This window comes from Centropristis striata, chromosome 6 (assembly GCF_030273125.1).
Source record: "Centropristis striata isolate RG_2023a ecotype Rhode Island chromosome 6, C.striata_1.0, whole genome shotgun sequence".
Taxonomy (NCBI): domain Eukaryota; kingdom Metazoa; phylum Chordata; class Actinopteri; order Perciformes; family Serranidae; genus Centropristis; species Centropristis striata.
This window is the reverse complement of record NC_081522.1, coordinates 16,272,116-16,339,766: the sequence shown is the minus strand read 5'-3', so window position 1 is coordinate 16,339,766 and position 67,651 is coordinate 16,272,116. Positions and strand designations below refer to the sequence as shown.

General features: G+C 40.0%; 9 protein-coding genes across 15 annotated transcripts in view; 1 reads left to right on the top strand and 8 right to left on the bottom strand.

Moving 5' to 3' along the window:
- LOC131973907 (endoplasmic reticulum-Golgi intermediate compartment protein 2-like) overlaps positions 1 to 3,544 on the bottom strand; it is a 7,640-nt gene extending 4,096 nt beyond the window's left edge. Inside the window, exons 1-4 of the mRNA XM_059336035.1 lie at positions 3,055 to 3,544; positions 403 to 511; positions 258 to 304; positions 87 to 154 (exon numbers count right to left, since the gene is read on the bottom strand). Coding sequence (XP_059192018.1) covers positions 87 to 154; positions 258 to 304; positions 403 to 511; positions 3,055 to 3,160 — 330 coding nt within the window. The 5' untranslated portion in view covers positions 3,161 to 3,544. The remainder of the gene's footprint in view (positions 1 to 86; positions 155 to 257; positions 305 to 402; positions 512 to 3,054) is intronic.
- A 1,757-nt stretch (positions 3,545 to 5,301) lies between these two features.
- On the bottom strand, positions 5,302 to 8,421 carry kxd1 (KxDL motif containing 1). The gene is made up of 6 exons (XM_059336036.1): positions 8,403 to 8,421; positions 7,975 to 8,070; positions 7,544 to 7,654; positions 6,176 to 6,328; positions 6,030 to 6,076; positions 5,302 to 5,949 (listed from the first exon to the last, which is right to left on the bottom strand). Exons 3-6 carry the CDS (start codon positions 7,639 to 7,641, stop codon positions 5,693 to 5,695), a joined length of 555 nt encoding a protein of 184 aa, XP_059192019.1. The 5' UTR covers positions 7,642 to 7,654; positions 7,975 to 8,070; positions 8,403 to 8,421; the 3' UTR covers positions 5,302 to 5,692.
- A 994-nt stretch (positions 8,422 to 9,415) lies between these two features.
- Positions 9,416 to 16,073, bottom strand: sinhcaf (SIN3-HDAC complex associated factor). The gene is made up of 6 exons (XM_059336033.1): positions 15,940 to 16,073; positions 12,712 to 12,839; positions 12,497 to 12,596; positions 12,276 to 12,399; positions 12,002 to 12,152; positions 9,416 to 11,634 (listed from the first exon to the last, which is right to left on the bottom strand). Exons 2-6 carry the CDS (start codon positions 12,837 to 12,839, stop codon positions 11,310 to 11,312), a joined length of 828 nt encoding a protein of 275 aa, XP_059192016.1. The 5' UTR covers positions 15,940 to 16,073; the 3' UTR covers positions 9,416 to 11,309.
- Positions 16,074 to 17,485: 1,412 nt separating this feature from the next.
- On the bottom strand, positions 17,486 to 36,699 carry LOC131972921 (DENN domain-containing protein 5B-like). Its single transcript, XM_059334733.1, has 21 exons — positions 36,445 to 36,699; positions 32,071 to 32,180; positions 30,203 to 30,917; positions 29,485 to 29,672; positions 27,756 to 28,253; positions 27,367 to 27,598; positions 26,096 to 26,246; positions 24,766 to 24,856; positions 24,565 to 24,684; positions 24,311 to 24,463; positions 24,097 to 24,175; positions 23,938 to 24,013; positions 23,302 to 23,430; positions 23,062 to 23,183; positions 22,259 to 22,404; positions 22,046 to 22,164; positions 21,591 to 21,775; positions 21,333 to 21,415; positions 20,686 to 20,812; positions 20,265 to 20,439; positions 17,486 to 18,878 (listed from the first exon to the last, which is right to left on the bottom strand). Exons 1-21 carry the CDS (start codon positions 36,551 to 36,553, stop codon positions 18,695 to 18,697), a joined length of 3,792 nt encoding a protein of 1,263 aa, XP_059190716.1. The 5' UTR covers positions 36,554 to 36,699; the 3' UTR covers positions 17,486 to 18,694.
- Positions 36,700 to 39,932: 3,233 nt separating this feature from the next.
- armc10 (armadillo repeat containing 10) lies at positions 39,933 to 43,292 on the bottom strand. Its single transcript, XM_059334735.1, has 6 exons — positions 42,732 to 43,292; positions 42,307 to 42,452; positions 42,014 to 42,148; positions 41,745 to 41,921; positions 41,521 to 41,592; positions 39,933 to 41,343 (listed from the first exon to the last, which is right to left on the bottom strand). Exons 1-6 carry the CDS (start codon positions 42,988 to 42,990, stop codon positions 41,092 to 41,094), a joined length of 1,041 nt encoding a protein of 346 aa, XP_059190718.1. The 5' UTR covers positions 42,991 to 43,292; the 3' UTR covers positions 39,933 to 41,091.
- Positions 43,293 to 43,929: 637 nt separating this feature from the next.
- On the top strand, positions 43,930 to 60,548 carry fbxl13 (F-box and leucine-rich repeat protein 13). Of its 5 annotated transcripts, none has more exons than XM_059335197.1 (21): positions 43,935 to 44,404; positions 44,635 to 44,663; positions 45,060 to 45,156; positions 45,264 to 45,331; positions 49,124 to 49,278; positions 49,569 to 49,678; positions 49,754 to 49,852; positions 51,099 to 51,194; positions 51,293 to 51,428; positions 55,233 to 55,285; positions 55,587 to 55,687; positions 56,250 to 56,379; positions 56,861 to 56,959; positions 57,160 to 57,283; positions 57,386 to 57,548; positions 57,637 to 57,756; positions 57,868 to 57,991; positions 58,062 to 58,142; positions 58,480 to 58,614; positions 58,705 to 58,868; positions 58,952 to 60,548. In XM_059335197.1, the coding sequence occupies exons 1-21, from the start codon at positions 44,315 to 44,317 to the stop codon at positions 59,142 to 59,144; spliced, it is 2,367 nt and encodes a 788-aa protein (XP_059191180.1). In that variant the 5' UTR covers positions 43,935 to 44,314; the 3' UTR covers positions 59,145 to 60,548. The 5 variants fall into 5 exon arrangements, 3 of the variants coding, with proteins under 3 accessions (XP_059191180.1, XP_059191179.1, XP_059191181.1); XM_059335196.1 differs by having other exon boundaries at positions 43,938 to 44,404; positions 44,557 to 44,663; positions 58,952 to 60,547; XR_009394546.1 differs by lacking the exon at positions 58,952 to 60,548 and having other exon boundaries at positions 43,931 to 44,404; positions 44,557 to 44,663; positions 58,475 to 58,614; positions 58,705 to 58,842.
- LOC131973247 (uncharacterized) lies at positions 45,588 to 48,426 on the bottom strand. Of its 3 annotated transcripts, none has more exons than XR_009394548.1 (4): positions 48,276 to 48,425; positions 48,145 to 48,203; positions 45,950 to 48,065; positions 45,588 to 45,775 (listed from the first exon to the last, which is right to left on the bottom strand). XR_009394548.1 is itself a non-coding variant. In XM_059335200.1 (4 exons), exons 1-4 carry the CDS (start codon positions 48,308 to 48,310, stop codon positions 45,704 to 45,706), a joined length of 1,977 nt encoding a protein of 658 aa, XP_059191183.1. In that variant the 5' UTR covers positions 48,311 to 48,425; the 3' UTR covers positions 45,588 to 45,703. The 3 variants fall into 3 exon arrangements, 2 of the variants coding, with proteins under 2 accessions (XP_059191183.1, XP_059191182.1); XM_059335200.1 differs by having other exon boundaries at positions 46,255 to 48,065; XM_059335199.1 differs by having other exon boundaries at positions 45,588 to 48,065; positions 48,276 to 48,426.
- Positions 50,660 to 56,600, bottom strand: LOC131973248 (leucine-rich repeat-containing protein 17-like). The gene is made up of 7 exons (XM_059335201.1): positions 56,320 to 56,600; positions 54,702 to 54,864; positions 54,125 to 54,601; positions 53,488 to 53,684; positions 52,684 to 52,839; positions 52,062 to 52,203; positions 50,660 to 51,983 (listed from the first exon to the last, which is right to left on the bottom strand). Exons 2-7 carry the CDS (start codon positions 54,824 to 54,826, stop codon positions 51,692 to 51,694), a joined length of 1,389 nt encoding a protein of 462 aa, XP_059191184.1. The 5' UTR covers positions 54,827 to 54,864; positions 56,320 to 56,600; the 3' UTR covers positions 50,660 to 51,691.
- A 179-nt stretch (positions 60,549 to 60,727) lies between the features above and the next one.
- Positions 60,728 to 64,458, bottom strand: fam185a (family with sequence similarity 185 member A). The gene is made up of 8 exons (XM_059335446.1): positions 63,861 to 64,458; positions 63,615 to 63,724; positions 62,994 to 63,086; positions 62,684 to 62,822; positions 61,958 to 61,999; positions 61,764 to 61,859; positions 61,530 to 61,664; positions 60,728 to 61,392 (listed from the first exon to the last, which is right to left on the bottom strand). The coding sequence occupies exons 1-8, from the start codon at positions 64,294 to 64,296 to the stop codon at positions 61,280 to 61,282; spliced, it is 1,164 nt and encodes a 387-aa protein (XP_059191429.1). The 5' UTR covers positions 64,297 to 64,458; the 3' UTR covers positions 60,728 to 61,279.
- Between the last annotated feature and the right edge of the window lie 3,193 nt (positions 64,459 to 67,651).

Below are 67,651 nucleotides of genomic sequence, written 5' to 3'. Positions count from 1 at the left end.
AGTTGTAATGCATTTTTCATTAATTAATTATTTCCATTTTTCCTGTACAGTAAATAAACTTGCACACTGAAGGCGCTCATACTCACTGGTTCATATTTGAGGCCATCAGAAGCAACCATGTTTTCGGCCAGATCCAGGACATCTGCACCTATATCTGCATACAAGGTTAAAAAAAAAAAAAAAAAAAACATGACACCTTTCTCAATGAAATATGACTGAAGAGTTGAAACACAAACAAAATGCTTTTTGGTACTTACATTGGCATCTCATGGCCACTGTCATGTCCACATTTATCCTCAGCTTACTGTAAGTGAAAAGCAGATGCAGTAAGGAAACATACCAAGCAAATACACCATGTTAAAGAACAATAATTAAAGTAAAAAGCATGTTGTTATCTCTCACCTGCTGAAGTCTTTGTCCACCTCATACTCATACTTCATCCATGTGTCTCTGTACACAAAGAACTCCAGGAAGGCGAGGATCGCCATGAGAGTGAATGCTATCAGAGACACTGGAGAGAGTATTAAGATGAGTTATTATTGCAATTAAGAACTTTTATATCATAAAAACATGAGACATTCATGGCCACACCCCCACTATCAATTATTGAGGAAATAGTGATTAATAATTTGAATGGTAAAAAACACATATCTAGATTCTATAACCTTTTAGCGGAGTATTCGACAGAATCAGCATTAGATAAATTAAATGCTTGGAGAACAGACACACGAGAAGATATTAGTGAAGAAGACTGGGGGAGAGCATGTCTAAAAGCACAAAATAACTCAATTAACACAAGATTAAAATTGATTCAGTATCAGTGGTTGATGAGGGTTTATATAACCCCTGCAAAACTTCATCATATCTCTCCTAACATCCCTGATGTTTGTGTTAAATGTCTGACTGAAAAGGGAACTCTGATTCACTGCCTATGGGAATGCCCTAAGATTTTGGTATTTTGGGAAAATGTTGATAAATGTTTATCACGGATGGTTAAGTGTAACATTCCATTGACGTCAACAGTCTGTATACTCAGAATATATCCCAAGGACTCCATCAGAACAACGAGGAAATCAAAAATGATTGACTTTGGACTTCTCCATGCAAGGAGAGTGATTGCACTATATTGGAAAAATGTAGAATCACCATTAATGGCAATATGGAAGAAGGAGTTGATGACTTGTCTTGGACTGGAGAGATTGACATACATTGTTAAAGGTAAACAGGAGGAGTTTGCTTGGATTTGGGAATTTGTCATTCCTGACCAATGAAACGGATAACACTGACTGAACAACAGGTTATGAAATGATCCTGCCTTTTATTTTATTTTTTTTATTTATTTATTTATTTTTTATTATTAATTTATTTTAGTCTTATTTATTTCATTTTAGTACTTATTTTCCATTAGTCTGATGTTTGTTGTCACTGTCCATTTTATTTACTCATTTTCTTTGTCTGTGTGAATGAATGTATGTTCGAGGGGATATGAATGAAAATGTTTGTACATTTGACAAAAAGTTTGATATGCACTTGAAACTTCAATAAAAAATATTGTTAAAAAAAAAGATGAGTTATTATAATTAAAGTTACTCCCTCTGGCAGGAGTATTGTTACATTGTTATGGAGTACTTGAAAAGAAAGAAACTTTGAAGTAACCTTAAATTAAAGAGAAAAGACATTAAAAGAAATACATAACAATAAATGGCTTATTACATTGTTTCCTGCCTATACCTTGAAGAAATTTCTTATACCCGGTCTGGTGTACACCCACAGTGACTTAACATCTGGAGGCTGTTTGTTGAACATGTCACGCTGGAGAGATCTCAACCTGGGTATTCAATTTATCAATATGTCCTTTACTGTGGTGTCCTGTTCGGTCGCAACAATTTTAAGTTTTCTACCCTGCGTATTGGGTCCATCTTCCTACACCTCACATGATCGAGGCTCCAGTGATCCCATTTCTGACATATTACCCTACTCACTGACATTATAATTGCTGTGAAGACTGAATTGTACATGCACCCTTTCTATCTTTCTTTTTTAAAATCATTATGATGATTATTATTCTCTTTGTATTGCTGTATATTTGTATGTTTGTTTTTGATGTTGGAAAAATTGACACATTCATAAATAACGTACTACAAAAAAGAAGAATTCAAAATAATATTCCTTTTATATTGTTGTCCTGAACATTTTCTTAACTCAAGGTTTACATAGTGACATTGAAATACTTTAGTTTCTGGAGAATATAAGTCTAGCTCATAGTGTAGGAGTCTAGTAGTGAAGATGAACATCAACCTGTTCATCACCCTGAATAATGCTTCACGATAAATATATTTGAAACAAGAACTCAGGATACTGTAAATTGAAAATAAACATAAATAGTAGCCAAATTTAACATGACTGCTGGCCAGAGCGGAACGTATCAACAGGAGGGTTGTATATCATCACACTGTTAAAATAATCACCTATGTCATTTTTTGTCAAAATTGTTTTTTTTTTTTGCCTAAATCATCTCCTCGTGACGCCCGCCACCTTTGGTAAAATCACCTACATCCTCAGTTGATCAGATCATGTGATTTTACCCCTTTAAGATAATGGCCTTTAAGTGTGTGACTTAAGCGGATTTATTATGCCTAAGTCAAAATAAAATGTGGTTTTGACAATTTTTTGAACATTCTTTTGTGACTTAAGCAAGATATGGTAACACTTTATTTTGAAGGTGTCTACATAAGAGAGACATGAGCGTGTCATAAACATTAATGACACTTTGAAGTAACATTAATGCTCATGATACTTGTAGAAATTAAGTGTCACCAAAGTCATTTATTTCTCCTAAGTTACATAATTTACACACAGTGTTATTACTATGCCAATAGCCATCCTTTGTTACATACTTTTTGAGTGAAATGATCAATAAATGTCATATGTTACACTTTTGGTGATTTTTGTTTTTGTTTTTCCTGCAAAACTTGAAAAATGAGTAAATGAGATTATTTTCACAGTGTAACGACATGCAGTAATGGAAGGCTACATCTGGCTGTGTGGTGTCACCTGTCCCTCCACTGGCTGTGGACTCCACATAGCTCTCGGGAACTTTGGGGAAAGCGTCCAACTCCTTCACCAGAGTCAGAGCCTTCTTCTTCGTCAGCCTCCTCATTGTAGGAGCAGCGGTGATGTATCTCCAGGTGACTCCCTCATAAAGTGGATGTTTTACTAGCAGCTTGTCGTTCAGTGGGGTGAAAGCTGAGCCGTGATCAGTTTGTCTTCAGCGGGTTCATCTCTGTGCTGACGTTGAGCATGACAGCTGTTAGCAACCGAGCTAACAGTTCACGTTAGTGTTAGATAGATAGCTAGTCGGCTAAAACGTGACCACGGGCAGCTGGTCTAGATGTTAAATGACAGAGGTCGTTATTGTTCCGTCATCTCAGTCCACGGTTAAAGGGCTTTATTCACGCGGAAATATGAATAAATCATCAAACAGGAAGTACGTTTCCTGGAGTAACGTCAGGTGTGTTGTTGACTAGCTAGCTAGCAGGTTTGACCCCATTGTCTGAAATAAAAACTGCCCCCATTTGGACTGAGCGCCCTCTGACGGTAGAAAATGCGAAGTGTTTAACACCTTTAAAAGTTTTAAAAGATTAAAAACTAACGCTATGTCGTGGTATACTTTTATACTCCATGTTGACCAAATTTACAGCAAGACAGGTTGAACACACACTCTCATAATCCTTGTGTCTGAGAAGGAAAAAATAAATAAAATACATAGGCTATCTACATTTTAAATGTGAAACTAAATTAAATTGCATACATTTAAAATAATAAAAAATAAACAATATAATGCCTAATTACATACACAATTAAATACATTAATCAATTTAAATTTTATAAATTAAAAAGGCTGAGGCTGCATCTCTCGGAAGATTCCTTATGGCATAATGAGGTTTACTACCTTAAGTATGTCAGGTGATATTATGCTCATATGGCGAATATTTCTACTGTATATTTAAATTAGTGTTTGGAAAGTGTTGGCTTGGTAAGATAACCTGGCCCCTGGGGGACAAATGAGCTGCTTGGTCCTCATTATCAACCCATTCCTCCCCTTGTCTGTTCATTGTGTACAGAGTGTAACAGTGAAGTATGTTGGTAATAGTTAACTATTAACTATAATATTATAATAGTTAGACCTTCTAGCTGTGAGGCGAGAGCACTACCAACTGCGCCATTTAAGACAGTTTAAATTTTATACACCTTCTATACATCTTAATTTTATTTACTACTGAATTTAAGGACCAAAACATATTCAGTTAATAGAAACATTGTAATAACATAGTTGTCAACTTCTGGTTCCACTTACTCCAATGATGGTGGCTTCTCTGGACCCCAGGCTTCAGGTTCCTCTAGCAGTGGGTATGGGTCCAATGCTGGCTACGACAACAGTGGCTATAGTACACTTTTTAAAAAATCAAATGACAGTTTGTTCATATACTTGAGTCAAATACATTTTTTCAAGACATAATCAATCCCAAGTGTATCATTAACTTTAACCTAATGTGAAATATCTGAGGATCTGCATGATGCATTTATGTTATTCCATTGATTTTGGACAGTAGATTCAATGGAATTATAATTAATCATAATTGGAGCAGCTTCAACACTTGATCACTACAATCTGTCTCTCTGCTTTTCAAGGACATTTTTCAAATCCACAAATGAAAACTAAGATGTATATATTTCATAAATAACAATGAAGTACATTTTAAAGCTGGACTTTCCCTTTTACACCAAAATTAAATCTTTGATGTGGAACAAGGAGCAGTTGGATCCTTCACTCATGCAACCTGGTTTCTAGCTCTTGTATCAAAGAGCCTCTGCCCTGCTTGTGCGTCAATGAATTGTTGAAAATCACTGTCAAATAAAAACTTCTACCTGGTAAAGCATCAGATTAAATGCTGCTGAAAACATTCATGAATGCATTAACAAATGTATACCGGGTTTTAACAGAGGCCCACTAAATAACAAAGCTGTTATATGATACTGTTATGACAACAGCAGTAGTAACTAAAACCCGATCCCCAAGAACTTGGGAAGCTATGTGAATGTAAATAAAAACAATGCATCAACTCCAAAATATTTTTTTTAAAGTTTTCCACTGAGCATTAGGTATCTTCTTTTTTGCCACGTTTTTATTACATTTATCACAGCATCCCAACTTTTGGAGAATATGGGTTATACTTGCAAACCCCATCTTTTTTTTTAAGGATGAGAACATCATTGAAAAAATCATTAGAGACACAATGAGAGACTTCTATCTTTGTGCATTTCTTCAAAACAACAACAACAACAACAACGCTAATAATCACATAGTGAGTGAAGGATTTTGCTCAGGTTTGCTGTCAGTGCTATAGACACACATCTATAGTGATATACTATACAACTTCAAGTATTATCTGCATTATTTTAGTGCTGTAGAGGCAAAGGACAAACAAGAATGCTGACAAAGTGTCCAGCATCCTCATAGACAGTTCATAGACACAGCTAACATCAAGGTTGTGACGCTCTTCCCAAAAAAAGAGATTAATGACTGGAAAGGTCAGCAGATTCTGTAGAGGCCCACACAAACTCAAATATACAACATGACCTCTTGCTAAAATAGTTTTAAGGTTGAAGCTTCATTCACATACTGCTCGCTCTATTCTGCAGGTACAGAGTCCGGACCCTCGTCCTGTAGGACAGCTGTCTCTAGGACGTCGGAGGTGGGCGTGTCCGGCACCTCTTGAGAGAGATCATCGGAGCATCTGCTGACGGTGGGTGAGATCACATCTGGACTTGTGTCGCAGGACTCTGTGCTCTGCTCTGACATAGCTGTTGTAATTGTTGTGGCAGTACTGGGGGGAACTGGGTCGAAGTCATCATCATCGTCCTCCAGGATGGGTGACTCATGGATATCTGCCGCAAAAACAGAGATATTTTAGACATTTGGGGAAGTTGGTTATAAAATAGTGAATGAAGGGAAAATGCTAACTCACTGCTGAAAGCTTCTGGGTACTGCTTCGCAATCTTTCCTTTTAGTGTCCTGGAGAAGCAGAGATGAATTATCAGATGGTGTGTGTGTGTGTGTGTGTGTGTGTTTGTGTGTGTGTGTATTTGCACTGGAGGGGGGGTAGTGACCTACCTAATCCTCCTGAAGACACTGTCCAGATCTTTCTTCATTTCCACAAGGGTGCGAGTGTGGAGTAGGAAGCGCTCGTTCATCTGTTGCAGTCGTACATTCGACAGCCCGTTGAAGTTGATCAGCATTTCATTGGTTTTCTCAAAGCGGTCAAGCCTGTTCACAATAATTCAGCAAAGCAACGATTATCTTCAGGTGCTAATTTTACAGAAACAAGGCAGGGGTCAGCATCACTGTCATATGCAAGTGAATTGACCTGCCTAAAACAGCACACCCATTTTATATTTGGTAGTGCAAAGTAGGGCGGGGCAATAAATCGATATCTTAACTTAAATATCATGATACACAAAAATGTCGTCTAAATTGGTAATGATGACAAGGACATACATACTCAAATTCATCAGAAAATCTGATGTGAAATGTTTTGAGAATGTCATTTGGGGATTGCAGTGGGGTTGTTTTTTTTACTGCACACGTTACATTACCACATAATTCATTGCGAATCGCAAACTGGACTCCAAACTGGGAACCTTCAAGTCACAAGCGTCGACAACCTTTAAGCTCCATTAACCCGAATATAACAGTGCATACCATTCAGGACAGAGCTCTCTCTGCATAATAATAATGGTGGAGAATAATATGCAAACATCCACTTGGAATCCAAATGTTTGTTGAGTAGTTTGTGAGCAGTGTTTTCCAACAGCAGTGTGAAAGATTTGCTTCATTCATTCAGCCTTATTGTTCAACTCCTGCACGCCTAAACCAAAAAATTCTGCTTTTGGGACGTTGAATCAAACTATTGTTTTAATCTGTTTAATTTGTTTTTTGTGTGCATACCTATAAACATAGACTGTGTAACACTGAAAATATTTTTTTTCTCTATAATTACACTTGAAATGTTTATGTTCATTTTGCATTCAATTATTGATTAAATGAGATGATATTCAATACATTTAATTTGTCGTGTTTATTATGAGTATACAAAATAGGCTTTGCTATGTGATTATGTTGTACAGACTACGTACAGTCATGGGGGGCAAAAATTCATGGTTTTCTAGATAATAACCAAAATCATTATCAAGAAAACCATGGAAATGGCTAGATATAAAGTCTTAAATTAAACTCATATGATCTATTTTTATCATTATATTTGTCCAAACAAATGTACCTTTAGTTGTACATGGCATCAAAATGAACAATACATTGAAGAAAACAAAGGTGGTCAAATATTTTTTTCCATGACTGTAGATACTAGAAAACGTGCTGCATCGTATTATAAATCAAGATAGTGATGGATTGGCCATATTGCCCAGCCCTTGTGCAAAATAGCAGAACCCCCCCATGAAGCTTAACAGACTAACAGACACTTACATGTGTCTCTGAGCCTGGATGATGGCGTTAACATCCTCAGAGTTGACCATGCTCAGCATCCTGTTACAGAACACGCCAGATGCTGTGGGCTCCACCATGATGAGGAAAAGGCTGCAAATACAAACCACTGGTTAGAAATGCGAGTAGTAGAATATCATATCCTCAACAGCACAGGCATTGAAACCACGCTGACTTATAAAGAAAGCTTAATCCTGAAATAAAGGACCCAGTCAGTTAAATTAGTGGCGAAACAGCTCGTTAGATACGATCATCATCTTCTACGTCTACAGGGGCAGTCAGGCCCAGCTGTATCTCTGATATATTCTAATGCAGCATGTTTAACGATGATTAACTTTATGAACAGTTCAGCAGTCTCCTGTTAGCTGGTGAGCTAAACTGACGAGTGAAGCAACAAAATTCACATTAGCTACCTGAGCTCTCACGGGGGGTGTCTGCGTCGACCGCTGGCGGTTTAAAAAGCAGATTAAAAACGACTTCTGCAGCCGAAAGGTGCATCTAACAGCTGACTGTAAAACAAAAACAAAGCACTTCCGTGTTTTAACTTCCGGTCATAGGACCACCGTTTCCGCTACTTTTTTTAATGTATCTTCCTTTTTTTCTTTATTTAAAACTGCGCAAATTTACATTTTTTTTATCTAACCTGATTATATCATTGTCACATGCGTGGAATTGTATAAAAATAATCACAATCTCCATAAAGATTAATAATAATGAAAGCATGTGACGTTTCAAAGCCATACATGGTAAATATCAGCAAAAAGTAGTCCTATTTGGCAAATAAATGCTTACGTTTCTACAAAATTTAAAAAGTTTAAATAGGAGAAAAAAATGTTTGCACCTGTAGTATGTGAATACTCTTCCTCCTTGTTCCAGCTGAGACTTCACAAATGTCCAATATTAAAAAGTTGGATTCCACAGCAACCTATAGGATGTTATATAAAGGTCATACAAGTTGATTCACAGTAATCAACCTTTTTCATCTTGACATAACACATACATGTATTTATGTGTATATGTATAATTTTATCACGGATGCCGTCAGATGCATGAATTGAAAAATAAGTGCCACTTATTTTATGATCAACATATATTTATTTGTGTTTAAATCAGTACAGGATCATTGCACTAAAGTAAAATAACTATTATAAGGTATATGTGAACACAATTCTCATGTTTGAATCTATGTCTATTAGTCTTATAATCAGAGTTCCTAAACCTTTTCCAAAGTCAAATGTAAGCACTTTTCAAGCATTTTTTTCAAGCAACTTTTCTAGGACCGTACAACTGTGGCAAATTATATATATAATCATTATAAATATATATATACTTATAATGCTATGAACAACCAAAATTATGTTTCGTGAGATCATTGTGCAGAATGGTGACAAAAGGAAAACCAAACAAAATTTCATGATAAAACTCACCTGCTTGCAAGTAGAATTAGCATCCTATGTGCCTAAAATTTAAGCAGTTTCAAGCATTTTATTCAAAATCTAAGCACTTTTCAAACCTTGAAAACACTACATTAAAAGTCAAGTGTTTTCATGGATTTCAAACACCCACAGGAACCCTGTATGATTGATAAAACTCTGACAATCTCCCACAGGAAATTCAGATAAGTCTGATCAGATAATCTGCAGGATGTTGTCTCTGAAATGTTGTAATTTCACTTCACCTTACACTCTGACATGACCTTATCTTGCATCAAACACGAAAGAGGTCTTGCCGTGAAAAAGTAAAGTAAATCATTGCAAATCTGACCTTATACTTAGCCGAATACGGATCATCCTGCTTAGTTCATTTTCATCAACCTACCCAACTTATATACAAATAAATTCAGTGACTCCATACTTCCAGAAAACTCACAAAATTACTTTTATTAAGGGACATGTAAAAAAAGTACATGATGTATAAAAAATACAAAACCGCTTTGTCTAACTTGTAAGCTAAGTAAATGCATAGCAACAGTACATGCAAGTCTAGAGTTAGGTATCCTAGTTATGTTTCATTTTGAAGCTACAGGCTAAAAAGGGGAAAGTACAGTTTGGTTGCAATCTATCATTCATTACAGTCTACATGATACGGATCCAAAGTGATGGTACAGAATAAGTTAGGTTGCACGCGACTCAACCGATGAGTAAATAAATACTTAACAACATTTCACAAATATTGACAACCAGTAATTCAACGCAATGTAAAAGAAAGCCTGCGTGTGAGAATGACATTCGATTTTTGAAGTACAAAACCATTCTACGTAGAAGCTAGAGATAAAAAGTATTATTATACTTCTAAGTGGGGATGCAGTGATACAAATAAATATGAAATAAATAAATAATGAAACCCATATAGGAGCCATATAGCTCACCCAACCCCTTATGTACATAACACACCCTCTGCTCCCGACTACAACATCACATGTATGAAATTTCATATTAGTGTTCTGTTTAGAATACCATAAACATACATATAAATGACCTCGGACAAGCACAAGTGTCCATAGAAAACCTGCATTGATTTGACATTGGGTGAATTTCAATGTGCTTTGGCTTTCGTTTGATAAATAAAGTAATATTAGGCTATATATAACAACACATTTGTGGTATATAAGAGGCAATGGCATAGAATTTCAACTTGTATAAAGTATTTTACCTTTAATGACCCAGGAATGGCGGGAATCACTGATGTTGATATTGCTGAATGACTATAGACCGATTGTGTGTTTTGCTGTTGAATTATGTGGTATTATTATCCAAAGACACTTCTATTTTTCCTTTTTTCTTACATATAAAAATAAGTTAAAACTTCAGAGAAATGGATCCAAAAAATAAAAGTAAGATTTACAGTTTATATAAGGCCATGCAATTTTTTAGTAGACTCATGCATCAGATCATTAGGTCTTTTGGATGAGTGGGCTTGCCATTCATGCAAAATGCACTATGTGTTGCTGAGGCCACAATAAATATAGCTACTGTCCCTTTGTGTTCCTTAATACAGATCCAGAATTAACACTAGCACTGTCTGTAACACATAATTAAGGCTGGTGTATTTGCTGTTGAAGCTGTGAATAGGCCTTATTTCAATGGGACCCACACACGTATTTGCACACAGAGACAGTCTACAAACACAAACTCTTTGATAGGAATGGATGTGAAAAAACACAAACACAAGGGGTACTGTACAGGTCTGTGCTCTGTCTATGTAAAGTGTCATTCATTCCAAAACGAGATATCCACCATTTCAAAAAAAGAGATATCTACTCTCAACAAAGAAAGCAAAAGTAATGCCATCGTATTAGTCATCTTAACATATATGCTCATGAAATAACCATATTGAGAATGGTTCAGCTGTATGTTTGAAATGTTGAGTGATGAATATCAAGTAGCACCTTTTTCCTATGGGAACTATTGCGTTTTGGAATAAAATCTTTTAAATGTACCAGCAAACTAGAGCTCCAGCATTTCATCTAAAGTAGATCAAAAACACCACAGATGACGGTCCATCGTCAGGATGGATGTATGAATATTGAATACAAAATAAGAGACAAAGTGGAAAAAACAGTTTGTCATAAGTTACCATTTAAACAAAATAAACAAACCTCCAACATTATTATGGAGAAGACCGAAGGATTTTCAGCTGCTTGATGATTGAAGGCAATCTGAGGCAACTTCTTTCTGTAAGTGCTTGAGAAAAAAAAACAGCACCTCAAGATTTCTTCAGAGATGTGTGCAAGGCGGGGTTTTGGACTTTACCACCCGTCTTCCACCACCGCCCCGCTCCTGGTTGGTGGTGTTGTCATAGCAACACATAGCTGTACAGGCTCTGCGTTTTCCCCACACCTCGGTGTCTCCTTCACTTCCTCTTCCGTCTGGGATTTATGCCCGCTGACATCCACGTCTACCGGGCCCTCCTCTATCTCCACCTCTTCCTCCTCATCTTCCTCCTCCTCCTCTTCTTCCTCTTCCTCTTGCTGCTGTCGTTGTTTGTTGCGGCAGCAAGGTTTGAACAGGTGAGGGTCGATGAGCACCTCCCCAAATCGCCCCTTGTAGATTATTCCACAGCACACCTTTTGCCTGAACAAAACATAACACATTCTATCTATTCAAGTGCAAGAAGCTACATCAAATTAATTTAAAAGGCCTGTAGCAGTGTTTTCCAAGCTTTAGACCATATAAAGTGCTGCAATAAAACGCAATGATAGTGTGATGCTGACAAATATTTAAGTGTAAATTTAGTCTAATGCATAGTTGGTATACAGGTGCTTAGAAGTCACGCTTAACAAGAAAGTGAACTCGTAATAGCCAAAGCGTGCAAAATACTTAAAGTGGTCCTTAAAAGAATGTGAGAAGCAGCACATGTGATTTTTAAGTTAGACCATAGACTGTATAAAGTGTAAATAATTCCTAAAACTCAGTGATGGTGCTTCACTGTGTGACTTACCTCTTCCAGTATGTGAGGTCCAGAAATGAGAAAACAGGTGAGCGGCTGGATCCTGGGCTTAGCTCAGTGTCTGAGCCGTCATCTGAAAGGTTGCTGTAACTCGGTGACTGAGCCGGGGAGGTACTTGAGGTGGTGCTATGGGCATCTGAATCTGGTGGTCAGAGCAAGGGGTCAATAGGTTTGCCACATGTCATGTGGTATGTATGACAAAAAATATCTACTCTTTAGGGAGCAAATAAGTGAGTGCCATTACGCATGTTACTGATAAACTTACTGTTTCTTTTCAGCTCTTTCTGCAGCCTGCTGATCTGGCTCGGCCGTGCTTTCTTGGAGATGGATTTTATCTTCTTGGGCCTGGAGGTTATCTTTAGGCTGGGACCTCCTCTGGCATCAACAACCTGTGTGGAGAAAAGGAGGATTGAGTTTGCATAATTCAGGTACTGGTTCATGACCACGCAAGAGCTCAACCACATGAGGATTGCTTTCTAGACTCACATGGTTCCAGTTCTTCTTGGTTCCCACAGGTAGCTTTTTCCATCGTTTCACCAGGAGCACACAGGCATTACAGATTTCTCCAGATCGCGTTTCACTCAGTCTGCATGATTGCATGCATGTTTGTAAGGAGATGAAACAAGGCAAAATGTTTAAAATCAATAAGCTTTACATCTAGATCTCTCTCCAAGCCTCACGTGTTCAGCTGTGTCTCTTACCCAAAGCAGCTCCTGAAGTCTTTCTCGTACCGCTTACTGTCTGTGAAACGAGAGCTTGAGGACTTTGCGCGGCAGATGCAGCAGCCATCCAAACTCCTGTACATTTTTGGCTTATGAAAGCCAAACATCTGCGTGCAAGAAAACCATTACAATGTTAAAATCTAGTATCAGTATCATCTGTGTGCGTGATGTGTTAACTCTAGCACCCCCCCTGCAACAGCACATCTCTGGTTCATAGGCAGCATTTTATTGAACCGTCTCATGTGACCATCTTATGTGAAATATTATATTATAATCTGGTGTTTTGTCACGAACAGGGAGCACGAAAAAAATTCAGGGAAAGCGTTTTTGGTGGAGCATCTCTGCGCTTTGACCCACATGGTGGGGAAGTAGGTCAACAGTCAGACAGCGTGTCAGACAGATCATGTCACCATGCTGTGCTTACAGGATGCACGCTTCATTTTGGGAACTCAAAATATTAGCACGCACTTAGTCCGATCCCCTAGGGTGCAGATGATACGCTATTTGCTATGGTGAAGCGCAAACTACAGAATATACTCAATTGTTGCCAGAGTAATGTAAAAATATAAATGTGTCCGGGGGAAATCACTCCTAAAGCACTAAGAGCGCCGATTATGCAGAGGAATTATGATTTATGTTGCTAGGCAAAATTTAATCTCCACAGCACATGTAGACCTGAACTGCGGCAAAACTGCGAGCCGCGCCCCCCAGACTGGGTTTTTTTTTCTTGCCATCAGTCCTCGGGGTTCTCTACCAGTGCGGTGCCTCAGAGAGCCGACAGAGAGCAGGGGAAATTAAAGACCTCTCACTCTGCTGGCTTTATCAGATACCAATTAAAGTATGGCCATGTGGGGGGATGAAAACCTGAAAAGATTTCAGTAAAGCAGAGCAAATTAGTTGACGATGAGAATCACATTGGAGCTCATTCTCAGCAATCTAGCTGATTAAATGTGGCAAAATGAAAATCTGCAACCTTAATAGGTAGGGCCTACTAAAATGTGTCATTATGCATTACATCTATTTATGAGTCAGTAATAAAATATAAAATAATAAATATATATGTCTACCCCTGCAAAGCCAGATGTTAATGTACACACTTCAATGCAAATGCATCTGTGTATACTTTACTGTTGCAGAGAGTTTATTTGCACAAACTTGCAAATAAATGTGCAAATAAAGCCAAGTTAAAAGTCTACTTATCTGGGAAAGTGCTTCACTGAGAATAGAAATCAATTCTACACAAGAATCTGGACAAAAACAGCGGCACATAGAAGTTAGAGGTCTCAAATGATATAACAGAAAATTTGAATAATTGAAGATACAACAAAACAGACATAAAATAAAGTGAAGTGAATTAATATAATAAAATAAAGCAATCTGTACCATTCATTTAAGTATCTAACTTTATCTTTGTTATATACAGTGGTGGAATGTAAGAAAGTACAATTAGGCTATTCAAATACTCATTTTTGGCTACTTTTTACTCCTCCACATATCTCTCTCATATTCTACTTTTTTACTCCACTACATTTATTATGTAGATATGTCTCTACCAAATAAACATAAATAAAATGACATGACATGAACAGAAAAATATAATCAATTATGATATATAATTACAGATTATGATACCCAGCAGTTTATAAAGTAAGCTCCACCTTCACCATCTGCAACATTAAAGTGATTAACACATTGATGCAATATTTAAATGTAATAATATGCTATAGGCCTCTGAAACGGGCCATTCTGAATGAGTACTTTCATTTCAAATCTTTTAAGCACATATCTATATAAATAGGGTACTTCTGTATTTTTACGTAGTCCAAGTAAAATTTAGACTGCACGACTTTTTCCTGTGACAAAGTATTTTACACGGTGGTAATGCCACTAGAAGAATATCTGAGTAATTCGCCCTCCACTGGCTGTATAATAGCAAGCTTGTATCATCCCTGTGCCTGTATTCTGGGGTATAACCACATATTCACCTTCGAGCACCTCATCTGTAAACTGCAGACGATCTCTGCAGCAGAATACAGTACGTGACGCAACTCAACATGGCAACACACTTCAAAGGCGGAGGCAGTGTGGAGAAGGGGGTGTGATGCGATTTTCCGCAAAAGCTATAATATTAAAAGTAAACTGAAAAAATTCACCTGAAAGCAGTACGGACTTGCCTGAATAACACGTGCACTTTCTAAATTGAAGAAAGGCACCGATAAATGCACTTGTTTTTATCGAGGGAAAAGTGCAAGTCGCCAATTTCACCGCCCACTCCAGCGAGGAAGCATGGCATGCCACACGACCTGCTTCATGCGCACCCATTTTATGATGACCGTCCCCTGCTCGACGATGCCCGACTTTCCCTTCCAACATTAACTTTATGTAGTAAGATAAACTAGGGCAAACACATTTCGAAAGCAAAACATCTTGTTTTAAATAGTAAAGGAAAGCCGTTCTCAGACAATCGTGTAATTTGATCTTTACTCTTTGTTATTCCACAGCCGCGTCACTGCAACAGTCCACCTTCAACTACATGTGCGAAGTTCAAACCGACGGCTTCCTGAAAGTCGGTGTTTGAGCTGTTTTCTTACACTAAACAACATTTTTAACCCAGCTTGAGTTTCATAAGGCGTTCGTGAATAGTTTTGTGTTTGCGGTGGCTGTTTTGTTGACAGCAGCGCCCGCGTGCTGAGACGCATCTCTAGTCCGGGTGGGCGTGAGAGATTCAACTTGGCTTATTTAGCAGGCGTAAATGTGTGTGCAGCACACTACACGCGCTCTGCGGTTAAAATTATTAATGCATTTTTAAAAGAGTGTGTTTTGCACCATAACGCCCACATTTACCGACTTAAGTCAAATTTCGGGAGCAGTAAGTGATTTCCTTCCTACAGCCAACAACAATAACAACAGCCGTCCGTTGCTCATCATGCCTGCATATGAAGCCAATTCTGACACCATTTAACACATATTCGCCTTCATCTTGCCTTTCTATCACTTTGTTCCGTTACTTTAACTGCTTCTACGGTGACCTACACATCAAGTTGACCGCCCAGTCGGTCTTGCAGCAGGCCTAAAAAATAGCAATTGTTCTGAGACAACTCGAAGCTTGTTTTAAATGACACAATCTGAACACACAGCTTAGACTTTAAACCCCATTAAAGCGTTAAAGACCCGACAAAACACATAGAAACCGACTGCAGTCATTACCTTGTTGCAAGCTGCGTGAAGCTGATACAAAGTAATAGTCCTTATAGCGCGTTGTTACGATGTGAGTATTATGAAAATCAACCCGCATCAGTAACCCGCTCCCTTGTTGATGTCTGCGCTTGTGGACGGGACTGGTTAGTTGTGGACGTTGTGCGCATGCGTCGTATCCACACCTCCATTTCAGAGTAGGGCAGAAGGCTTTTTTCTTTTTCTTCAATCAAAGCATTTACATAAACGACGTATGACGTGGCCGTGCGTCTGCATTCTACTGGCCTTATAAGGATGGGAACATTGCGCGGGAACAGGGGGCTCGGCCCCGGTTGCTATGGCACATTGGAGAGTGTAAGCAAGGGGGCGGGGCCTGTCGTTTTACTACAGAGCGCCAGATGGCCCGTCTGGAGGCCCACGGTTTTTAGGGGGCTCGGCGTCTCGCAGGGAGATGCGCTTTGTTGATTTGAATTGCGTGACAGCGGACCAGATTAGGGATAAATAAAAGGTGGGTGAAATGTGGTTTCCACCCAGTGGTCAGTGCAAGGCTATGAACCACTTGTATCCGGTTTTTATCCCCCCAGTAGCAAACCAGTCATCCTGCTGTCACATAACACTGCATCAGTGTGGTACTAGAATATATAAACTGCTACCAGTAATGCATTGTAGGAAAAAATGAAAATAAAAGGGGAGCTGACATTTCTGGTGTGGAGCCTGAATCAAAAGGTTAGATTTAAAATAGATACAAGTATACAGAACACCCAGCACATCAAACACTTATATAGCAGTATAAATATAGCAGAAATATAGCAGTGTGCTTTGAACTAGGTAACTTTTTAAAATTGTCCTACATTACTATTCTATTGTTATCTGCATTATTAGGATATTTACCTTGCTTTTTGCACACTAGCATTTTTGACTGTATCTAGAAGGTTGTTTTTTATTTTCCACCACCAGTATGCTTTCATGTTGTATCTTGTTTACAACTGGACTACCAATCAAAAACCCCACTTATCCATTCACTAGTATTTAATTGTATGTTTATAGTCATCTGTCTATTCAGTACAATTCCAGTACAATTCTGCAATAAATACTCTAATTACTCTACCTCTTTTAAATGAAGCACAGGTACTATAATGTCATCTAAGACACTTCAGTTTGTCTTCACATGCAACACAGGCTTCACAAAAATAGATTTTACTTCAGGGTTTATGATTTGAATTGCATTATGCTGCATATATGCTATTTGAGTCATCCCCTCTATGCGGCTGTTTTCTTTTCCTGTAATGTCTGTGACGCTGCCAACTCCCTTCCTCAAACGGATTTTAGAAGCTTCTTTCAGAGCAGAGGACACAGCAAAGCTTTGGATATATACATTACTGGTCAAGTTTTCATTTTGCAGATTCTTAAATTCTTTCTAAATATCAGATGCAATTAGTATTACTGTATTTAACAAATGTACAATAAAGCATGTGCAGTTGCTGCGGAAAATCATTTGATATATCTGTTTGGACATCACAGATTTAAGTGAATAGTAGGGGGAAAAAACAAGACCAAGTCAGTTATGACAATATGAACTTTAATATTTGACAACACATTTCATAAATAACAATTCATTATTGCTTTCTCTAATCATAAATGATAATATATGCTTGGTCATTGTGGGTTACATAGTGCTTGCAGGACAGTGCAGGAGACAGCATTTTCATTTTTCTTCAACTGTAAAATTAAATGTGATATCAACATAATACCTAGCATTTTTAAGAAACTGTGCTCTATTCATTGTCTGACGACAACTGAACAGTTTAGAAATAAACGCCATGAATATTATCCACATAATTATTCAAATGTGCCCATAGTGGAATCTATTGTTTTACACAGACACAAACAGGATGCCTTTATACAGAAAAATATGCCACAACTTCATTACACCATAATAACAAATGGGAACGATTCTATCAAAGGTCTAATGAAGCAAAATATTTACAATGAGAGAGGGGAAAAAAGCTTTCTGACAGTGACAGAGTCTATTTGAACTGACACAATGAGGACACTAGTTTGGTTTCAGTGTTTCACCAACAGAGGATTTCAGGAGCGCAACTCTTCAGTACGTGACCCGAAACTGAAGTAAACAATGAGAAACAGGCAAGATGTTACACAGTATAACAAGAGCATAATAATATAACATTTTGTAACATATTATAGAGTGGGAACATGATCTTTCTGGAGTATATATTAACTAAGATATCCAATGAATGAAGTCAAGAAAAATGTTTATATAATAAGGCCTGAGTCCTGATATTTCAGATCACAACACACTAAGACATAAAACAAACAGATTTTGGCCATGCATGTGCTTAGGTTAAAGTTCAAGTGCAAGCAATACAGCAGTTGAAGGAGAGTTATAGTTGTCCTAGGATCAGGTACAGTTAATGCTGGGAGCTGTGGAAATATCTACTGTAGATGTGGGATAATGAATGACCCTATTTCTGCTGGAGGAAACAGAATTTCACAGTGTAAACAAGCATAGGAAAAATTTGACTATTTCCTGAAGCAAATACAGTAAATAACCTTTACATCAGGTGAACAAGGCAATATGTTCGGAGCTCCAGTTGACAGTGACTACATCTAGTCCGCTGCCCTCTTTCATGATAAAGTCACATTTCTCAAGTGTCTGAATGATCTTCCTTTTTCCCACGGATGAAAAGATGAATAACCCGTCTGCATTCCTGCAGCAGGTTACAGAGCAGAGGCTAATCTGTTAGGGTCAGAGGTCAACTCCTTTGACCAATGCAGTCTCCAAGGTGATGGTAAACTCATTGAGCGTGTGCAGGATGCGGGACAGGGAGTGGACAGCAGCTCGGTCCCGCAGCAGAGCACCGTCCTCGTATGTCCGCACTGTCAGGGGACACTCCGCCAGCAGTGGGAGCCACTGAGAGAGAAGCCGGTCCCTGCAGCCAAAAGAACAGGCATCGGTCAATGATGGTCCCATAAATGCCTGATGAGGTTTAAGACTGAACTAAAAAGTGAGTTACCTAACTACAACACAGAACTATTGCCATCTACTTTATCTTGAAACAGTCTTCAACCACAAGATGTTTTCTGTGTTTGTTAACCAGAATATTCAGGTAATTTAATGTTAAACAAAAGCAAAGACCCAAGAAGTCTCGTCGTTAAAGTTATAGAAATTGGACAAAAAACTTTTTCACATGTTAAAACCAATACGATCTCTGTTAATTATACATTCGATAATATTAAAAGTACTGAAGCTCCAAAAGAAGAAAAAACAGATCTCCAATCAGATTTTCAACCCAAGCCTGCAGAGATGAAACAATGGGTAAGAAAATCAACTGGTCCTCAACCTGTGGCTGTTACAGCATTCTTTCCACCATGTGACTGGAGGCTACTATAAACATTAATACAAATATTTCTGTATGTGTATCAGTGACTTTTTCCGTACCAGCACTGAGTGCACACTGTTAATTAAACCAAAAAAAAAAAAAAGAATGAAATGGTGTCTTAAAAAATGAAAACATTATCATTATCATCTTTTTTTTGTCATGACAACAGTGATAACCACCATCTTCTAACAACAATTATGGAAATAATTAAACTGTCTGTGTAAGGTATTTAAAAAAAAGTGTCATTCGACATTATCGTTAACTTTAGCACTTAGATTTGATTTAAATCAATCTCTAGTGATTCTGACTGTTGATGCAGAAGACAAGAAAAAAAGGTTTTGTAAACTTGGTGTCACAGTTATTTAATTGAAATATACTTTCCGATCTAAAATACATTCCAGCTAAATAGGTTTAGTTTCATTTTTAAACCTGTATTTAATTTACACAGAGATATGAATGATTTTCTGCATATCATGCCCAAGCATTAGAAGACGAAGGCGGGCACTTTCCCTACTGTAGGTTATGTAAATGGTTCAGTGCAGGAAAATTGGAAAGTAGCAGCGTGCAGGGCTCCAAATCTTGAATGGGTGCACGGTAGTGGCAAGGACACAAGGAAACAAAACACTACCACTCACAGAGATATATTATTTAATAGTACCCTCATCAAATAAGAAGATTATTAATTTGTGTTAATGTTTTGTTTCCTTGTATCAGAGCATGAAAACCCCTGAGTGCTGACGGCTGCTTCCTCTGGGCCTCAGGAAGGAAACTATATCACATTTCCCAACACTATAGAATGACCAGGATGCTTTAAATCACAGAAGGGATCACAAATCTAGGTTTTTAGACTTAAATGAGATTAATTGCATAAGTATCAGTCTAATTATAAACCTGTTGTTGGATTAAAAAACATAATTGTGACTCATTGTGTCTCACCTGATTCCCAAGCAGACGAAAAGCTGGAACTTGCCCTCTTTTCCAATGTTTCGTGGCGAGGCATTGATGGAATTGACGTAGTGGCACAGTGAGTCGCAAGGTGGACCCTTCGTCAGTGTCGATCCCTGCAGGTCGCCCATCTGATCTGCTGTTTCCATGGAAACCACTGCCTTCTCTATGGGAAAGAGTTGGTCATAATGTTAGTCCATGACTTATTAATATACAGACAATAAGTGACAACAAGGCTGTAGAAGACAAACACTGGAGATGGAAGGTGTTACAGTGGTTGTTAACAATACGCATCAATCACGCTTTGTTGCCTGCAATTTGATATGTGAAATTCATATTGATCACCACTAGATGGAGACATCAGCGAGATGTAAGACATCCTTTTTTATGGCTTCACAGTCAAAGTACTTACCCACAAAGTCCCAAACAAACACATTCCTCTGGAAAAGACGGTTCGATTTGAGCCCGTGCAGGAGGAACTTCTCCAAAGAAAGCACCAGACCTCCTTCACCACATAACAAGACTGTCAGGTTTCCCCTCTGGGATCAGAGAAATGGGAGAGTCACTGTAAGCAAGAGGCTCATCTTTCAACTTCAGTAAAACCCCTCATATGCAATTTTCTAAAATCCTCCACAGCAGAGAGAAATTTGTTTATTCTCTAATCTGAAAGGCTCTTCTTTCATTTACTAAGAGGAAGTAAACAGAACAGAGCAAATGACTGTACATTAAAGCCTGTGTGTGCACTGAAGATGTTATTACAATGAATAGGAAGCCCATTAGAGATAAACGAAAGTGATCCATCAAGTCTCTTCAGCGCTTTCAACTTGCTATTGAGATGAGAGAGGCTAGTCTGATACACGAACAAGACAAATGAGGCCGGGCTGGAGAAACCGGGGTAACGAACCATGATGGATATAAAAATAACACAAGTGGGAGGTTGACAGTCTAACACGTCGCTGCATGAGATGCTCTGCATGAACCATTTCCACCCCATTTTAGCTACGGAAGCCAAAATGAATTCGCTTAAATGCTTAATTCTCAACATTTACACTCACATACCTCTTGTTCTGGTTTGTGGAAGTGTTTGACAAGGTTATTTGCTGCCTCCCTCATGTCCTCTTGTACTTCAACAGACAGCATTCCTGACAAGATAAACGGAAAATGGTTACAAACAGAAACATGAGGATGAATGATGACAAACATGAGGGGAAGTGGACAGGGGCTAAACAGAAAGGTGATACAGGAGCAGAATCTGTTATTGTAACAACAAGTAGGTCAGCTATTGTACTAAAGAATGTGTTCTTTGTCAGTACGCACTGCTTCGGCTGCCAAGCGCTCCCAGCACTGCCCGCACACTCTGAGAAGGAGAGCTCAGCTCCGGAGGCGTCCCTGTCCACCTTCCAGCATCCTCCTCTCCACCAGGTGACACCAGCTGACCAATGAGAACCCTTTCCAAGCTGCCGTCGCCCACGCCTTTCCCCAGCCATCGGCCACATGGGAACCTGGAGGGAAAGAAGACACAGTGCTTCATTACATCCAACTTCAAAACATTTATTATGCAAAGACATGGCGTAGATAAGAGCCATCTGTTCGAATCAGCTAGTGTAGTGCAAGCAGCTCTCTTATGGGAGTGTTTAAAGTCGCTCAGACATCCAATATGTGGATCAAACAGATTGCCTCATATCTTTATCAAACAGGGAGCTGTTGTTGTTGTGCTGTGAGGTCAAAGTCAGTGTTTAGTGATGAGACCAGGGTCATTGTAAGAAGCTTACTTGTAGGTGTGCCCCGTGATCTCATTATACACCATGACACAGTCGATCAGACACTTGGCCAACAAGCCGGAGTTCTCCTGTCCCAGCTGCAGAGTGCTCAGCCTGCCCAGGTTCTTACACTGAAATCAAAAGCACAAACCAAAGTTAGTGTATTAAACCATGTGTTTCAGTCAAGCATGATGTTAACCATACTGCTGAAGAGTGAACACTAACCTGGAAAAAAATCTCTTGTGTATTCTTCGGGATCTGTCTAACTCCTGAATCACCAAGTTCTCCTGACACGCACACCCAAGGGTCAACTGTCGCCATTGCAATGCTCAGCTTCTTCATAGGTATTATGACAACACGGTATGGAATACCTAGAGGGAGAGAAGAAAGCAAATTTTATTCATTTGTGTCATTTGGAGAAGCAGGCAGGGGTACTGTCATGGAAGCTAAGCAATGACCTGCCGTGGACGGGGGCAGCAGTAAAACATATGTAAAATGTAGCATACACTTAAAACAGTTTAAACAGACAAGCAACTCCTGTGTTCTTCAAGGTAAAATTACTACTTTTGTCAATGGAGTCTGGTGCCTTTGAAGAGAGCATAGATAACGCCTTCAGTTCCCAGTGCATAAACTTCACCAGGGTTGTCTGTTGGCATGGTTACATGGTGTAAATAATGTAAATGTAGTGTACACTTAAGCTGATGTTGATTGTCGACCACCGTCTACTGTAGGTAATACACTGACTATGATTAAATACCTCATACAACTCCACTTTAAAAACTATCCCTTTGAAATTTTCCAAATGTTCTCTGTAAGGATAATAAGGATTTTCACAGCATTGGGGTCATTTTCAACGTGTACTGTTTGAGGTCTAAAAGGTCTGTGTGAATCCATGGGATACTTGGTGTCATTCAACTTTATAAGGTCAGTGGGGTGGAGACGCAACCCAAAGAAAACTTTCAGTGTCTTTGAAAGCTATAAAGCTGCTTGCCAGTAAATTCTAGTTGTTAAAAGTTTACAGGACTCACTGATGGAGGTGAAGACGCGTGTGAAGCAGAGGTAGTCCACAGTGTTCAGAGAGAGCAGGTGGAACAGAAACTGCTCCCTTTCTTCCTCACAGAGTAGGAATGCATGAGGTTTATACAGCTGCCTGTCAGGGGACAAGAAGAAAGGGAAACTGATCAGTCAAAATCACAAGACTTACTATTAATGACACCCAGAAACATTAGACTGGTGCCTCTTTGTCGTTATTATGAGTTGATTCTGACCTTAGCAGCTCCTGGTTTGTAAGCAGCTCTTTAAGGTGCTGGGATAGCATTTTCTTCTCCAGAGCCAGATGGATCCAGGCCCGAGCCTGACCCACCTCAGACAGACCCTCACTCATGGTCTGGATAAACCTGGAATGGAAACAGATACTTGAAAAAAACAAGCTTAAATGCTTGGCCTTTTCTCATAACATTGTATCTAATGATGGTCCTGGGTAATTCAGTTTATATCTTCTGATAAGATCAAAGTGATGCCTGTGACAAAGAACAATACAAAATGCTGGCAATATTATACGCGTTGTATATGTGTAGTGTATTTTAAAAATGTGTTTTCTTTATTTGTATTTGTGTGTGTGTATGTGTGTGTGTGTGTGTGTGTGTTATTTGCTTTGTTTCATATTACATTTGCATGCATCTTTACACATGTGTATGTTTCTTTTTCCTTTCTTTAAATCAGTTTTGTCATAAAAAAAAGAAAAAATAGATCAGAAATATTTCAACTGCACTGTATATTAAGCATCACCTGTTTTGAATTTAACAAATATTTATAAAAACATTTTTTTGCTATATACAATTTTTCCCACATAGATGCAACAGTCTTCAGTCTGTCAAGCATCCAAGTATGTTTGCTCTTGTTACCTCATATCCTGTATTAATGATCCTCTCAGGAGCAGAGTGCTGTCATCAAAATATCTCTGGTCTGAACCATTAGACCCTAAGCAGACAGAAAGTAATACAAATTATGATCCAACTCTTAGTTCAGTGATTTACACAAGAAGAACTAATCAGTGCTCTGACCTGGAGACTCAGCTGGTGTCTCTGTCTTCCCTCCAGCTGCCTGGTAGTGCAGCAGATGGGACCAAAGAGCGGACTTCCCCTGTTCATAATAAACATGTCAATATTTAGTCTGCTTATACAGTCATCTCTTTGTGTTCTTCTATATGAGGTTGATGTGGTAATGTATTTTTCAGGTCACCTGAGCTGATTAGACATGTTAAATTATGTGACTGACCTGTTTCAGCTGCAGACCATGGCCCCAGGTTCTCTCCAGTAGGTCACACAGACCGTGGATGAGTGTGTTTTCCTGCAGGCCTGTGATGTTGGCTTCTCCCTGACCCAGTTCCACACTCTCCTTCCCCATCCTCTCCATCAACATCCGCTTGGTCTGAAAAGCCAGAAAGGACATTTTGCAGCCTTAACCTTCGGCAATGACTTAAGATATAAGTGACAACAGCTCCTCCATCACCACACAGATAAAGCTCTCACCTTCAGACGACACTCGCTCAGCAGCCCGTCAACAAACTCTCTGTGAGTCTGAGTGACCGCTTGAGGGGACAAATCCAGTAGTTTAGACTGGCGGAGGTTCTTCCTCGCAAATGTGTGCTTCTGTTAAATAAACAAAAGGTAATAAATCAGCCACAAGCCTCTTATGGTCTGTGTGTTTGTGAGTGTGAAGTTAGAATGTACCGGTCTCTGTTCATTGTCCACTGCTGAGTGTTCAGTCACCGTTGATCTCTTGAAGTCAGTCCTGCGTGATGCTGTGACACGGCCGGACCACCTGTTCACCCAGATAACAGCAAAACAAATTTTACAACTCCTGTGTTGCAGTACCACCTGAACTATTACTGATGCACCAGCAGGGGCTCTGTTTTACCAATACACAAATGATTAAAATCATGTTTTAATGATGATTCTGATGTTTAGGGTTGGGTGTGTATGCATGGTCATAATATTTGCAGGTGCCAGTGGGAACAGGATCAAGAAAACAGTCCTGCACAGGGCTATAGAGCATGGCTTTGGGAGATGTTAAAATAATTGATTATTTTCTATATTTGTAAATGATTTTATGCTTGATTTATGCTTCTCTGTTGTTTGACTTCCTGTGTCTGTCCCTGTGAGTGACGCAGGTCACTATCAAAGGTCAAACCTTGAGTGTAATAAATATCTCTATGCATTTATATTAAGTCAGACAATATGATTTTGATACAATGATTATGTTTTTGTGTTGATTTTGGTTTAGAAACTTTGACTAAATATATTTCATTGTTTGTTTCATATTTTTTAGACTTTTAGAATCTATGTGAGACAGTAAAAATCCTTAGGCTCTGTAGACATACTATCTTTGGAAGACAAAACAAGACAGGAGGTTTTTTGTTGAATGTTCTGGAGAAGAGGCCAGGATGGCCTTGTTCGGGGCAGCAAGATCGTATGCCCAGCTGGCATGACGTGCCGTTGTGTTAATTGGGACTGGCGAATCGGCGAGTGAGGAGGGCGGAACTTCCTGGAGGAAATCGACCAGCATGTTTTGTAAACAAATGTTAGTATTTTAATGGGTTCAGGGAGAGAGTCGTGGTTCAGACTTCACAAACTGAAACACGTCTGTTTGTATTCAGGGACATGAGTTTTTGAACCCGGAGATCTCTGTAAAGTGCACATTTTTTGACGTATTGTAATAAACTTTTGTTAAACTGAGAAACTTGGACGTCTCCAGCTCTTCATTTCCCCATCAACGAACTGCGCAGAAAAATGGTGAGGTTTTTTCTGTTGGTGACATATTATCAATTTTCAAGGTTTCCTCATGCAATTTTTCTAACAGAGAGAAGTGCCCTTCTAGTTGTGAAATTTACAAAAGATCAGCAGTATTTGGATGCTATTTTTCCTCCTGAAGTATGTGGATATATTGCTTGGATCTAGTCCTTTCATCCCCTTGGCCAGGGTTACCAGTACACATGCTTCTTCAGGGGAATCACTGCCCTAATGTATTCTCTCATAACAACAGCAGAAAAGAAAGGCTCACTTGTTGGTGTTTTGTCCCTGTGCAAGCACATCAGCCTGCAGCTTAGGGAAGTAGCCCTGCTGGTGACGACCCTGTCCGATCCTCATGTCCAGCAGGTGGGGGTGTATGGCTGTGTGGTCAGCCTTCAGCAGTCTGCGCTCAATGGCCTGAGCTGCAGAGACAAAGACAGGGATGGTTGGGATCCAACAGGATGTCTAGTGAAGACATTTCCGGGCAGGACTTGTGTTTAATATTGATTGACATGAACATCTTGTATTCGAGTAAGTTGATTGCTACTAAGTCTGTTTAGTTGCAAGAAGACTGGAGCAGTGTACAATGCAACAACATCTCTCTAATGTGAACAATGATACAGCGTGACTGCAATGCGAGCAGTTAATTTTCTGCAGAGAGGGGCTGGCAGGATTTCAGAGCAGAAGATTTGAAATTGTTTTCACAGAACACAAAGCCTGTCCTCGGCTCAGACCTTATAATGCTCATTCCCTACTGTATCCTTTGGTCCACCCCTCTGTAAATCCCAAACTCTGCACATCTTTCCCCCCTCATATCAGATCATATGCCATGCCTTTTGCGTTTCAACTCTTCATTAGATAATTAGATTTCAATTTCCATTCAGGATATGTCTCCATCAGTTACTATTGGAATAGGTAAATGTTCCCTTAAGCAGAGTTTAAGCAACCACTTCAGTGCTTATTGAAAACAGAGAGAAGAAATGGGGGCTGCAGAAAGATAACAACATAATCAACATACAGTATAAAACCCAAACAGAAGGACAGATGGCAACAGATTTGCAGATTCCCTCTTGACAATCTGGCACCCACTTTAATCATCATTCTGCTCAATCTACCAATTGGGGGCTACAACCTACTTTCTCTATATATATTCTGTATCAAAATGCTGAAAAGAGACTGCAGAACAATCCAGATGCTACTCTTGGTTTGATGTGGGTTGTGTCACAAAAATGTACAGCTTGTAATATTTCAAGTTACTTTTAAGTGCCAAAGAATAAGTAATACGTTATCTCTGCACATGCTCATCACTGCCAAGTGTACATGAACGGAAAATAAACCAATTTATCCATTTATTTCCTGGTGAGAAAAACAACTTAAAGCAACATTGATTACTGATATATACAGTAACACTTTTGTTGCATATTTTGCCTTGTGTTCCATGTTGTAGGAATTTAGTATTTACTTCATGTCTTCTCTTGTAACAGCATGTATGTCATAGTACTTTATTTCACCTTCTCTTATTCATGAGGATCTTCACAGTACCTGACTCAAAGACCGTGGTGCATTTCCTGTAGCGACAGTTACGGGAGTCCTCTTCATCTGTGTCATACAGTTGTTCTCTCTCCAGACGGCTGTCGAACAGCTGCTGCAGTGGCTCTCTATCTGCCCAGCGAGAAATCACCTTCCCATCCACGAAGGAGGAAAACATGGATGTCTCCAGGAACCGGGACATGAAGTGCAAGTGGGTCGCAGGCTGAACTGACAGGAAGGAACCCTGAAACATTGACAAGCATAAACAGAACGTACACAGGGATATAATGTTTGTGTTGTGTTCAAGAGTATTTTAAAAACACAGAAAAGCAATCTTAACATATGTGGAAATAATTGGCATCTAATAATTGTTCTTAGTGAATTGACATTTATGAAAGTACCTTGTCAAAGCTGAACGCCCCCTCTCTGTTGCTCAACCAGGAGTCCAAATCCAGAGCACTGTGGATGACAAACTCCTCATACCTGCCAAACATGGCAGAAAAACTTCCAGCAAACACTTCCCTCAGCTGAATATTCAGCTTGGCAGCCTTCAGCTCTTCCTCCTCCTCCTCAAACACGTTTCCCATCGTCTTCCCTCCATCTGACATCTTTTCTCCTCCGCACCTCCGCGCCAGAGCCTGCAGCCTCTCCAGCACCGCCAGCTCCTCGCCTCCGAGGTTCCCGTTCCTTCTGTCCTCCATCAGATCCTCCAGCACAAGGCTGCTCAGGCAAGGTGAGGCCGTGGCAGGCTTAGTGATCGCACCACCCTGTGGAGGGAGCCCGAAACGCAGCAGCACCTCACTCAGCTCCTGGGTTAGCTCCATCTGGTATGGAAACGCGGGGAGGTCCTCTGGAACCTCGACACATCGGTTGTCAATGTCCACAAAGCATAGGTTGGCCTTTGGAGGAGAAAGACAAACAAAGCCGCTGAAATTATGGAAAATATCTCTCAACCAGCTTCTCCATCAGATAATCATAACAGGTTTAACCAATGACAATGCAGTGGGTGAGCTTTAACATCCAATTAAGATCAGAGATGAAGATTTACATCCCATTAATAGATTCTTGGCATTTCACCGTGATAAGCCCTCAGAGGATATTAGCATGCGAAGGATTATCTAATGATTAGTTTTATCACTGCAACAGGGGGAATTCTGGAAATTCTTCAATATCAGGCTTTCACACTGGCAAACAAATCAGTAACATGAGCCAGAACTGTCACCAGGAAGCTGCTGAGCAAATAAGTACAGAACTTTGTGAGAAAGATAGGCCCTGATTTAAAAATACTGCTTCTGTAAGCAACAGTGGAGCACAGCGCAGTCAGCAGCAACGCGACCTTCAGCAGTGACCTCAGGCAGTTGGTTTGCTGCCTCAGGGGGAGCTGATGTACTGTAGAGTGGACAGTTGAAGACATCCTCTTACTCTGGCAGTCTACTCTAATGTCTTTACTTCTTAGCTAATGTCTTCTCATCATCTCTTTCATTTGGACAGTAAGATCATAGCTTTTGAAAGCCATGAAAAGATGAGCATTCAGGTTTTTCCTGCATATAAATATTAAGGACGACAAAGGGTTTCATTTGGACCATGTAAGCCATTTGTGCCCTTGGCAAATTAAGAAAAGAAGAAAAAAAACAATCCAACCAAAGCCTACATGCATGATGAAGATTTTACATTTTCTTGCAAATTACCACCCATACATCAAATTGCACAACTCAAGAAATAAGTGGAGATTCCTAATTCTTATTAATTATTCAGCAAGTCCCATTATTCTGGATCTCTCATGCTCTACGTTTTTGCTTTCATCCCCCCAGGGCTGTCTTTCAACTGCCTCCTTTCTGGGGCAGAGTGACTTCAAAGAGGCTTCAGCGAGATATTCATGCAGCATAAAGTGATCTTGGATGCGGGATTGGATTGGGCCCAGAGGAAATGTATCGACAGGCTTGAGGCAGAGGGCAAATAGTCACGCTTGCATCACAGAGAGGATCAGCGATCGGGCATAAAAATGTTTGAGTTTAACAACATTTTTAGATCATTTTGTGTGAATGTTTACTCAAATGTCTGCATCCTGAAATCCTGGCTGTTGTTCTTAAACAGGAAACTAGACACATTTGCACATATTTATTTGTATACCTCGTGTGGCAGGTGGAGGGAGGATCGCTGAGCTCCCTCTCTGCGCTGGATACCTATCAGGAACGGCACAGGAGCATCCAGGAGGTGATGTAGTGGTGCAGAAACAATGGGCAGGTAGATGTGCTGCCACTGGAACGGGAATAGCAAGGTGGTGACACCCTCTGCCACCGTCATCAAACGCTGGTAGTCTGAGGAGAGAGAGAGTGATGGGACATTAGCATGGATGAATCACCTATAGCTCCCGAGGGAAGGACTCATTTTCAAGTACATTGCCTTTAACGGTATTTAAATTAAGTGCTTTGCATGATTTGCTTATAGAACAATTTATTTCACATTGCTGTTATGCAACAGAGCCAACCCGATTAATGAGTGAGGAAGTTCCACGCTCATGAACGTATAATGTCAGCTTCTCTGCAGTATTTAACCTAAAACCCATATGCAATGTTGGGACTGTTCAATGTAATAACTGAGAAAAGGAAACTTTTAATATATATTTTTTCACTTGTCTTGTATATTTTGATTAATTCTACATTTAAATATTCTCTTTATATATCTATTTAAGTCACATTATTAACAGTATCTTGTTATGCCTAAAAACATCTGCTGAATTCTGCAAATACACTCTTGTATTAAGTTGAACTAGAAATTATGCAATATGTGTCACATTCTTATTTTTAGTGTCATCTCAGGAATGCTAATAACTGAATAGTGTGTTTACCTTGGGAGCAAAGCAGGACTTGTGTCTCTAGAAGGGCACAGGTAAGTAGTTGTACCATATTGTCCACACCCAGCAGCGAGAACGCCTCTCCAAGAGGAAACTCCCCCAGTGGAAGCTCACCCGGGCCGGGCCGCTGGCACATGATGGGTCCCTGCACCCCGTGGAACCTCAGCGACCTGCCGGGAGGAGGCAGTGGCACCTCGTACAGGATGTTATGGATGTAGCTCTCTATAGGGAGGGGTGGGGCAGTGTGTGACGTCACAGCCTGGTGCAGCTGAGACAGAAACTGTCGAGCAGCTTGAAGGAAGGGGAGCGGCGTGAGGAGGCAGAGGGCTTTGGACACGTACAGAGTGTCTCGTGCTGAATCGAAGGAGCCTGCGCAGCCGAGGCAAGAGGAAACCCCAGCCAGAGACTCAGCGTCTGACTCATCCAAGCTGCTCACAAGCGAGTCCATGCTGCAAGTGGAGGGCGAGGAGGCAGACGAGGAGGAGGAAGAGGGGGAGGAAGCAGATGAAGCTGAGTGACGCTCCACATGGTGCATCTGGTAGAGAGTCTGCATGGCTGTGATGATCTGAGGACTGGTCACCTCCTCGTAGAAGGTGTGGACAAAGCCGTAGGAACGCGTACCGTCGTCGAAAGACATTGTGAATGAGTGAAACTGAGGATCAAGCCTGTCCGCCTGCGTGCGAAAGGAAAGACCCCTTGGCATACAGAGCTGCGGAGAAAGAGTGAAGAAGATTTTTTAAACCATGCTCTTGGTTTTCTGATTTTACACTCAACTAAAACACATCTGTATCTGGGGCAATGAAAGCAACCATGAATGCCATTATAGAACACACCGTTTCAAACTGTTGTACTTTAATTTACCCAGGGAAAATTGCGGAGGCTGTAAAAGAAAGTGGCAGATACCTGAGAGACAAATTAAGCATTTAGCCAAAACAACTAAACAGAATCAGTGGAAAGTTGATCCTTGCATTGGCTTGATATTAATCTGTAATTGTATTTCTGCTCCTAGCACACATGATCGTTTCTGATAAGGAAAATGACACAACATTTGTTCTGATTGGCCCATAATCTTGAAATTTGCTACGGATATACCTTGGACAAGTATCTAACTGTACAACTTTAATAGTTTTAGATCACATGAAAATTTTTTATGTATTGACATTAAGAGTGAGGAAAATTAAATTTTAAAAAAGACATTGTGTATATGAAAACTTTTCAATTTTTTTACACTGCATATGTGCACATTTTTGAGAAACGTAGAAAGCAAATACTTGATTGTGCTCCTTATAGTTTCTGAGACTAAGCCACTTTCTTATTATTCTATATTTAGTCTTTAGCTACGTGGGACTACTGTTTTTTCCCTAAATTATAATTGAGTCTACTGCAAAAACAGTAAATGTGCCCAAAGACTAGATTCTTAATATTTATTCACATTTGATTTGAGGTACGCCCAGAGAACACTTTCACTAAAAGGAAATTTAAAATTCAGGTTGCCGGCACAAATGAGCTAATAAGACCCCTCATTTTACTGATGCCATAAATAGATAACACAAAATACTGTGGTGCTTACTGACAGACTTCTTTTGAAGCTTATACTTTCATCATCCTGACCTGCTTTTCCTCAGAGAACAATAAACAAAAAGAACGAAAAGTGCTCTATCAGGCAGCAAACAAGATAAATGGCTCCTGCTACACAATTTCTCTCAGTTATCATGTTCTCCTTTTGTCATTTGTAACAATTTCAGCCACAAAACATTTGCCCTACAAAAAAAGGCACATCTTGTCCTTCCTTATCCGTTACATGTTGGTAAGATAAAAACAACGACACTGAAGAAAAGTATTTATGCAGTGCAGGTTCTCACCATATTGACAGCATCTTTATTGAAGGGATTCCTGCCTGTGCTTTCAGGGTAGTGCACCAGAACCTTTGACTTGAACGACCGTCGAATGGGGCTCTGCTCAAAGCCCTCGCCTGAAAGACAAACAGAAAAAAAAGTTATAGCATTATCATATTAGTACAGAGTGATCTTTGACCTTCACTGCTACTGAGAAAGACTTTATGACACGATGGAAAGGTTCGAACAGAGGATGTCACGAAATAACGCCCGCTTTGATTTATGAAAAAGCTCGGACGGGGCGACCTTGTCTGACACAGGTTGAAAAAAAGTTTATCTGTTGTTGACAGCAAGGACCATTCTGCAGCAAAGAGGGAAACCCTTCCAAGAGTTATGTAACTCAACTCATTACCATAGAGATGGACTGGAAAAGCAGTACAACACCCTTCATCGCTGACACTCTGCAGAAGGAAACTCTTTATGCTTGCAGGGCGGGCACAGAATAAAAATATGCTGCTAAGCCTCAGCATAAAGGAAGAGAGATGTCTATATCACAGCTACATGTACATGAAAGGAATTGGATTTGCAGTGGATGCAAGAAAACTAATTGTAATACATTCCTACATTCACAATGCACAGATTTGATGCATTGCCCTGTCAGGCTCAGGTTTCTCCTCTCTTCATTCTCTGCAGCTCGTGTCAGCTTCTAGCTCCGGTTACATACAGAGTGCTGTCCGAGGAGCTGCTGAGGATAGAAATAAAATGTGTGTGCATGATTCAGCTCAGACAGTCGTGGATGAGGAACTTTCATTATTCATCCACGTTCTGAGGGGGATGCCCTTGAACAGTCGTCTTCCCTGTATTCCTCATTTTACTAATCCACCATGACTTCTTAGAGTTCATGTTCAGTTTTAACAGACACTAGAATGACAAAAACAACTGCAAATGACAAAATAACTAGTGTTCTTTCTGCTGCCAGCTTTGACGCACTTGTTCAGCATTCAGGAACATGCAGCTCACCTGCCTATGAGATGACGCACAGCACCCCGAGAGAGGAAACTGAGCCGCAGGCAGAGTGAGAAGGGAGCAGCACTTCAAGATAAACTGAATCAGACTGGTAGGTGGGAGACAGGAGCTAATGGATCACAGTGAAGAGAGGGGGAGTCAATGTTCTTTGCTAAGGATACAAATTGGTGTCGGCTCTGAGAGGCAGAATCCAGCCTCGCAAAAGGACACCTAGTTGCCATGGAAGCACTTTCCGCCGCGGCTTCGAAGATAGCCCTCAAGACAAAGCTTGTCGGTGGATTTTACGTCACCCCGAGTTTCATCAGCTGACCCAATTAAAACCCACACTCCTCCTGTGACACGAGTTCACACCACGTTTTTGCACATTATTCACACGCAGTCACTCTCTTTCTCCATGTTCACAGAACGGAGTAAGAGGGAGGTTTGTTTGACTGTTTGAATGAAAGCTTAAATGCCTCTTTCAGTTAGGCTGTAATTAACATGTTTACTTGTCTGCATTAACACACACTATGTATACACTATGCATAGCCAAGTGAGATGCAGAACACCTATATCATCAAAAGGGCTGCAACTAAACATTGTTTTCATTAATCTACCCATTATTTTCTTGAATACTATAATGGTTTTTATTTGGTTATAAAGTGTCTGAAATTAGGGACCACTTTTCCATCACAATTGGTGATATGCTCAGATTCCCTGTTTAGCCCAACCAGCAGTCCAAAATCCCAGTATACTCAATTAACTGTCACATAAGACAAATAAAATTAGCAAAGCACTGCTGAGATGCTGGAACTACTTCATGTTTGGCATTTCTGGTTTAAAAAATGTTTTTGTGCACATACATGTGGTGTATCTGGAGCCCCGACCAACCCACAAACTGTGAAATAAAACACCAGTCATTTTTTTGGGCTGAGTAGATCAGGAAACATGTGATTCAACAAGCCATTCAGATTTCCAATGTTACATGCAGGCTCATTAGAATATACCTCCCCCCCATCTGAGTGTCTCCACCCACAGCTGGAGAACTACTAAAGTCCTTGTGAAAGTTTTTACCACTGTCACTATAATATTTTTGGATGACAATAACAACAAAGTGTTTCATAATCATTCCACAGTTTAGACATTCATCAGAAAGATTTATGTCCTTGAGTGGTGCCTCATCCCCAAAACAGGCACCTTCATTAGGGATGATTGAACATCCATAAAGGTAGACATCTGTCACCACCTGAATTACCCCCACCGCCCCGTTCATCATATCATTACATGAGTAGATGAGGGCTGATATAAAAAGCAGAAAGAGATTAAAATGACCGCAAATGTCAGCTGGCACTGACTGATGAGGAGTTATTCCTTTTTGGCTCAAACAGTTTAAATCACGGCGTCTTTGCATTACAGATCTGTCCATCTACTGCAGGCTGAATCATGTAACCAAACAAGAAAGACACATTTTGCTTTTCATCTTGTGGTGCTGGGCTTTTATGCTTAAAATAAAGGATAAAAGGGTCTTAAAATAAAATAACTCAGGCTGGAATTTCTCCGCACAAATAGACAAGTGCAAAATCTACAGTTAAACATTATATAGCAGTTCTGGGTCAGGGAGTTCTCGTCCTCCAATGATGTCATCCCCCTGTGACAGTCGGGTGTTGAAGCCTCTATGGGCAACGTCATGTGAAATTTCATTAGGCTGCAGAAAACACAGTGGCATCTATTGAGAAGCCAACAAGGGCAGATTGTTTCTCTGTAGGAATTTTCCAATAACACAAAAAGAGATACTGTATTACCTCACACATCCAAACACTTGTGCACATGATGGGATGAACATCTCTTGCTCAACTGCAGTTTATAGAATATGTGTGTAAACTCAAATACAGAGGCAAAAATCCCTTGAAAGGAGCAGAGCCCCCTGCTGCAGTGGGTCTGAGATGACCCGCTGTTACATAAGCAGATTTGTGGAGCTCAGATATACCAGCCAGCAGCACTGTCACACGCCGCAGGGAACCAGATCAAAGTCCCCGATGGTTAGTTATAGCCATAATTATTCTGCAGCACAGCTATGTCTTCCAACATGATACAAAGCTCATCCTAACTATACATTTTCTTGCTTTTATTCAAAGACATTTCTAGTTACAGCCATCTTTCTCCCCAGAGGAGATGCTCTACATTAGCTACATTTCTGCTACAGTATGGAGAAAAAGGAGAATTCAGCATGTGACTATTGTCTGCAGACCTGGAAGTGACGTTCAAGGTGTTGGTATTCAACACACTTGCACAGCTCTTTTTCCTCACAAAGACCTACAAATGCACACACACACACACAGCACATGCAGACGTCACAGAGGGCTCCTGGGTGAATTTGTCCTCAGTGTCAACAACCTAGTGTGGGAGAAGCCTCTTGATTTTTCTAACAACCAGCCACCAAAAAATACACCTTCACAAGCCCTTGACACGAGGCAGCATCACTGCAGCTGTCATCACCTCCACAACCTCCGACACCACAGCATCCATTTCCTTCCACCTTTGGCTTTTGGTGGGAAAAATAAATACAGATGTGATTTGCTTGGGTAAAACAAAAAGTCCAGCTCTATTTGAGAGCCGAACCAGCCGTCACATAGATTATCACTGCTTTCAGATTTGCACAGCAGTGTAATCTGGCAGCACACACACACATACATACATACACAGGCAGCCCTGTATTAACCATGAACCACTGCTTGGATGCTCCATCTGTGCTTCAGCTGCGTTATTATTGGGATGATAGGATGCCGTTGTTCTTTCTTTACTCAACCCTTTCTCTGCTATTTTCCCGATCCAGGTGTAGCAGTGGATGACTTGCAGAAAACAACAAAGCTATATCCTCATTTGACTTACACTGTAGTCATAAAAATGTGATCAAAACACAATCACAGAACCGTGATAAAGCAGGGATAATACAAAAGGACAATATCATAGGGTGATCCTATGGTTGTTATTTTACATTTTTCATTCAAATTCATGGGGACATGAACATTCTCTTGAATTTTGTTTATCAGCTTAATACTCAAAAATATACATTTTTAAACAATCTGTTTAAAAATACACAAATCATTCAACAACAAAAAATTCTTATGAACATTTTGATAGTATTTATTTCAAATATGTTGTCTCTGGCTAAAATAATGGCTATCCTACTCAGGCTCCCAGCAGATATGTTGTCAACAACGCTCTGAAAGGAAGATGAATGTGGTGTCCAATCACAACATATTTAAATGGATGTCACCCTACACACACAAATAGGCCTACATGAAATGGTAAATGTTTTAAGCATGACATGAAGCATATCCTCGGCTGTGTCTGTGTAGTGTGGGTTTGTTTGGTTCGTGTTTGTGGACCATGTACCTGCTCCATCGTCCGGCTCCAGGCCCGTCTCCGTGTCCACTCCACACACAACAAAATAGTGGGCGAAACGGCAAGAAGCCGATCCTGTGGCCGCTGCAGTCCCGTTCATCCTCGACGCGTTTATGGTGTGAGAGCTCCGTTTACTTCTACTTAACGTTGTGGATGTTCATAGCTGATGCGGCTAATCCGAAATGTTTTTGCCTTCCTCGTCCTACCTCTCCTGATCCTTGCGCTGCGTTGTGTCGGCCCGCCCGCCTGCTCGCTCTGCTCCGCTGTGTGACTCTGATGGAGCTCAGCGGGATCCAGCGATGGTCATCTCATTCTTTCAGAGGGGGAGGAGGCTGTGTGTAGGCACGGGAGGAGGGAGGGGGAGACAAAGACCTGAACGCATCATCGTCACTGTTAAATCAGCCTCATTTGTTGTCCGAATTCATCATCCGCGCCCACATCACAACAAAAATCACGATTCGTCAAAGGGATTTTTACCACACAGCCTACTACTGTATAACCAGCAATCAGTGGCGGTTCTAGACCAATTTTATACCAAAAAATTATATTTAAGCATTCAAAACCTTTATTTTAGCGAAAAATTCTCATATTTGGAAGAACTACATTGATTGAAACACTGAGACTTACCAACATTAACAGTTATTTTTGTACGACAATGACATTTCTCATTTTTGTGCACAGTTACTTTTTTTTATTTTCAAAGTGCAGTACAGTGAAAGTGATCTTTATATTTAGCTTTTATTGCACAATTAAACTATTATACAATGTACACATTCTGGGTTCATTTTGTGTACAATGAGATATTATTTGAACAAAAACTAGGTAAGAATTGTTCCGTCGTTCATTGTTATAAATTGATCATTTTATTATTAATTTGACACAGGGGCCACAGCAGAGGCCAAAGGCTTCTTCACAGGGGCAGTGACCCCTGGAGGCCCCTGTGTAGAACCGCCACTGTCAGCAATGCACATTGAATGCTTGTACTTATGCAAAATTAATTTAAGGAAACACATCATGTACCATATATATAATCATTTAAAAGGTTATAAACTAGAGTTAGAATAATAAAAACAGAACTGGCTGGGCCCCTGACAGGCTCCATTGAATGGGCCCCTCCCCGAATCTCCTTCACTTTTATATGAAGGTGCTCTCTCCCTCACTCCAAAATTACCTAATAGTTATTTAGATCGGCAATTTTTGAGGCCATATGGCCGGCCAGCTGCATATATTTTAAACATTAGAAAATCATTACTCATACTTACTCATAATTAAAGGAGAGGGGGGTTTTCATTATTCAATACTTTAGTAAAGCTGACATAAATAAAATGTTTATGATTACTGTTTCAATCTATAAGTTTACAGATAATTATTAATGAATGATTATTGCCGGCTTCAATGGGCAGCCCCTAGCTAAGTTCCCCTGGTGTTTTGAATCCCTCAACTTGATTTAAAAAAAACAAAAATAGCAGGTAGGAGACTCAAAAATTCCCATGATAAAAGACAATCACAGACATTTATCCTACACTATTCTATTCAATGAAACACTGGCATGGGGGGTTTTGTCTTTATTAATCAATGAAACAGTAGAAGTCAGAGCAAAACTATTGACACTACAAGCAAAAAATGTTTTATATTGATTATTTTTGTCTTTATGCAATCAAAAGTTCTTTAACACTCAAATGAAAAAATGTTTTTATTACAAGTAGCTTAAAACTAAAATTAATTTGGAAACAAAAATCAATCTGATCTGCAATATATTTTTAATAAATAAAAAAAATGTTGATAGTTTTGTTCTCAAACCTTTTGTTTGTAACCTGGACGTGTGTCCCTCTCTCTTATAGAAGAGATCTCTGCGGCTGACCTAAGTATTATCTACAATATCTAAATCTAGGGTCTGTATCAAAAATCAGACATTTTAACATTCTGTTAAAGTAGAAATATCTTCATGTAAAAATAATTAACTCAAATATCCCACAAAAAATAATTTAAACAACCAAAATGGATGTAAAACAAAAATAAATTATTTCAATACCTCAAAAAAATAGGAAAAGAATAAAAGAAAAAAGTGCACTTTTAGGAAAAAATAAAAATAAATGTGATACCACTTCACTGTGTCTTAGTTATACTCTTTTAAATTCACTTAAAGTAGTTTGCCTTTCCAGTTTGAACCATTTTACTTTGAATGTTTCTCGGTTGTCAACCTTCAGTTATGACGTCAGTCTTATTCAGTTATCAGTTTATCTTGGTTGTCAACTGTCATTTATTGGTTAGTCTTGGGCCCCAAGAACAGAAAACAACCCGAGTTCCAGGCGGAATAAAGTAGTAAAAAAAATGGATAAAGAGCTTCTCGGGTGGGTTTCCTTTTTGTTTTGGTTCCTACCGCCCTCCTGGTACGGCAAGCATCTTTGTGTCGACGTCCTGACACGCAGAAGGCATCCAGCAATGAAGTCCTGGACCACGGTGAAGCAGTTCCCCACATGGCACAGACAGAATCGTCCCTCAAAAAAAAAAGAGAATCAGAATAGTTCTAAAAGTTGAACGAAAACACTCTGACGGAGCTTCTTCTACGACCAACTTCGGCGTCTTCGAGGTAGGTACTCGTTTGTGGTTCACTGCTAACAGCAGCTTTCACCAATGTCCATAGAAAACTCTTAATTTTGTGCTAATTGGAAAACTGCGTATTTTATAGCAGCACGGAGTTTTTCTGCCTTCTCAGTTTTTCTCCTGTTTTTCTGTGTCACGCCCCCTCACACAAACCGAGAGCTGCAGGTGATGCATTCAGGGCGCGCTCCGGAAATTTGAATAATAAAAAGTAACCTGCTAGAATTTAAAGCATGGACAAGATTCCCTACACCATGCCGGCAGGAAGCCTCTGGATTCTTGCCATGTCAAGATGCTACTCTGTCTGCAAAGCCAAAAACAAGTCCGAGTTGCAGAGCCTAACATCTAACAAAAGCAGAGCTCATCGCAAAGTCAGTGAATGCTTTTAAACAGCAGAAATAAGGAAATGGATTCATAATTTGTCCTGTAGGGTATTTATTGAACCTTCAAACAAACATAACAAACATATTTCTCATTTTTATAGGCAAAATGCTGACTAGCTTCATTAAATAAATATGATAATCTAGGTCACAAGTAAATCAGCCTTCTGCTGTATCTATTCTGGTAAACCATATTGCCTGAGAGATAATTTGGGTTCAATAAAGTCAGTGTCCATCATAAAAAATGTGCAGCATTTCTTTACACTTGGACTGGCTCATGCCGTAAAAATCCTTGCATTAAAAATCATATTCTGAGATAATCATCCCATTTTTCATGCAATTTAGAGGTATGCACCCACATCCATCCTCCTCTCTGTAAATACTGTTAACAAGTGAGTAGATGGGTTGACAGCTCCAGTCCTCCAGCTGGACAACATGTGGATCTGTCACTTACAGCCTGTCTCATTACAGGAAGTGCATAACCTAACATTACAAAGCTTGTATTTAACATGCAATCCTCTGTTGTAAGTCAATAACATTGTGAGCATGATTTTGACAACAAAACATTTTCATTATTGCAGACTGCTTTGTCAAAGGTCACGTCTTCCTCTATTCTTTTTCAAGCTGCATATCTGCACGATATTTGTGGCAGCTACAACAATCACAGCAGTTCAGACATCCTTTTCCTGTGGAACTTCCTCCAGCTACTCTCTGGAGGATTTGCAGGTGTTTCTGAGGGATGCAACCACGCAGGTATGTATGTCAAGGATCAACCCTGAAGTTTTATCCACGCAGCTGTGGTTGGTGCACCCTTAAAGTCAAAGTTTACCCAGCGTGTATCCTTACCAGACCCAACTTACTCTTCTCATTACGATGAAAAACTGAATGTGAGGACAACCAGAATGTCGATTGACCTCCCTTTGGCTCTTCTGAAGTTATGATGCACTAATTCTTGAATTAAATACACAAATAAAATATCTCAAAGAGCACAATCTTTGAATCCAACATGTTGACAATTCACCAAGGACTGGAGCTGAAGTGCATCCATTCATTTGTGTCTCCAAGGCATGCTAAGGTGTGCAGTGAGAAATTTTTTCAGCTCTCCATCCAAGTGAGTCACAGAAGGGAAATAGACTGGGTCGTGCTGCACAGGTTATCCTGACACATTCTCTAGAAAATGTTTGGCAGTAGGTTTGGGTTCAGAAATTTCACCTGGAACATGTCTTCAGAGAAAGTAGGTGACATTCTCAGAAGGAAGGGCACTGTGGATCTTTGAAGGAAAATAGTCTCTGGCAACGAGAAGAAAACTCTTGGTGGCAGGAAGTAAACAGGGAGTGGTGGCCTGTTTTAACACTTTACTGAATGAATACTTTCTTCCTGCTTCTTGCTCGCATGTTGCTCATCAATTAATTGTAGTGTAAGAAAGTGGAAACCAGGGAAGAGTGGCTGGTGAGCTGGAAGAGATCATTTACTTATGTGTGGTAATAACATCGATCAAGGGAACGTTGTTGATACAGAGAGTGTGGGAGTGTAAGCCGAGTATCTGCCTGTGGCTACACAGATTTATAATTCAACTGAAAGGGTGATGGGTTGATAGCTTTGGAAAAATGTGTGCAAGCAAAAGCTGTGCATGAATCAAGAGTTCAAAGACGGAGGTCTATGTCAAGATGCGAGACACCTGGGACTGAATCTCCCCATCAGGGTGTGAAAGCAGTTGGACCAGTCTGCTGTGGAGCTGGGAAGACTCATCTAACATGACCCGGAAAAGGCAATCCTGCTTCCGCCTCAGTTCATCAGCCACCTGGGCAGAGGCCCTCCAGGCCTTTAAGTTCCCTGCGAATGTTAGCAGTCGCAGAAGCACCGCAGGGGCTGTCCGTGCGTCAAACAGCAGCACAACAGAAGCTGGTGCCTAGGAAAAAAAAGTAGGAAAGATCATTGTAAAAAAGAGGATGTATAATTAAATTTGGATCCCTGTTCCAAAAGCTTGACTACCAAAATGCTCTTATTGCTGCTGCTATTGATGCTGCTTTTCTATTAGTTTTGATGACATCTTAATGCAGAATTTTCACACTCCCTTTATTCTTACCTGAGCTTGAACAATGTCATCCATCATATCTGGATTGGATGACAAATTCACAAGAACCTTCAAAGCTTGAACCTGAAAGGCAAATATAATGAAAGTAAATATTTATATTGCACAGCTCTACTGGCCTTATCTCTTTTCCAATGAGAGTTACAACTTTTCAAAGTCTCAAAATGGTATAAGAATGTGAGGAAGATAAACCAGGTGCCACATAAAAAGATACCAACCTGTAATGCTTCGTTGCTCACAACAAGTAGAGAAAGTAAAAGTGTAATCGACTCCTTCAGCAAGTGTTGATATTTATCTGTGACTGAAAGGTTTGTCAGCAGCCTGAGAGCACCAAGCTGAAGGTCAGAATTCACTGGTGACATCTCAATCAGCTCCAGCACTTGTGGAACATAAACCTATGGGACATGGACGTGAATGTATAACCAAAAATATATCATATACAGCAACAGATTGCACAATGTTTGCAAAACAGTGAAAAGGGACATACCTTTATTTGTTCCTGGTTTTGGATGTTCATGCACAGATTATTTAAAGCATTCAGAGTCTGCACTCTAACCTCTGCCACAGGATCCGAAAGGAAACCAGCTATGATCTGAATCCCTCCAAAATCCCTTATTAGATTCTGGTCGATCAGTTAAAAAAAGAGATGCATATTGTATATATAGTACTTTTTGTGAAAAAACACAAGTGATACATAACATAATAATTAGTTAATTTACAATAAAGCAGCCCAAACTAACCTCACTTGGAGGTTTTTCAGAAAGTATACTTAAACCCTACCTGATTCACAGTAAAGGCAGCTGAATTTCCTAAAGTCAGTAGGATCCTACATCTGTCGGGTGGATTATTGCTGGTCTGTAGACATGTGAGCAGCATTTTTAAGTGCTGTGGATCCAAATTGCCAGGGGACTGGTGGATGATGTCCTCTATGGAGCAAAATAAGACATAGACAACATTTAATTATACTAAATAAGTGTTTACACTGGAGGAGAGTCAGTATCACTTAGTTGTAGTAATCATTTACAGTCAACTACTCCAGATAGGCTTTTATTAATGTATGATATACATTTATACAAAATGTGACTTTTAGTTGGGATTGACTAGGGGTGCTTTGTGTTGCACGTAAGAAATCAGAGAAGTCATTTACTTTGTTGAAACAATCACGTTCAGATACGTTAAAGCTTTATGAGCTCTATGGTTCTTACCTGATGCAACATCCACAGGTCGGGGACACACCACATCCAGTCCAGACACTCTGGCCAGCAGGCTGCCCGGCTTAAGGGTAACTTCACAGGGCTGACTGCTCCTGACACCAGCACTTTCAGTCGCAGCACTTTTCTTGTTTCTCTTGATGCTCCCCCCGCTGATTAGTTTGTATAACCCATAGGAAGCTCCAGCCCCGGCAACTATACCAAGCAAGGCTTTCATGTTGCCGAGCCTGGGAGTGATACTGCCATCGCCCATGCTGCTGCTGCGTCTTTAGCTAAGCTCTGTTAGCCAGCTAATGTTAAGCTACAAATGCTCTGAAACGCTGCGAGTCAAATCCGTTGACGCACCAGCTAACCACCCTGGCTCCGTAGTTAGCTAGCGCAGGCGACAACCCATCGACACCACCTCAAAACCCGCCCAGACTAGTGTTGACAGAGTCATTGTTCTGGAAACGGGAGAAGTTTGCTGCCGAGCTACAGTTGTCAACAATGTTTCTGATCCGCTGTTCCGGGCAGCTGATGTTGCCAGGTTGGGCTGACAAAAGGATAAGTAGTATAGCAGGGATGGGCAACTGAATTGCTGGAGGGGGCCACAATTTTTCATCGACACTACCACATGGCCACATATAGGACCGTGCACTTAACCAGATATGAAACTGCAATTTTGAATATGTTAACAGTGTGGTAACTTAACATATTTCATGCTGAAATGCATGTTTAACAGTATAAATAGGAATACAAAAGGTTTGAAGCAAATAAAAAATAACCACTTATTTTGAATTCTTTTTTTTTCAATGCAAGAACAGCAGACCAACATTAATTGCAAGAAGTAATTGTGTGCATTTTTACACTGCACTTTTAAGATTTCATGCTCAAATGCATGTAGTTGTACTGAGGGCCACTTCAAGTGAGGTGCGGGCTGTATGCGGACCCCGGGCCTCCAGTTGACAAGATAAAGCAACTATCAGGCAAATTACTTCAGAAGACAGCAATGGTAAAAAGAAAAATACATACGTGTCTTTAGATTTATAATAATGCATGACAAAGGTATTATGAATATTGTTACATTTAACCTTAAACATTTTTCACTCATATTTTCAACTATATCATATTGCGAGCTATGACTGAATAATAACAGACATTGGATTAAAGTTTGAATTTAATTTACGGAAAACTGTCCAATCTGGCAACATCACTCGGTGGGGCAGCTCAGAGTGGTCGACCAAATCTTTCGCTGCGTGATTATTAGCGATGATTTTATAGCTTTATATCAAGTATTAGCTTTCTGTATATTATATATATTATATTTTAATACAATTTTCAAATATTTTAACACATGCAGTTTGTTAACAGAAAATGAATTTGCGTCACATCGTTGATTTTGTACAATGTGTAACATTTAACTCTTGTTGCATCGCATAAGTTGGCCAACACCTAGCTACCATAACTTAAGTTTTACCTGATGCGTTACCTAGCAACACTGAGTTTCCAAATGGAGATGGAAGTAACAGGAAATCTGACAAACTCTAAAATGAACTGGCTGGTTCGTAAGGTTCCTCGATAACTATTCGACTTTGCAAATGTGTCGTAGACCAAATATGGCTGTAGCAAATGAAAAGCCGGTTCTGGAAGAGTGTGAATTGAAACACAGCCTGCCACAAATATACAAGGTCAGTTATCTTGTATAGAAATGTTAGCATATTTAGTACTACTTTTATACTCAGCTGACTACTATCATCTTTTAATGATATTCTCATTTTTTGTGTATGTGAAAAAGTAACATAGTATAATGACTTGTTTATTTCACCTTCTTTGACAACAGACCTTATTGACAGCTTCATGCATGTCATGTCCCAATGACCCGATACAGTTTCTGAAAAACGCTCTTATGGCCTTTCAGGGACACGATAATCTCCAGGATGTTGACTGGTAGGTAGACCTCTTTCTTGTGACTTTCCTCGAGACGGACACTTGGTGGCTCACTTGTTTAAGTTTTCTTTCATTACATTACATTACATGTCATTTAGCAGACGCTTTTGTCCAAAGCGACTTACAATAAGTGGTACAATAAGTACAATAAGTTTCACTTCTTCTCTAGTTACCTTGCTCACACCATTGCCCATTTGCTCACTGAAACACATCTTTAAATACATATTAGCAATAATAAATCACGCCATGTGGATGAACATAGATTTTCTTGACTATTATATTTAGTTACTTTCAAAAGCAACATACCTGAGGATCCATTACTCCATTAGTACTATTCATTTCTACTTTCAGTTAGGTAGCAAAATGATAAATATGTTGAGTTTGTTCTCTTTTGAGGCACAAGTTCTTTGCTGATGCAGAAGAGCACCCTGCAACAATCTCTCTGACACGTAGGAATGTGGACACTGTCTATTTGGACCCAGATGAACACATGGTACTTAAGTCATGCTGTATTCCAGATTTCAAACATAAATGATTCAGACTCAAATTAAATTGATTTGAGTGATTTTATACTAATTGCATTTCTGTAATCCTCTCTAGATGTCTTTTTGTCTGTTTGAGAAGGCCTACTGCTTTTACAGGAAAAAATTAACAAGGTCTTGCTTCAGGTAGGGCTACACTATTGCAGTCACGCTCAAACATGAGGGTTGATTAAGTGATCAAGGATTTCCTGATGGAAAATGAACAAATGGGCTATTAGACATAAGATTAATCACCATTCAGGTAGTTGTTTTTTATGTGCAGCTTACAAGCACTAAGTGATGTTTTAGCTAAACAAGTTAGTGTGACAATTTTTCTAAATCATCATCTTACATAGAGAATGTGAAATTGTGATGCATGAGTCAGCTATAAACTGTTCAAATATCAGCATTTACTTTTTATTTGTAACTGAAAATAAAGATAGTCAACCTAAAACAATGAAGTTGTTGATTAGCTTATCCCATGTGACACAATCAAAACAAGGAGCATGCTTTTACTAGTCAGAGCAGATGTGAGTAGAACTGTAGAGACCTCATCCTCATTTTCCTCCCAGGTGAAGATGGCAACAGATCCTAATGAAAAAAGAAATGAAAGGATTTCACACTTGAATCGATAGTTGTGTGAGCATTAAGTAGTCATGACAGCTTAAGCATGTTTACAAAAAGGACTTGCAATCAATGATCACTTACATTTAAGATAGCAAAGAAGGAAACAGGTCTTTCTAGATTTGATATTTGCATATTTACCTTCATGTTCATTTTGTCTCTATCAAAGTTTTTATTGTCCTTTACGATTCTTTAGATCTTTTTACATTGTGGGATACAGTGTTCTTCAATTAATTCAGCCGATACGGTGCATTAAAGCTTTTGCTCCTTACATAGCCTTTTCTGGACTGAACAGCATATACCTTCATAAACCTTTTTGTTTTTCTGCCATTCATCCATACATGACTTAAAGTAGAAGCAGAAACTTTGGATGCAGACAGTGGTTTAAGAGCCCTGTAGGCCATTTTGCCGGACTTTTTATTCACAAAGGCAGGATACTTCCATACCTTGTTTACTTGCATGGTGGTCTTTGGATGGCCAGCTATGGTTGCTATCATATAGTCACTGTTTAGAGAAATGCCTCGTCTGAGTGGGGCAGAAAATGAGCCTAGGGGGTTTCTGGCACCACGTTTGTCGGAGATTATATTCTTGATTCCAAAGTTCCTGGACATGATTTTATTGCCAGCTAATCTTGAAAAGAGTCTCTCTGATGCTGAGGTTGGAGCCAAGTTAGTTAAAGAGTTGACATTTTCATCAACATCCCTGAACTGAGATGACACCCCACTCTGGCTTGAAGCTAAACCACTAGAAAGGAGAATACGGCTATTGCCAGCCATGTGTTCTGGTCCTTGCGTGGCAGAGGCCTGATTGTGCTTGGAGATGTCTGATTTCTCTTCATCTTCATGGGCAGTTAGGGTGGAAGGATCATATCTGTTTGAACCATGAAGAGAGCTGGAAGGTTTCACAGTAAACATTAGGTGGAAACCGTCTGGCTGCTTTGTGTTGAAAGCTTGATTCTGAGCATCATGTGGGCGGCCTGTTTGAACTCCCACATGAGCACTACTGCTCTGTGGTGAAGGGTAATTAGAGCCTGAAGAACCAGAACCAGTAGATGCAGGCAGGTGGTAGAAATTAAAAGATGGGGGCTTTGGTGCAGACAGGACTTTGGCTGGAGTCAATCTGCCTAACTCCTCACTTTGGAAATCATTTCCAGGTTCAAAACCACCAGATTGCATTTTATCCCCTGTTAAAAAGTCTTTACTTTGAGATGTATATTTGGTTTGTTGGATATTCTTCTCAGAGGTTAGTGGTGTTTTACTTGAATAGTAATTGAAATCTTGAGAGGGAAGGACATTAACAGGGGACACAGTTACATGGCCATCGAAAGACAAGTCCTCTCCAAAGAATGAGCCAGAGGGTATTTCTTCAGGAAGCTTGTAGCTTATTGACTGATCTTCATTTCTCACATTTGTGAAAATATCAGGGCTTTTCCCAAAAAGGCCACCACTGTTAAAGCTTTCATCATTACTTGAAAAAGGCTCTGTGGGCGCTAAAATATGATGTGGGTAAGCAGAGTCCAGGCCCAGGTCTTGGTTGTCATAAACACTAGTAGAAATGAGTGCAGTGGAGTCGACAGGGTCAGGGACAGAGAGGCTTTCACTTGGCATTTGGTATTTGGCATCCTGTGCACTTTGTTCAAACGCTATATTCATAGGTCCGCTCCAGACTTCATTTAATCTGACAGCATCAGGGGCAGCACCTTCTTTTGCAGAAGTAGACCTATAGCTTGTGTCAGGCTCTCCCTCAATACTTTCAGGATATGAAGCCATCTCATTTTCTGTCTTTTCCCGTGCAATTTGAAAATGAGTACCTAAGTCAGTTCCTGGTATTAAAAAGGAGCTCTTCATTCTTTCGATAAATTGTTTGAAAGCTTTGATTGTTGGGAAACTGACACCCTCCACAGTGTTTTCTTGTGTGTGCTCCTTCAATAATAAGCCAAGGGGGTGTTGATTTTCAGAACCCTCATGCTCATATTCCTGCACAGAGAGAGCAGAGGGGACATTATGGTCCAAGTCTGGTTTGCTTTGCATAATGTCTTCACTGAAGCTAGTACCAGAGCCAGTAGCCTCGTTATTTTCAGGGTGAACAAAGCTTTGGGGTCTCATATCTTGCAAATCATCTCTTGGACTAGCAGAGTCTTGGTTTGTGTTTAAAGATGCTCCTGAGTGAAAGTGGTTTGATGTTTGTGGAACAAGCATGCCAGCATGGCTACTGAATTCTTCATCATTGAGAGAGTAGGCATGTGCAATATTGTAACCTATCAGGGAACAAAACAGACATTACATATAATATATTGGTATGGTTGCACATAATTATGAAATATACAAAAATCTTACCTTTTTGAGGAGGAAAGCAAATGCAGCCCCATAACAACAGAGTGCAAAGCCAAGAAACCCTGAAAAACAATAAACTTAGAACAACTAACACAGAACAAATTTAGCCACAAAAGTACTTGTATTTTATTTACCCAAATGGAAGAGCCATGATGGTGAGTTCACCCATAGCCTCCACATGTAGCAACAACAGACAGCAGACTATTGATTGAAACTACCAGCCAGGATAACAATCAATCATGCTCCGTCCTTTTTTTCTCCTGAAGGTTTGAGGGGAATGATAGGAAAAGTAGAAGGGAGGATACTCTGCTTACACTGATTGCAATTAGGTGACTGCAGACAGCTGGTGCTGTGTGAAAATCAACCTAATTGGACAAGCACAGGTGGAACATTTATTAAATGGGCTGCATGGTGAAGGCTCAAATTAAATCAATCCAGAAATGTATTTGGGAGATAATAGTTTTAAAACATCTGGTGCCTTCTTCTTCATATCTTTTGTGAATCCATGTGTCTTGAATAGATATGTGTTAATTGTACATGAGTGACACATTCAGATAACAATTCACACAAAAAGTTGGAGCCTCTGAAATTAATCCACAGATTATATAAGAATCATTCATAATACCAGGTGAGAGTGACAAAGATGAAACTCTAAGCAGAAATTTGACCCGTGTGGATGAAAGTCCTGCATGTTCTCTGGATCATTGTAAACAAGTCCCTGAGTTCATGAGGATATTCTATTTCACAGATTGCTTTTCACCTGTCTATTGTTGGCACAGACTTCTTTTGTCCAGTCAATCATTCTGTCCTGTCTGGATATCCAAACCAGCTTCAGTTTAGATCATCATTAGAAAAAAACAAATTTGAGATGCAATGATATTATTTCAATGTTACTGGCTCCTGTCCTGTGAGTTAACGCAGGTAGAAACCTGCGTTCCTTTCCACTGAATTAATGATGAACTGTGTTTGCTGTCGGGGACAGGAGGTGGAGGAGGTTCACTCTGCAGAGTAAGAGAGATACTATAGAGCTGGCTCTGAAGATGGACATGACAAAGAAGCATTATGAGAGGAAATGCCAGCAGGCTGCACTCACCAAATGGTTAAAGTGGGTAAAATTACACAAGGAGACACAGGCCGGTAGGTAGTTTACTTGAATATTTCTGAATGAAAAGTAACCATGAGGAGTTTTAACTGTTGTTGCGAGCTGTGACTCTCTTGTGTGTATATATAGCCAGAGAAAACATGCAGTGTGGTTAAGAAATGTGTCCAAACTGAAAGTCTTTCCTGACACTCATTTCTTCCCAGATGTATACACCCACACTAGTGACTCATTTTGTCCCCTGCACTTCTCATTCCAAATCTAAGCACTTGTACTGTTCAAAAGTGATGGACATTTGAAACAAGGTTGAAATTTCTTTTCAACTTAGTTGCCATAGAGAAACTTGAGAGACTTGTAAACGCTGGCCGTCTGAAGCGCATCATAGCTGCATGGCGTAATGTTGCAAAGGACTCAAAGAGAACAAAGGACTACTTTAAGGTAAACATTTATATGGGATTTTAGAAAGAAAAAAACTCTACTTTTCTTGATTATGTGTTTGTGTGAATCTTGCAGAGGTTGGAAAAAGGGTTCATAGAAATCGGCGACAAAGTCCACCAGATAGGAGAAGGATGTGACGGACTCTCGGTGCTCCCCAGCAGCCTCTCACTTAAGGTTCTTCCTCTGAAACCACAGCATTCTTGTGTCACTCAGCGCCACACAGAGAGATGATAGCCCGGGTTTAAAGCTCAAGCGGCTTCATGTCTCTGTTCTCCAAGCACTCAGTAATGAGATCATATCTGTTACATAAGACTTAAAGAGGGCTCTGTAAACAGGCCTCAGGTCTCTTTGGGGCCAGTTGATTAATGACAGTTGAAGCTCATTATGTTCTAGTATACACACATTACCCATTACTGCAGAAAGAGTTCTGATTATGGGACAACTTGCTCATATATTGCTGATGTAAATTTTGCCGATCAGTAAGGGTGTTTTTTTAAGTATTATATAATTATAGAAGTACTTTCATACCAGTGGCCCTGTAGATTATAAATATGTGTAAACTCCAGTAAACATCTTTCCTTTTTGACTCTGCTTGCACTTACCAGTCGTAACCCCTGTTTGTTTTGGATTGAAATTCACTGGCAAAGAGACTAGAATTTTTGCTTTGTTTGCTCTGGTGTTTCTGTCCAACACTTGTTCTGATAAATAGTGCTCCAGCATGACTATGTTTGGAGAAAGAACGAGGCTTCTTGTACACTTACATCACACTGCCATTCAAAGTGGCAAAGGTGGCAGTGAACCCTGCCTGTTGCCCTGTCACAATAACCACATTTTGTTGGACAATATATTGTTTCAGAAATAACTGCAATTAACAAAACTGTTGTCATTTTAAGATAATTTAATGCCCTGAATATAATGACAATATGTTATCATAACATTGCAGCCTTTTTAAAGAGCAATGAACTTTTAGTAATGTGACACAGAGAGCATAAGAGAGAACAGAAGCAACGTGACCAGAAATTTTTATAAAACATCTCAGCAAGGTTTTTTTCCCTTTAATTTGTGCTTCTTCTTCTTTCTGTTTATTAGGCACTTTGCAAAAATGTTTAGCTTCACACAAGTCTTATGATGATAGGGAAAATTTCACAAACATTTGCAAACTGACAGCTGATTGTATGAGAAAATAAACCTAAAGTATTTATCATGTGATCAAAATGGAAATGACTTAATTGCTTTAATCTGTTTTGGCATCGAAGGGTGTGCTTTAATCTTTTTACTTTGAAAAGAACAGTGTGGAGCAGAGCAATGTGGGAAAACCTTTAAGTATTCAGATAGAAGTGAAATAAGTAGAAAGGAATTTTATACATGTCCACCTTTCCAAATGATCAACTATGACATATGGTTGTTCTTTTTTCTGCAGATCTTTCAGTATTTAGAGTTGCAAGATTGGCTGAATTGTGCTGAGGTGTGTTGCACATGGAAAGCTATCATCCAGTCAGGCACATTGTGGAGTCAGGTACTGGGAGATTGCTCTTTGTATTTAATCCACAGTGGTGTTTAAAGTTGTACTTGAAATAGGAGGATAAATGTTTCCTAATTGTGTGTCCCTTTTAGATCAACTTCTCTGTGGAGAAAGACTGGATAACAGAGAGCACAATGAAGCAGATTCTGCAGAACTACCGCCCATTTGTGATTCATCTCAACCTGCGTGGCTGCACATCTCTTAAATGGCCCAGCATGAAATGTATCAGTGAGTATGGCACTTGAATTAAGTTTTTTTCTCGTATTTAATGAGCACCCATGTTTCACTGACCCATACATATCATGTTCTATAGAAGCAGTTGCTGCTGCCAATAAGTTGGTAGCTCTTGTATTTTGATTAAAAGAAAACAAACATAAAAGCAACACTGCCAATATAGTTTCTTCATCTGATACAGACGTTTTTATAATATTGAAAGAAAAGGGAAAAAATAGCTTTTTTATAGTCAAATGTTAGGTCAATTTTCTCTTGAATCATGAAAGCCTGAAAATCTGGTATTTCTGCGGTGCTCTCAAATGGCTTGGCTCCAGATCCTCCTCCAGTTCCTCCAGCTCTCCCCGCACTTCCATTGGTGTGTTCCACAGTTCAGGGTCCGTTTGGTCTTGACCTGTTCTGCTGTGCTGTCTTTCCTTTGGACACTCTCGGTTGTAGGAAAGTACATACTGCGCTACACTCTCCCCAGTGTATTCAGGAGGGGAACGACACACCAGGCCAGAGTGCCTCACCACCGGGTGCAGACGTAGCCAGTACACCATGTAGTGGATGCTGAAAAAAATGCAATTCGTTTTTTAATAATTATTTGCATTTGTCTGATGAAAATGGCGTTTGAGCCAAATAACCTACCTATAGTCACACACCCAGGGGTTCCCTTCCAGTTTTAGCTGTGACAGGAAGTACAGGTCTTCAAGAACCCCGTACTGGACAGAATACAGATTGTTGTGGGACAGGTCCAACTCACGAAGGTGCAGCAGCCCAGACAGGGAAGCTGGGAGAGAGAAAAGAAAAACATGCATGAGTATATCTATCCATTTACTTCTTGTTTCTCTTAGTAAAGTTATATTTAGGATGATCTAATGCTGTTTATTGTTTACCAAGAAAAGTAAAAGCCAGGGGTGCAATCAAACTCTGAGCAGAAGGTGTGGGCTGCTGTTCAGTTTGTGTCTAAATCACTTAAGCAGAGTGGTCACTTTATGTCTGTAACCCTCTCAGCTTTCCCCACTATAAATAAAGCCAATTCTGTATACACAAAGATGGCAGAAAGCCCGCTGTCTCTAAAAAGGAAAAATATGGGAAACAGAAGTCAGCAGCAGTTGAATAACGTGTTCTCCACCTTTTGGCCTTCCATATGTTATTCATCAGCCCCAGGAAAAGGTTTTCATCCTGGATATTACAGGAAATACTAAGCACATACTGTAATATTTACTGAGTATGATTCATAGGTATGTAGTAATAATAGCACACATACCTGTGTCAATGTGCTCCATGTTGTTATTACTGATGTTTAGGGTTTTGAGGCTCCTCGCTCCCTGAAAATCTTTGGCTTTGAGACGATGAATTGAATTACGGGACAGATCGATATGAACAACATCATCTGGAATACCTGTAGGCACCTCAGTTAGACCTAAACATAAAGGGGAAGAGTTACTTAAAGGGTAACTTAAATACATCTCATTATTTTACATCTGCTGTATTACTGTATTAAGACTGTACTAAGAAATCATCTTGATTTTCCTCGCAGTACTGCAAGACAAAAATTGACGCAGAGGCATATTTATGACTCTATCCATAATCTGAATTTGATCCTAAAATCCGGGCCTCCTGCCAGTAAGAGGCAGACAGTAGTAACACATTATTTGATTAACTCAATGTTGCATGTTTTTCTATGGAATTTTGATGATCCAAACTTTGTTTAGCTGATGCTTTACAAATTGTTCATAAAGTGATACATTGCTATAAAATATATTCAGTCCCAGGTTTAGGAAGCAAGCAACATTACAATGAATAGAAAACACCTGCCAAACCAGATGTTTCTCTTTGCCAGGCCTGTGTCTAGTCTTGAAAATCTTTTGAGAAATGAAAGCTATTCCATGCAACAGTAATATTTAATCATGAACATACGAGCTCTATGGCATGAAGCTTCAGAGGTATTTTTTCTAACCTCTCCGTTACATAAGAAACATGTGCGCTGAATTTCCAAAGGACACAGTAAGGCTCAGTGTAGAGTACAATTAATCAAAATCATTTAGAACAAAGCTGATTGAAAACTTGCCCCGGTTACTGCAGTCCATTCGTATTTGGGGGAAAAGGTAGGTATGGCAAGCTGTGGTGGCATCTGGTTTTGTGCGAATTGGAATAGGATCTGTTTGGTCGCCCTGTGGATCATCAGCTGGGTCTGTCTCCTTACAGAGTAACTCGGGGTCAATCAGCTTCAACTTCATGTTTTTTAGTCTGGTGGGCTCTGCACACCTAGAAGAGGAAACACTGTTAAAGGGATGGTACTGATTTTAAGAAGCGGAGTTGTATGAAGTATTGTTTTTTCTTGCACAATCTGAAATCTGAAATAATCCTTTAAAACGCCAAAGTCACACAATAACACAGACTGCCTAACCAATCGGGGCATCTGTAGACCAGCAACTCCTGTGTTCTGCAAGGCAAAATTACTGTTTTATCAAGGGAGTCTGGTGCTTAAATAGTTTTTTTTTCTTTTTAGGTGGCTAAAATACATTCTTCTATTGACTAGCCTCTTTGCTGGCACTTCTGCCTGCTTCACCAAACTTGGGGCATGCAGACCACCATCTCCTGTAGATAATAGACTGACTATAGATAAGTACCTCAAACAGCCCCACAAAAAATCTGAACTATATTAAGTAACAATGAAATCTGTTTTTGTGGAATCACAAAATCACCTGGCATGACTTCCTAGATTCCGGTTGCTTGGGACCTGAAGGGTGCGTATGAGACTGTCCATCGGGCAGAGACAAATCCAGGGATTATCATATAGGCGCAGGTAGCGAAGGTTTGGCATGGGGATGAGGGCCTCCTCGCTAAGTGTTCCCAGTCGGTTGTGCTGCAGCAGTAGAGTTGTAAGGCGTGTCAGGCCCTCAAAGGCCCCTTCCTCCACTAGAGAGATCTGATTTTGCTGCAAGTCCAGACTAGTTAAACTTTCAAATCCTTGGAAGGCCCCATCACGAAGGACTTTGATTCGGTTGCGTGCTAGAAGGAGGTGCTTTGGTTGATTAGACCAGGTCTGTGAGGTTGGAATGGAGGTGAGGCGCCGCTCCTGACAGTCTACAAAGACGTCTCCAGATTCTCTCAACTCCGTGCAGTCAGGTGCCACAAGCCTGGAGGGGCCCGCTCTGCTGTGACGCCCAGCACCTCTTACCCTGACAAAATTAATTTATCACTTGTTACAGCCTACACACATGGTCATTAGAGTAGGTGGAAAATTACTTAAATTAATTAGACCCAAGGGTAAACCCATACCTTTCCCGTGCAAGCTTGTGTCTGACTCCTTTGAGGCCTCTGCCTTTCCCCGGCCTTTTCATTTCGGCTGACGGGAGCAGGAGGAGAAGCAGTGATGCTAAGAGGAGAGAGGAAGTGACACGCATCCTGTGCACTGCAGAGATTGTCTATTCAGTTAGAAGAGCTGAGGAAAAGAATGATTTTTGGATGAATGTCTTACAAAAACAGGCTTGGAAACAGAAGCAATAGGTCAACAGTGAACAGTGTTATTGTTGATGGAGCACAGCTGCTGCTTGCCCTGAGGAAGAAGTAAGAGGTAGCACATTATGTAAGAGTTAGGCGCTATCCAGGAATGTATATACAGCTTTGAAAGAAGGCAGAACACTATGACACTCCGTGTTGTTCATTACATAGTGTCCTGTAATACTTTATTAGATTAGATGTTACAAAAATTAGAGCTTCATTAGAGTATTTCTTTAAAAAAAAGGACAACATAGTTTGACCAGCCTTTTCTCTGGTCTTTACTCGTTTTCTCTCCATTGTGTTTTTTAGGCGAATGCAAAAATCTCCAGGACCTCAATTTGTCAGAGTGTCTCAGTGTGACAGTAAGTAAACCATTGTTAATACTTATGACAATGTATAGATTGCCAAAACCTTAATCCACAAAAAAAAGCATTATCTTCATATCACATTACTTTACTGTTAACTCTATTTTGTTTGGTTGTTTTACCACTTTAACTTGTTTAATCATTGTCTTTTTTTACATACAATTGATTTATTAATGGAAAAACTTCCATGAAATAATGAGTTCGTATTTCAGAATAATGATAAACTTTCTCAAGGTACTAACTCATTACTTTTTTTGAGAGAACTTAAGGTGACATTAAAATCTCTGCCATTTAACAGGATATGATGGTTCAGAAAATTGTCGAGGGCTGTACCTGTCTGCTCTACCTGAACCTTTCTTGCACACTGATAACAAACAAAACTCTAAGAGAGCTGTCCAGGTAAACCTCCCATTATGGTAAAACTGCCATGTCATTAGATTTGTGCTCTAAACTGTGGTGCAGCTCACTCACATCCTCAAACCAGACAAACAAATCCCGGTATGATACTCCTTTCTGGCCTGCTGCCCCTCAGTTCCCAGAATGATCTCCTCCTCTGTTTGTCCAATGTGCTTCTGGTTTGTATTTCATGTCTCGGAGCAGCTTGGTCGATGCCAACTTAATGATTTAGAAAAACAGATGTGGCAATCATAACATAACGTCTAGACTGATTGATTGCATTAATGATAGATTTGCTAGAGTGTTCAGTTATGAGCTCTGTTATGTCATGTGTAGTAGTTTTATTATGATTTTTTTGGAAATATTTCACTCTTTACCATACAATAATTTCAGGACATCTTCTTTTAATTCAGAATTTGATGTTGCTTATTTTGATGGTGATGCCTTCCTTGCAGAGCATGTATTCAAAGTTAGACTTTTGTCCCTAGTGAGTCAAAGTGGTTAAACACAAACACGTTGTCATCTGTTTTGGATAAAAACTAATCAGACTATTGGTTTCAAACAGAAACTGCCTCAACCTTCAATACCTGAGTCTGGCCTACTGCTACAAATTTTCAGATAAAGGGTTTATCTACCTGACCACAGGGAAGGGTTGCCACAATCTCATCCACCTCAACCTGTCCGGCTGCACTCAGGTCAGTTGATATTCTCCTCTCAGTTTGGTATAACGCCACTCCACTCAGCTTCAGTTGTAGACAGGACACCACTTTTTGCCTTTTGAATGTTCAGAATTCAGTCCACCTTGGATAAATCCAGCCTCTCTGTTTCCACGTGTCTCTGCTTGTTTCTGGCTTTTACTCTGGTGACTGTTTGCACTCAGAGCTCAGAGCGAATGAACAAAGATCTGAAGGAGAGGGAGGGTAGACAGCAGCTGGCTCCAAGAAGAGGGTTGGGTTTATACTGTCAACTCTGGCCCACCTACTCACCATGTGCACTCTCAATAACATAACACACATGCAACATAAAACACACTTTTCCCTCTGGGAATATGCGTTAGTTTGCCTCCAGATGTTTTACTTTATAGGACCCTGAAAATGTGAGCAACAAGTAAAACTGCGTCCAGGAGAATGATTCAGATCCCAACATACACACATATTTTCCTCTCTCTCCTCCCAGATGACTGTAAATGGGTTCAGATACATTTCGGCTGGATGCCCTTTACTCAAGGAGATTGTAATCAATGACATGCCCACGCTGTCGGATAGCTGTGTTCTGGTAAGTTCATTCATTTCGAACACATAGCAGGTTTCATACAGGGTCAGCATCCCTGCTCAGGAATGTTCAACAAAGACACAGAAAATAAGGAATAAATTAGAAAAGAATTTGCTTTGTCAACTTGTACATTTTTTTTTTGTCCACACGCCCTTAACCCCTAGCAGCAGAGAGAAGTTCTGAGTCACACTCTTTTCTAACAGGCACTAATTGCCAGATGTCGCTGTCTATCTGCCATTTCTCTGCTGGATGCTCCTCATCTTTCCGATGTTTCCTTAAAAGCCATCGCTGAAGTTGCGGCCAAACTAAAGACTTTTCAGACAGAGGGTGAGACCATAATGTATTCTGCAACATTAATTTTCACATAGACATGAAAAGATCATTGTGTACCAGTTATTTTGTCTGCTCTACACATCATGAGCACTTCAGGCAACAACCAACTAACAGATATCAGCTGGGAAGCCCTGTGCAGCAGCTCACAAGACCTCCGCAGACTCCACGCTGTAGAATGCTGCAGAATGACTGACGCCAGCCTCAAATCTGTGGCCAGCCTCCAGAACCTGCACAACTTGGACATCTCGCTTTGTGATAAGTGTGTGTTTGTGTTTGCTGCTGCTGTAGTTTTGGATTCTGTGCTTTGTTATGGCATTGTATAATGTTCTGGGTTTACTGTATTTCAGGGTGAGTGATACCGGGATCCAGTACCTGACTGAAGGCTCCTCATGCACTAAACTCAGAGAACTGAATGTCAGTTACTGCAGTCACATCACTGACACATCTGTTATGAGGATTGCACAAAGGTATACAGAATGACCCCCCCCCCCCCCCCCCCCCCCCCCTCCCCACAGACACACACATTTATCTCATTATGGTTTGTTAAATGGTCTCATGCAGCAAGTTTCATTCATCAGGTTGTGTAAGCTTTATCATCTCAACTTGAGTTTCTGTGTGGGTCTGACTGACATGAGTCTGGAGTGGCTCAGTGGCAGCTCTATCTGCTCTCTTGACATCAGCGGTTGCAACATCCAGGATCAGGTATTGTTTCTCACCCTCCCAAATTCCTGAAAAATTGTGAATAGTCTAACTTTTGCATTTGTTTTTTTAGGGGCTGGCAGCTCTTGAGCGGATTCACTTAAAGAAGTTGTTTCTCGCCCAGTGTGTCTACGTCACAGATATTGGCATCGAGGTACAAATCTAGATCAGATTGCAACACATGGCCAGATGTGGCATTTTTATAGAGCAGTTTACAATTTTTTTGTTGGTCCAAGTTAAACTTCCTTTTCCACTGTTTGCTCATGTCAGCAGCTGCCGGGAAATAAACTTGTCCCCCAAACTGTTTCTGAGAAAAGTCAATCATTTTCACAGTTGTTGTTGTTTGACTTGCTGACTGCTAACAGATGTGAACAGAGGACGGCATGTACGTCTTCTTGTAGACATGGCTCCTCTACTAATACATTTTATCATTAGTTCACATTTATTCCCAACCTGTTTTTCTCGTGTCTGTTTTTCTCTCATGAGGGCAGAAGCTGTGCAAAAACATGAGAGATTTGGAACACGTGGATGTGTCTCACTGTGTAGCTCTGTCAGACCCGGCCATCAGATCTATTTCCTTTTACTGCAGAGGTCTAGTCACACTGCGGATGTCAGGGTGTCTGAAGGTATACATGCATGAATACACTCCCCCCTTCAAAACCTTCAGTTGTTCCTTTAATGCCAATCTTTTTCTATTTTCTTCTGTCCTGCCTTAGATGACAGATATGGCAGTGCAGTATCTGACAAGTGGTGCTCAGTACCTGCGAGAACTTGATGTAAGTGGCTGTGTTCTTCTCACGGATCGCAGTCTACGACTCTTAGAGAGGATCTGTCCTCCACTCTGCTCCATCACGATGGCCTGCTGCAGTAGCATCTCCAAGTAAGACGCGTTTAGAAAGAATGCTGCTAAGTTAGAGTGTTACACGGCAGCTTTTTATGACCAGAGAGTGTTTGTTCCTGTAGAGTGGCCGCCTCAAAGCTTCAGCCACGTGTGGAGCACTGGGAGCACAGCAATGATAACTTTCCCTACTGGTTTGGATACAACATGGGCCACATTGTGCATCCAATCACGAGACCCATCAAGACCGATGAGACCTGGGAAGTGCTGGAACAACACTCCGTGATGACAAGAGCAGCAAGTACAGAGAGGATATAAACAGATCTCAATAAGTAATGATGTTGTAAAAATAGGGCCCTAAGTAATCACAGCATCCATCATTTTGGGACATGATTTCAAAATATATTAAGAGCATCCTCAACAAACCATTTTGCATGATACACTTGAGATAATCTACACAAAATAAATTGAATGTTTAAAAATCCCAAATCACTGGTAAATGCTGGGGTAAGCTGTTTTTTTGGTTACTTGGCAAAAGTTCCATAACTTGATGTGTCAAGATCAGCAAAGCATTTTTAGAGATGCAGAGAAAATGTTGCTAATAGTTTAGCCTTCTGCTAACCGTAGCAAAAGGATCACAGCAGCTGGCAAATTCAAGTTCATGTTTCTGTAGCTAGCTAGAGCCCCAACTCACAAGTGTGTCTTCCGAAAAGGATTTACAGGCTCACCAAGTTTGCAAAGAAAACAGTCATTTTCATAGAACTGCAGCTATATAACGGCATCTGTAAAAAAAAAATTAAAAAAATGTAAGTATGCATATGCCCGTTGTCTGGTGGGAGGGGGACGTTTGCCTTTTCCAGAAAACCAGCTACCCTAGCTTTATAAAATTAGATTGAGACTCACCTGTCTGAATAACGTAGTAGCACTGTTACAATGCCTCACTGACACATAATATTTCATCAGCTCCTGACAGTGGAATCTCATCTGCTTTTCTGTTTTGAGTTTAATACAGTAGTTTCCATTTTGCTTCTACATAAATTGTTTGACATTGCATTTGACCCTGCTAGGCTCCAGTGGGTTAATAACTAAACCTTTGTGATTTCAATGTTGGACTTCTATGTAACAGTTTTTCATTTTCTTTATTTCAGTTTATAGTGAGCTGTATGTTGCAGTTTTGGTCATGAGATGGTTCTCAGGTAGAGAAACTGCCTCAGCCTTAAAATCTTAGTCCAGGTTGAGGACAAACTTGATTTAAAGATTATATTACATTTAAATTAAATGTATACACGATATAGCCAAGCTATTTCCACAAGCACTAGATAGTATCTACCACTAATTATTTATTGAAGTTGACACAAATCCCCTCGTGGATGCAAAATTGTCCGGGCTTCATGACCATCATTGGTATCTATTCATGTAACAAATTTTATACTTTTATATCTATGGCAGTACAAGGCACTTTAAATTTGAACTCTCAGGTGTCGCTCAAAATACAAGATTTCAGAGGTTGTTAAAATTGATGTTATGTGTTTAATTTCTACTTGTTGTGATAAGCATTAGCTTGTCAATACTGTGTCTATACTCTTAGCGTTTGTCTTTTCCCTTTTCGGGATATTTATATTTATGCTCCTCAAATTAAAAAGCTGTTCCTTTTTACTACAGTCTTGCTGTATCCTTCATTTATACAACACTTTCTTATGGCATTTCAGTTGGTTTTATATTTAAATGTATTATTTGTTTAATGCTGGACCTATTTTGTTGATACTAAAAGCAAACCCGGGGAGACACTTTATGCTCGAGTTACATGAAGCTCATTAGGGGAAAGAAGCTCAGATCTTGCTCAGGTTTGCTGCTCATTTTTTGGCAATGATATGAAGCTATTTTGGAATATGCAAAGAAGATTGAGGAAAATGTGTTGTAAGTTATCAATCCTTAGTGTTTAGATTTAAATGGCTTACTAATAGGCTGCCATTAATTGGAGCTGGACCAATATAATTCACATAGATTTTGTAATGTATAACTATAATTGAATTTGAGGTGTCCGAACTTGCCTCTTCATAGAAAAAACACCATGATTTAGTCACAGTTTGGGACTATTATTTAAATAACATTGAGAGGACATTCAATCACGGGCAATATTTCACATCATGAAGAAAAAATATAAGCAAGCAAAGACATTCACTGACTAAAATATTCAAAACCATTACAGTTCAGTGCAAAACATTACTGATGTACATCTGCATGGTATGCTTTCAAGACGCAGCGTATGTACAGTTGTTTTTAAACACGAATAATTTGTTGAATACTATACAGTAGATGATACACAATGTCTTTCTGGAGAGTACAGTATATCCTGAGCAGAAGGTTTTTAGAAACTTAAGTTATGTCAAAGTACAACCAGTCTTTCAAAGCAACAGTAAAAATCGGGCTCTGTAACTGTTACTGCTTATGGCTCAGCTCCCCAGCTTCAGGGACTCAAACCAGCTTTGTGTCCTCAGTTTGACAGAGTTTCTGTCTGCCTGAGCTTTAAGACACTGGTCCACTGGGGACTCCCCATTTATATAGCCTGAAACAGAAACAGACAAATGAGAGAAACACAAGAGTATGGAAAGGAAACAGAGCGAACTGTGTTGATTTCCTTGTAGCAGGGTTTAGTTAATTGGCTGTGCTATGGAGTGTGATGTCATAAAAATAATGGCTCACCAGTAACTGTGGTTTGGCCCTCAGTTATGTTGTTTTCTACTCCATGCAGAACAACCTCTGGGCTGATATCCACTGATGTGCCACAGAGCTCCATCACAGCTTTCAATGAGGAGGGGACACGCACACACACCGCTCCTACGTACAACAGAAGAATGAGGGATTAACATATCACTCAGGGTACAGGAAGGAAAACTATCATTCATAAGGTGAACATTCTTCTTAAACTGCGTTTACCTTCCGTACTGTGGAGTTCGGCACTGGCACTGTCTCCCACATAGACATCAATGCCTCCGCTGTGAGAGGAAACCTTCAGAAAACTATTCGAACCATCTGCAAAAGCAAAACAGGCCTCAGGTGTTTTGCTTTGAACAGCCACCGATAGATACCATACGTAGTTCATTGTGCAATCAAAGGGTCGGCTTACTCACCAATAACCGTATCTCCAGACAGGTTCTTCACAGTAGCGTCACCTTTTAATAAATCAAAGCAGGTCAGTTTTAACTTCTATAACTGTGAGATTATTTTCAGTCACTAGTATGTAAATAATGCTTTTAAAACTGAAACAAAAAATGGCAAAGAAAAAGCCTCTTACACATACTGTACACATCATAGACCGATATCACTGAAGTCAACAAGATAATTGTTTCCATGTTTTCTACGACAAGAGGCTCGTATGTAGCAGGAAGAAATTAAAATTCTATATGGATGACGCATTTCCGTCTCTTCATTTCACATCAGTGCTGGTTGTCTGTGATATACTCTCTACCTCCAGAATTAGGCCTTTTTAAAAAAAAAAAACTAACCTGTTTTATAGTGACTCCAAAATAAACAAGTACAGTATTTGTGATGAATTGCAACCACATTGCATTTAATGAGACTCATTCGGATCAGAGCCCAGGTTCCTGGCGTACCAAAGTTCTGCTTTACAAACCAAGTTAATGTAATGCAGCTGTGTGCTGCAATGGCTCATGGGCATTGATGTGTTTTTGAACAAGACAGTGAACCCATAGACAGTATATAACTAAGTGAACCCCAAACTGATGAAAAATGTTTGATGACATTTTTTTTTTATCGTTTTGTTCCTTTACCTTTAAGTATGGCTGCAGCACAAATGACACAGTTTAGATGACAAACAGATGCTGCTGTTTACTCACCATGCACATGCCCCAGTTCTACTCTGCCAGAGCAGGAGGAGATGCAGCTGGACTCAGCATAGATGGCTTTGACCTTCAGAGGGCCATGTTCTGTTGAAATATTCATTTTGGTGCCCTGAAGCTTCTTGACATCCACTCCCTGCAAACAAACAATTAATCACTACACAGGAAAGTCACACATGATTTCATTTTTTTCAGGTTTGTCTCCAAATCAGGAGTGTGCCGTAAAACCTCAATGCTGTAAACACAGATAAAGCCAGTATTCAGGCTGCTGCTGCCCTCTAATGTCTGCTGAGTGTACTGTCCTTACACTGTCTCCACATGTGCTGATGTCCACATTGCCATGGATGGTGCCCACACCTGTAATATGTCCTCCATGGGAGTGGACGTCAACCTGATGACCCTGAAATACAACAAACAACAGTGATGTGTCAGTCTGAAACAACTGATAAAGCCTATTTTGATATGCCATCAACTCTACAACAGCAGTGTAGTGGATTGTCTAACTTTAAAGGTGCATTCAGTGATTCTAATCCAATAAGCTCTTTTGTCAAATTCAGTAAATATCGCCTGTCTTTGCAAACTAGGAAACAGGTGTCTCAGTCCTCACAACACTCATTCTGGCTACTTCATAGGGTGTATAAATGATGTCACCCTTTTGCTTTTTTATGAAGAAACACTAAAATAATTTTAAAAGCCATAATTTCCTCCATATATTAGCCTATACTGACTCTAGTGTAGTACTGTGGTTGTTGTATAAAGCGATCAAGAAAATAAACAATTTAAGTTTTACAATCAGTCAACTATTTGCTGAAACAACTTTGAGTGTGTATTTGTGTAATTGTGGTATTATTTTGTGGTGAATCATTGCATCTCCACTTGTTTAATACGCATTTCCTATGTTTTTCCATGTTCTCATGCTACCACCTACCTTTACAGAGTGCAGCACACAGTTGCCCTTCTCTGTTTGAACTTTGCAGATATCACACTCCATTTTCTGCACTTTCACGTTGCCCTTTCCATGAGTGGTAATGAAGAGATCTGACACAAGGAGACACCAAAAAACAACATCATGAGATTTTAAATCACTATTAGGACCAATAATAGTCCATATTGTAGACACCCAGATTGGTCATTTTCATACATAATTGCATCATCACCAATAAGAGACACTCACTACTTTTGATAGGTGCAGTCAGATCAATGGACACGCTGCTGTTAACCTTCTCAGCTGAGATGAGCAGCTCTTTGCTCTGGTCATCATAGTGGACCTGTAAGAGATCCAGACCGACCTCGTGCTCGGTGTCTGTCCCGTGAACTGTGACGAAGGCTCGGTCAGCCTCGGGGAAGGCGTGCGGGTCCAGAGGGCTGACGGAGATGCTGCAGCCCAGCTGTGCCCGCACCGTGCTGAAGGGGCTCACTGCCAGAGACCACTGCTTCAGCGGCTGATTTACCTCCTCATGTGTTGGAGACTTGACGGGGGCGGAGATGGAGAAGAACCGTGATGTATGCAGAGGGCAGTGAGGGGTCGTGAGTGTCCTGGGACCGACTGTGAGGGACCAGCAGCGGATGAGTCCGACACATCCCCGCCGACCCGCTGAGCTCCAAAACATGTCTGTCACCTTCCGGTTAACCAACACATCCACACTTCGCACTGTCGCAGTTACGGCTTATTCAAACTACTATACAAACTACTGAGCTGAACAAGTTGCCTTTCAGCCGACATGCACAGTCACAACACTGTCAAGACTGCACGAGACTAATACTTCCGGTATGGGTTTTCAGACTAAAATCATTATATAACCTACAATTTACAACAAGTTGATCTTCATTTTAGAATGTAATCTGATGAAAAACAATAAATCAACAAAATAGTATAAGGTGAAAAGAAAAAGCTGTTGTTATGTTTTCTTTTGATGAAGACATTTTAATTGGTTGCAGTTTTTTAATCATGTTGCCATGATCAGATTAACCTGCATGAGGGCTTTAAAGTGACAATAATCTGCCAGCCATACCTCCCTTTTTTGTACTGAAAAACTAGCTGGTTCCCGGTTTTCGGTGTGGTAATTTTTATTAAGTTTAGTTTTTTAAAATATTTTAGCATAGCAAAGAAATAAGGACACAAACCTATATTTTGACACGTTGACCTTGGTAAACCCTGGGTATACCTGGGTCAGAAAACATGTGATTCAACAAGCCATTCAGAGTTTCAACCCTTTAGATGGGGAGAATGGGCTAAAGATCCAACACCAGCAGCCTGTACACTAACTCAGATTTTAATGCTTTTATTTTGACGGTAATATATTTCACTTCCGGCTTATTCTGCATCACTTTGATTAACTTGACAAACCCATAGACTAAATACAAACCGGATGGACAATCTTGTGTAAACCTAGCACCGCCCCTCTTTAGGTATTGTCCAATCAGTAACCGGTGACATTGTTCTCTTCGCGAAGCCTCTCGGGAACTTGAGTCTTGAAACATTTTATCACGTCCACAAGTTTTACTAATGGGTTTTAATGCATGGAGCAGATTCATATATATATATATATATATATATATATATATATATATATATATATATATATATATATATATATATATATATATATATATATATATATATATATATATATATCCAAGAAAAAGTGTTTGCTTCTCTGTTGATTTTTAGGAAAATACTAAAATCTAATTGTTATTGAATTTATTGTTTTTTTATTTTTTATTTTAGTAGTGCAGATAATTTCAACAGGAAGAAGGAGAAACAAAAGCAAAACCATATTCATATATCTATCTATCCATTTTATTTATTTCAACAAAACAATTATAATTATAAAACATCCCATACAACTTCAATTAACCATCAACTGGCTTTCCAGTACTGCAGTAATAAAAATATCATTCTCTGTTGCTAAATACCCGTCAGATTCACTGAAAAATAACTCTTCACAAGAGGATTTCCCTCTCTCGTCATTAAACAACTCTCAAAAAGACATATTATTATTAACCGGTTATAAAAAAGAAGGAAATCGAAAAATGGTACTATGTACTTAGGACTCTAACCTTTGTAACTATGTACATCTTCAGTTCTTGTCCTGTAAAATGATCATTATTGCAAAACCAAATGCCACAAGGCGGCAGCATTGTGTTAACAGTGTAAAATAACCGTGTGGAGGATATACTAGGTTTTATTAAACTGTAATGAGCATCTTAGGAGCTTATGGTTGAAGTTAGCAGTTAGACCCATTTGGTTTATTTTATTTTCAAACATGCCCTGGTAAAGAGTCTCATGGTGCAAAGGCCTTTGGTCGGATCATCATCCTGACAGATTTAAAAGACTGTCTGTCATTGGTGGGGTAATACTCTGTAGATATGTTGTGCCATGTTCCCCAGAAAATCCCATCCCGGACCCCCTTATACTTTCCAATATAGTATTTCCCGTTGAGGTTTGCAGCCATGCAGGCATCAAACCACCAACCGGAGCTGTAGTAGGCCCCGCAGTTCCCGGATGGATAGCGGTCGTGGTCCCTGTCCGGCGTGGTGAACGCCCTGTTGTTGTGATCGTAACTTTTGCTGTAGCGGAGAGCATCACCTGCAGTACCCGAGTACCCGCCTACCGACAGTCTGTAGCGCAGCCGTTCACTTGCCACCCTGAAGTGCATATACTCTGCATACTCCATCACCCCGTCAAAGTCCTCCAGCTCCACCCGCAGCATCATGTCTCTGTCCCGGGTCAACAGGTGGATCATATTGTTGCCCAGCCAAAACTCTCCTCCGTCCAGCTCCCCGAAGCCTGATCGGTACTCGGCCCAGGTGCGGTTGAAGCTGACGCTGCCGTCCTGTCGGCGCTGCATGAGCGTCCACCCTCCTCCATCCAGCTGCATGTCACAGAGGACCGGGAAGCTTCTGCTGCGGAGGTCAGGGGTCACCAGGTACACTCTGCTTTTTGTCTCTCCCCTGAGCAGGAGGTCGGAGCAGTCTCTCGCCATGGTGACTGCGGGTAAAGAATATGGAGAGAAATTACATTATGCTTTCTCTCAAAATACTCCAAATTAAAATCTAAGCCTAAGCCTAATCTAACTAAAAAAAAGCATCTTGTAGCAATGAGGTGGCTGTGAAATGTGTTGGCTGAGGTCACAAGTGCATCAGTCCAGGGCAAAGCCCCGTTTCCACCATAAAATATTTACTGTTTTTAAAGAATTTCAAGGTGGACCTCCAGAGTAGATACACATTAAGTATTTAAAAACATGGAATTGAAAGAGAAAAGTAAGTGCATATTTTAAAATGTGTAACTCTAAGTAACAGCAGCTGTTTTAGTAATAACAAAAGCAAAAAAACATGCATTATATAGTCTGTTAAGAAGTAATTTGCCTGTTAGTGCATGACAAGAAGGCTGTAGTTTTTCGTTTAATTTATTTGCAGCAGCTGAACTTAAGTGTTTAACTGTAGAATCTAGTAGATTGATCTGATGCCAAATGATGCCCCCCCCCCCCCCCCCCCCCCAAAAAAAAGGATGTTTTAAAGCTGTTAGCCTACATAGTTGTGGTTCTTTTCTTATTCGTGATCCTGATGCAGACACAAACATTTTGCACACACATGCAAATTCCTCGTATAGCCATTGTGCCTGGTACGAAGATGATCTCAGACCACATCATTATATTATCATAGGATTAGGATCATAGTGCTAACTGTGTGGTCCTCTTACTTAAAATCCTTTCAGCTCAGGTCATGCCAATTTGCTAATTGAATAATAAGGTCTCAGATATTAATGCACAACAGTTTCCTCTCAGCATAATTATTGTGATGTCAACAAAAGACATTAGATTTTTATGATGGCAGCTGTTACTTTCCGAGAATCTCATGTGAAGTTGCACATGCCCCCAGTCCTCACTCTCTTAACTTGTAACTACTTCTTTGTGCAGTGAATATTATTATTATTTTTTGACTGTTGAAAGAAAGCAACCATGA

What these genes read in the sequence shown, in the direction of transcription:
- kxd1 (XM_059336036.1), bottom strand. Translation starts at nt 7,641, where the DNA reads ATGGTGGAGCCCACAGCATCTGGCGTGTTCTGTAACAGGATGCTGAGC. An exon ending in ATCCAGGCTCAGAGACACAT is followed by an intron (nt 6,329 to 7,543) that starts GTAAGTGTCTGT and finishes TATTGTGAACAG; the next exon opens with GCTTGACCGCTTTGAGAAAA. An exon ending in AGTGTCTTCAGGAGGATTAG is followed by an intron (nt 6,077 to 6,175) that starts GTAGGTCACTAC and finishes CTGCTTCTCCAG; the next exon opens with GACACTAAAAGGAAAGATTG.
- sinhcaf (XM_059336033.1), bottom strand. Translation starts at nt 12,839, where the DNA reads ATGTTTGGCTTTCATAAGCCAAAAATGTACAGGAGTTTGGATGGCTGC. An exon ending in GACTTCAGGAGCTGCTTTGG is followed by an intron (nt 12,597 to 12,711) that starts GTAAGAGACACA and finishes GCAATCATGCAG; the next exon opens with ACTGAGTGAAACGCGATCTG. An exon ending in CCAAGAAGAACTGGAACCAT is followed by an intron (nt 12,400 to 12,496) that starts GTGAGTCTAGAA and finishes TTCTCCACACAG; the next exon opens with GTTGTTGATGCCAGAGGAGG.
- LOC131972921 (XM_059334733.1), bottom strand. Translation starts at nt 36,553, where the DNA reads ATGAACGGGACTGCAGCGGCCACAGGATCGGCTTCTTGCCGTTTCGCC. An exon ending in TCATTAATACAGGATATGAG is followed by an intron (nt 23,431 to 23,937) that starts GTAACAAGAGCA and finishes TTTCCATTCCAG; the next exon opens with GTTTATCCAGACCATGAGTG. An exon ending in TCCACAAACCAGAACAAGAG is followed by an intron (nt 20,813 to 21,332) that starts GTATGTGAGTGT and finishes CTCTGATCCCAG; the next exon opens with AGGGGAAACCTGACAGTCTT.
- armc10 (XM_059334735.1), bottom strand. Translation starts at nt 42,990, where the DNA reads ATGGGCGATGGCAGTATCACTCCCAGGCTCGGCAACATGAAAGCCTTG. An exon ending in AAAACCAGGAACAAATAAAG is followed by an intron (nt 41,922 to 42,013) that starts GTATGTCCCTTT and finishes CATGTCCCATAG; the next exon opens with GTTTATGTTCCACAAGTGCT. An exon ending in ATGACATTGTTCAAGCTCAG is followed by an intron (nt 41,344 to 41,520) that starts GTAAGAATAAAG and finishes TTTTTTTCCTAG; the next exon opens with GCACCAGCTTCTGTTGTGCT.
- fbxl13 (XM_059335196.1), top strand. Translation starts at nt 44,315, where the DNA reads ATGTGTCGTAGACCAAATATGGCTGTAGCAAATGAAAAGCCGGTTCTG. An exon ending in ACTCTAAGAGAGCTGTCCAG is followed by an intron (nt 55,688 to 56,249) that starts GTAAACCTCCCA and finishes GGTTTCAAACAG; the next exon opens with AAACTGCCTCAACCTTCAAT. An exon ending in GACATCTCGCTTTGTGATAA is followed by an intron (nt 57,549 to 57,636) that starts GTGTGTGTTTGT and finishes ACTGTATTTCAG; the next exon opens with GGTGAGTGATACCGGGATCC.
- LOC131973247 (XM_059335199.1), bottom strand. Translation starts at nt 48,310, where the DNA reads ATGGGTGAACTCACCATCATGGCTCTTCCATTTGG. An exon ending in ATCATGGCTCTTCCATTTGG is followed by an intron (nt 48,204 to 48,275) that starts GTAAATAAAATA and finishes ATTGTTTTTCAG; the next exon opens with GGTTTCTTGGCTTTGCACTC. An exon ending in TTGCTTTCCTCCTCAAAAAG is followed by an intron (nt 48,066 to 48,144) that starts GTAAGATTTTTG and finishes GTTCCCTGATAG; the next exon opens with GTTACAATATTGCACATGCC.
- LOC131973248 (XM_059335201.1), bottom strand. Translation starts at nt 54,826, where the DNA reads ATGCGTGTCACTTCCTCTCTCCTCTTAGCATCACTGCTTCTCCTCCTG. An exon ending in CACAAGCTTGCACGGGAAAG is followed by an intron (nt 54,602 to 54,701) that starts GTATGGGTTTAC and finishes TAATTTTGTCAG; the next exon opens with GGTAAGAGGTGCTGGGCGTC. An exon ending in CCCTGGGTGTGTGACTATAG is followed by an intron (nt 51,984 to 52,061) that starts GTAGGTTATTTG and finishes CATTTTTTTCAG; the next exon opens with CATCCACTACATGGTGTACT.
- fam185a (XM_059335446.1), bottom strand. Translation starts at nt 64,296, where the DNA reads ATGTTTTGGAGCTCAGCGGGTCGGCGGGGATGTGTCGGACTCATCCGC. An exon ending in TCAGCACATGTGGAGACAGT is followed by an intron (nt 62,823 to 62,993) that starts GTAAGGACAGTA and finishes GTTTGTTTGCAG; the next exon opens with GGAGTGGATGTCAAGAAGCT. An exon ending in GTCTGGAGATACGGTTATTG is followed by an intron (nt 61,860 to 61,957) that starts GTGAGTAAGCCG and finishes TTGCTTTTGCAG; the next exon opens with ATGGTTCGAATAGTTTTCTG.